Raw genomic sequence first — 72,089 nt, forward strand, 5'->3', positions numbered from 1 at the left:
TGGTTCAAATCTTCCCTAGAGATAAAAGTTTACTCTCTTTATTTTTGCAAAGTTATGATCTGTCCGTTCGTTCATTCACGTCTCTGTTCAGTGTAATAAGTTTAGTGTCTGTGTTTTGCGACCGCACCGCAAAACCGTGCGATTGGTAGCCGAAAGGACGTTCCTGTCCAATGGAAACCGAAAACATTTGATTGCAAGGTCATAGGTCAACCGATTCCTCCACAGGAAAACACGTCTGATATATTCTATACGACACTGGTGACGGCATGTGCGTCACATGACAGGAATATGTTGTCGACCCACCTGACTTCTACACTTGGTGAATGGGTAAAAAGATTCTTCTACCTTGCCCGATTTAGGTTTTCTTGTGGATGTGATAATCACTCACAAAAAAGTGTGAAAACATAAGAGTTTGTCATATTAACTGCAACAAATGAATGCAACAGTTTCACAGTCGCACAGTTTTGTCTGTGCTCTGTCAAAACATATGTTTTTTAACGTTTTCAAATTTTTCCGTGTGTAGACCGTCAAATCCTGCATATGTCCAAGCAAATCTGTACATGTCCTGGAATTTTGGAGAGCGAAGTTGATTATATGTGAGTGCCTGAACTTTGATAATTGTCTGAAAATAAAAAATTAAATTTTTCTCCCGATTGAAGAATTGAACCAAGGACCTATCGTTCTGTAGCTGCACACGCTAACCACGGGACCACGGCGCTCGTCGGGTCGTACTCACCTGGATGTTGCTTATCCTACACATGGACTACTCAGTTTGTATATTTTGCTTATTTTTCGTAGTTCCACACAACTTCTTCCTGTTTTCTCGATTGATCTGTGTTCAGTTTTTCAAGGCGTATCCTCTGTACCAACTTACAACTAATTCTGAGGGGAGTGCGATGGGGAGGTTCCCTTGTTAGTACAACAGGTTGTTCAGATTACCTCAAATGCAATTACAATCAAGAAACTGAACCGGTTAACATCTAAATCTAAGCACAAGACCCCTGTTTGCTTAAAGGCAGCCTGTGTCTTGTTACAACTGTTCCGACTGTATTTCCAACCAGGAGCTGATTCATTAAAACATTAATGATAGGGTATAAACTAGTAAGGAATGGCAATATAATATCAGAACAAATTTTCAGTGTCAAGTACAATGCTACGGTCTGTATTTACGACTAAAGAGCAAACCGACTAAAACTCTGAGAGTCGGGTACAAACCAGAAAAAACTTATATAGTGGCAACCATTTATTTACAGCTCGTACACAACAGATACGTGTTTCAAATTTTAACTGACCTTCAAAGTAGTCGCCAGCATTGTGTATAACCCGTTGCCAGCGACGTGGAAGTCGTAGGATACTCTTAGCACTGCCAGTTGTGTTGACAGTTCGAGCGGCGCGGTCTATTGGCCGACGAATTTGTAGCAGTTCTGAAGCGAATGCCGTGAAGTGTTTCCTTCAGTTTAGAACTCCATTTGAACTCAAAAGGGAAGTCAGTGGTGTGCAGTAGGTGGTATAGCTCTCAGCAGCCCCATCAGTCAAACAAATCAGTAACAAACTTCCTGGCAGATTAAAACTGTGTGCCCGACCGAGACTCGAATTCGGGTCCTTTGCCTTTCACGGGCAAGTGCCCTACCATCTGAGCTACCCAAGCACGACTCACGCCGCGTCCTCACAGGTTTACTTCGGCCAGTACCTCGTCTGCCAGGAAGTTTCATATAAGCGCACACTCCGCTGCAGAGTGAAAATCTCATTCTGGAAACATCCCGCAGGCTGTGGCTAAGCCATGTCTCCGCAGTATCCTTTCTTTCAGGAGTGCTACTTTTGCAAGGTTCGCAGGAGAGCTTCTGTAAAGTTTGGAAGGTAGGAGACGAGATACTGGCAGAAGCAAAGCTGTGAGTACCGGGCGTGAGTCGTGCTTGGGTAGCTCAGATGGTAGAGCACTTGCCCGCGAAAGGCAAAGGTCCCGAGTTCGAGTCTCGGTCGGGCACACAGTTTTAATCTGCCAGGAAGTTTCATATCAGCGCACACTCCGCTGCAGAGTGAAAATCTCATTCTGGAAATCAGTAACGGGTTGCACTGTACGTGCTTTGAGTATTGCCTTGCAAAATGTTGGCTAGTGCAAGTGCTTAAACTCTGAAGAGCGTTTCTGGAGCCACTCTCTAGCAATTCTGGGCGTGTGTCGTGTCGCATTGTTCTGCTGGAATTGCCCAAGTCCTTCGGAATGCACAATGGACATGAAAGGATGCAGATGATCAGACAGAATGTTTACGTAGGTGCCACGTATCACAGTCGTATCTAGACGTATCAGGGATCCCATATCTCTCCAACTGCACACGCCCCACACCATTACAGAACCTCCACCAGCTTGGACAGTCCCCTGCTGACCTGCAGGGTCCATGAATTCATGTCGACCCGCTCGGTAAAATTTGAAACGAACTCGTCCGACCGGGCAACATGTTTCCAGTCATAAAATAATCCAATGTCGATGTTGAAGACCCCAAGCGAGCCTTAAAGCTTTGTGTCGTGCAGTGATCAAAGGTACACGAGTGGGTCTTCGGCTCCGGAAGCCGATAGCTAAGATGTTTTGTTGAATGCTTCGCACGCTAACACTTGATGGCCCAGCATCGAAATCTGCAGGAATTTGCGGAAGGTTTGTGTTTCTGTCACGTTGAACCATTCTCTTCAGTAGTTGTTGGCCGCTTTCTTGCAGGATTTTTTCCTGCCGCAGCGATGTCAGAGATTTGATGTTTTACCGGATTCCTGATATCCTCGGTGCACTCGTGAAATGGTCGTACGGGAAAATTCCCGCTCCGTCGCTACCTTGGAGATGCTGTATTCCATCGCTCGTTCGCCGACGTTCAAACTCACTTAAATCTTGATAACCTGCCATTGTAGCAGTAGTAACCGATCTAACAACTGCACCAGACACTTGCTGTCTTATACAGGGTGTTACAAAAAGGTACGGCCAAACTTTCAGGAAACATTCCTCACACACAAAAAAAGAAAAGGTGTTATGTGGACATGCGTCCGGAAACGCTTAATTTCCATGTTAGAGCTCGTTTTAGTTTCGGCAGTATGTACTGTACTTCCTCGATTCACCGCCAGTTGGCCCAATTGAAGGAAGGTAATGTTGACTTCGGTGCTTGTGTTGACATGCGACTCATTGCTCTACAGTACTAGCATCAAGCACATCAGTACGTAGCATCAACAGGTTAGTGTTCATCACGAACGTGGTTTTGCAGTCAGTGCAATGTTTACAAATGCGGAGTTGGCAGATGCCCATTTGAAGTATGGATTAGCACGGGGCAATAGCCGTGGCGCGGTACGTTTGTATCGAGACAGATTTCCAGAACGAAGGTGTCCCGACAGGAAGACGTTCGAAGCAATTGATCGGCGTCCTAGGGAGCACGGAACATTCCAGCCTATGAGTCGCGACTGGGGAAGACCTAGAACGACGAGGACACCTGCAATGGACGAGGCAATTCTTCGTGCCGTTGACGATAACCCTAATGTCAGCGTCAGAGAAGTTGCTGCTGTACAAGGTAACGTTGACCACGTCACTGTATGGAGAGTGCTACGGGAGAACCAGTTGTTTCCGTACCGTGTACAGCGTGTGCAGGCACTATCAGCAGTTGATTGGCCTCCACGGGTACACTTCTGCGAATGGTTCATCCAACAATATGTCAATCCTCATTTCAGTGCAAATGTTCTCTTTACGGATGAGGCTTCATTCCAACGTGATCAAATTGTAAATTTTGACAATCAACATGTGTGGGCTGACGAGAATCCGCACGCAATTGTGCAATCACGTCAACAACACAGATTTTCTGTGTACGTTTGGGCAGGCATTGTTGGTGATGTCTCGATTGGGCCCCATGCTCTTCCACCTACGCTCAATGGAGCACGTTATCACGATTTCATACGGGATACTCTACCCGTGCTGCTAGAACACGTGCCTTTACAAGTACGACACAACATGCGGTTCATGCACGATGGAGCTCCTCCACATTTCAATCGAAGTGTTCGTACGCTTCTCAACAGCAGATTCGGTGACCGATGGATTGGTAGAGGCGGACCAATTCCGTGGCCTCCACGCTCTCCTGACCTCAACCCTCTCGACTTTCACTTATGGGGGCATTTGAAAGCTCTTGTCTACGCAACCCCGGTACCAAATGTACAGACTCTTCGTGCTCGTATTGCGGACGGCTGTGATACAATACGCCACTCTCCAGGGCTGCATCAGCGCATCAGGGATTCTATGCGACGGAGTGATTTCAAGAGAAGTAATAAAATGAGCTCTAACATGGAAAGTAAGCGTTTCCGGACACAAGTCCGCATAACACATTTTCTTTCTCTGGGTGTGAGGAATGTTTCCTGAAAGTTTGGCCGTACCTGTAACACCCTGTATAGGTGTTGGCGAGCTCAGCGCTGTATTCTGCCTGTTGAAATATCTCTCTATTTGAATATGTATGCATTTACCAGTTTTTGTGTTGCTTCAGTGTAAGATTTCCTCGAGAACCATATAGGACTCCTTGTGATCCACTCCGAAACGACTGGGAGCTGTTTTGAACGGTAAGAGGTTTCATACACCCTGCTAGCTATTGCAGTGTGTTGCGTTGTTGGCGTTTCCATATTTTTGTCCAATGAAAATGCAGATTTAGGTTGCTACACAGCGTACGCAACAACACAAAAGCAAAAGCAATTAGTTCCTCGCTGCGAACTTGCTGCAGCTCCACTTTGCCGGGAGAAATGAAACACAAGGACAGAGCATTCCGCCCAAACAGTTTCCGTAGCGGTGAGCAGATTGCCATTCGCTTTCGCTCCGCAGAGACGTACCCATCTCGTTCCGCTAGCTACCTGCGTTATCAATTTCCGGCACTTGTGACGGCTTCGCATTTTATTTACTCTCGTGTTCGTTTATTTTCCTCCACACATCTGTCTCTCTCCCAGTCGCTCTTTTTCCTCCTCTTTTTTTTAGGGGTTGTCCAATCCCGTCGGCGGCAGCGTGTTGCCGCGGGATATCGGAATATCGACCCCCACCTCCTGTCCCCCGATATTCGCAGTCCACTTCATCTTTTGACCCTCCTCGCAGCATATTTTTACGGCGAACTGAGTCGCGCCACGCACGTGAAAAAAAGGAGGCACAAAAAAAGAGCGATTGTTCTAAAATACAGCCTTTTATCGGAGATATGGGCGGACGGCGCCGTTTCGCACCGAATCTGCGGTTGCCATCTTCAGGGGCGAGAAAGAGGAAGCAGTAATTATGCCATTATTTGTTAGACAGCGGCCAGTTCTCGGTGCTAAAAGGGACGCAGAAATTTTAGCTACGAGCTGAATGCGGAGCAACATTGCAGTATGTACATATCTATATTACTGAGGCACTAATTCGAAATGTAAGGATGTAGAGGCTTATCTCACTAGGGGTAAGATAGATACTGCCTACAGGAAAATTAAAGAGACCTTTGGGGATAAGAGAACCACTTGTATGAATATCAAGAGCTCAGATGGAAACCCAGTTCTAAGCAAAGAAGGGAAAGCAGAGAGGTGGAAGGAGTATATAGAGGGTCTATACAAGGGAGCTTTACATGAGGACAATATTATGGAAATGGATGTAGATGAAGAAGCCGGCCGGAGTGGCCGTGCGGTTCTAGGCGCTGCAGTCTGGAACCGAGCTACCGCTACAGTCGGAGGTTCGAATCCTGCCTCGGGCATGGATGTGTGTGATGTTCTTAGGTTAGTTAGGTTTAATTAGTTCTAAGTTCTAGGCGACTGATGACCTCAGAAGTTAAGTCGCATAGTGCTCAGAGCCATTTGAACCATTTTTTTTTTTTTTTTTTTTTTTTTTTTTTTTTTTTTTTTTTTTTGTAGAAGAAGATGAAATGGGAGATACGATACTGCGTGAAGAGTTTGACAGAGCACTGAAAGACCTGAGTCGGAACAAGGCCCCGGGAGTAGACAACATTCCATTAGAGCTACCGATGGCCTTGGGAGAGCCAGTCCTGACGAAACACTACCATATGGTGAGCAAGATGTATGAGACAGCCGAAATACACTCAGACTTCAAGAAGAATACAATAATTCCAATCCCAAAGAAAGCAGGTGTTGACAGATGTGAAAATTATCCAACTATCAGTTTAATAAGTCACAGCTGCAAAATACTAACGAGAATTCTTTACAGACGAATCGAATGGAAAAACTGGTAGAAGCCGACCTCGGGAGAGATCAGTTTGGACTCCGTAGAAATGTAGGAACACGTGAGGCAATACTGACCCTACGACTTATCTTAGAAACTAGATTAAGGAAAGGCAAACCTGCGTTTCTAGCATTTGTAGACTTAGAGAAAGCTTTTGACAATGTTGACTGGAATACTCTCTTTCAAATTCTAAAGGTGGCAGGGGCAAGATACAGGGAGCGAAAGGCTATTTACAATTTGTACAGAAACCAGATGGCAGTTATGAGAGACGAGGGACATGAAAGGGAAGCAGCGGAAGGGAAGGGAGTGAGACAGGGTTGTAGCCTCTCCCCGATGTTATTCAATCTGTATATTGAGCAAGCAGTAAAGGAAACAAAAGAAAAATTCGGAGTTGCTATTAAAATCCATGGAGAAGAAATAAAAACTTTGAGGTTCGCCGATGACATTGTAATTCTGTCAGAGACAGCAAAGGACTTGGAAGAGCAGTTGAACGGAATGGACAGTGTCTTGAAAGGAGGAAATAAGATGAACATCAACAAAAGCAAAACGGGGATAATGGAATGTGGTCGAATTAAGTCAGGTGATGCTGAGGGAATTAGATTAGGAAATGAGACACTTAAAGTAGTAAAGGAGTTTTGCTATTTGGGGAGCAAAATAACTGATGATGGTCGAAGCAGAGAGGATATCAAATGTAGACTGGCAATGACAAGGAAAGCGTTTCTGAAGAAGAGAAATTTGTTAACATCGAGAATACATTTAAGTGTCAGGAAGTCGTTTCTGAAAGTATTTGTATGGAGTGTAGCTATGTATGGAAGTGAAACATGGACGATAAATAGTTTGGACAAGAAGAGAATATAAGCTTTCGAAATGTGGTGCTACAGAAGAATGCTGAATGTGGTGCTACAGAAGAATGCTGAAGATTGGATGGGTATATCACATAACTAATGATGAAGTATTGAATAGAATTGGGGGAGAATGTGGCACAAGTTGACAAAAAGGAGGGACCGGTTAGTAGGACATGTTCTGAGGCATCAAGGGATCACCAATTTAGCATTGGAGGACAGCGTGGAGGGTAAAAATCGTAGAGGGAGACCAAGAGATGAATACACTAAGCAGATTCAGAAGGATGTAGGTTGCAGTAAGTACTGGGAGATGATGAAGCTTGCACAGCATAGGGTAGCATGTAGAGCTGCATCAAACCAGTCTCAGGACTGAAGACCACAACAACAACAACAACAACTGTAAAACTTTCACACATGCAAAATTAAAACTGTATTTTTACAAAAATAGTGTGCATTTATTTTGGAGTGACCCTCGTAGTTCCAGGTTGCCCATCTGACGGTTTCCAGAGTCGACAAGAATTTCGTCTTCAGTATTTCGCGTTCACCCGATTTAAAAATTTAAAACACTGTTTTAGCGTGCTCATTAAGAGCTATACTCTTATCTTGAAAGTTTAACACAATGAGATAAACATTAAACTCATAAAGTGTAGATTTATAATGAGGTAGCGTAACTGATGGAACGTAAATATCCGGACATTATTCACCCAGTATTTGCTTATGACACTACTCGGCAGCTTGCAACAAACTCTACAAATGTTTACAGATTTTTACGAAACTTTTTCTTGCTTATACTCCCCTGGTAAAATGATAAAAGGAAAAAAAAAGCATATCACTAACTACATTTTCGCTGTTCGTGCAGTAAAACAGCAACATCATGCGTGACGTTTTAATTTATTAACTCCTGTCGCATACAGATGGGTGTTACAAGTTTAAGGTTCTATCTGTGTATCTGTCTATGGCGTAGTAGCTCCCAAACAAACGGTCCGATTTTAATTAAGTTTTTTATTATTGGAACTCTGGTTTAATCGAGATGGTTCTTAGCTATGTTCCATGAAACTCTTTTCAGCAGTCTAAAATTCGTCAGCTAAATTAACTAAAAATTTTTTCCGTCAGCGCGCTGTCTTCATACACGATACGCAATATATAAGAGCTACATCAAATTACGAAGTACCAGATTGTAGAGCTCAAGAAGACCTAAATAAAAGTCCTCGAGACCATAATTGTTTATCCATTACGATTGACCATCAATGATGATTTTTGTCTTTTGAAGTGGTCCGTTTCGGCACCTGCAAAGCAGAATAATGGTGACTGTGACTCAGCTGTAAAAGATAAACATTCTCTCTTGCATACTTCTTTGTAGTTGTTTTTGAAGCCGACAATTCAGTATAAAATCTAATTTTATCCTAAATAGCTTGGGCAGTCTTTTTGCAACACAGCGCAATAACAGCCCACTTTTTTCCGACTGGAAGAGAATTGTTCGCAGCTCGTGGTCGTGCGGTAGCGTTCTCGCTTCCCGCGCCCGGGTTCCCGGGTTCGATTCCCGGCGGGTCAGGGATTTTCTCTGCCTCGTGGTGACTGGGTGTTGTGTGCTGTCCTTAGGTTGATTAGGTTTAAGTAGTTCTAGGTTCTAGGGGACTGATGACCATAGATGCTAAGTCCCATAGTGCTTAGAGCCATTTCAACCATTTTTTGGAAGAGAAATCGCCCCTGCTTATTGCTTGTCTTACCTGAATTAGCTAAATATATATATTAAAACATAGTCAATGAATAAACATGTGTGTTAATAGAAAAGAAACAAATAAATCACACAAGTGAAAAAGATCTGCCGTCGCAATTTCGTGTTTAGTCACGAAACGTATTTGTCTGAATGTGGGGATAGAGTGTCGATAGTACAGTGTCAATAGTACAGTGTCTGCTACTAGTAAACTGAAAAAATTAAAAAGCATGAAATAAAACTTGAATTAAAATTTTAAAAACTGACACGAAAAACAAGAAAAAAAGTGAAAAAATCATAAGTATTGCCCCTTTAAGCTTAATATGAGTAGTATTATTTTGATCCAAGTTTGCCGCATCGGGAAAACGCTAAGTAAATAATATATAAACAGAACACATCTAAAAATGATGACGTACGAAATTTAATTACGAGTAAGCTACCGAGACAACGTAGGTAAATCTCAAAGCAACAACATAAACTCGCTGATTATCAATGAAATACGCCTACAGCCGAGTAACTGAGATGTTGTTTTATTTTATTTTGACTACCAGTTTCGGCATTCCGTTGTGCCATCTTCAGGCCCCATATGCATCTCTCAAAAGTAGAGATTCATATGGAGCCTTCAGATGGCAGAGGGGTTTAACGAAACTGGTAGTCAAAGTAAAATAAAATTACATAGCAGTTGCACAGCCATTGGCAAATTTCATTGATAATTACTTGACCAGCTGATGTCAAATGTCCATGATGGATAAATAGAGACAAAAATCATTGAGTCTTAGTTAATTTACTCCGAGAAATTCGCGATATAGACACAACCGTCGACGACGCCTATACTCACGCGACTGCCTGAGTTAGTTCGCTACTATCAGACCACTGCAGGACATAGACAATGTGATCAAAAGTATCCGGACACGCGCAAAACATACGTTTTTCACATTAGCTGCATTGTGCTGCCACCTACTGCCAGGTGCTCCACATCAGCTACCTCAGTAGCCATTACACATCGTGAGAAAGCAGAATGGGGCCCTCCCCAGAACTCACGGACTTCGAACGTGGTCAGGTGATTGGGTGTCACTTGTGTCATACGTCTGCACGCGAGATTTCCACACTCCTAAGCTTCCCTAGTTCCACTGTTTCCGATGTGATACTGAAGTGGAAACGTGAAGGGACACGTACAGCACAAAAGCGTACAGGCCGACCTCGTGTGTTAACTGACAAACACTGCCGACAGTTGAAGAGGGTCGTAATGTGTAATAGGCAGACATCTATTCAGACCATCAAACAGGAATTCCGAACTGCGTCAGGATTCACTGCAAGTACTGTGACAGTTAAGCGGCAGGTGAGAAAAGTTGGATTTCATGGTCAAGCAGCTGCTCATAAGCCACACATCACGTAGGTAAACGGCAAACGACGCCTCGCTTGGTGTAAGGAGCGTAAACATTGGACGATTGAAAACTGGGGAAACGTTGTGTGGAGTAACGGATCACGGTACACAATGTGGCAATCCGATGGCAGGGTGTGGGTATGGCGAATGCCCGGTGAACATCATCTGCCAGCGTGTGTAGTGCCAACAGTAAAATGCGGAGGCGGTGGCGTTGTGGTGTGGTCGTGTTTTTCATGGGGGGAGCTTTCACCTCTTGTTGTTTAGCGTGGCACTATCACAGCACAGCCCTACATTGATGTTTTAAGCACCTTCTTGCTTCCCGCTGTTGAAGTGCAATTCGGGGATGGCGACTGCATCTTTCAACACGATCGAGCACCTGTTCATAATGTATGGCCTGTGGCGGAGTGGTTACACGACAATAGCATCCCTGTAATGGACTGACCTGCACAGAGTCCTGACCTGAGTCCTGTAGAACACCTTTGGGATGTTTTGGAACGCCGACTTGGTGCCAGGCCTCACCGACCGACATCGATACCTCTCCTCAGTGCAGCACTCCGTGAAGAATGGGCTGCCAACCCCCAAGAAGTCTTCCAGTACCTGATTGAAAGTATGCCTGCGAGGGTGGAAGCCGTCATGAAGGCTAAGGGTGGCCCAATACCGTATTGAATTCCAGCATAACTGATGAGCAACGAACTTGTAAATCATTTTCAGACAGGTGTTCGGATACTTTTGATCACGTAGTGTAGGCCTCCTAAGATAGATCAATGGGTGAAACTAAGTTCGTTCGTGATTACGTAAAAATGTGGTGTAAAATAAAAAAGGTAATTATTCTTCTATTATGTTAGGCTAATTAGAGAATATTTCCTTTTCACATTTTATATTATTAGGAATTATTTCTGTAGTACTAACTATATTAGCAAATTACTTTGCAGGGAGTAGTCACTGAGTGGATCCGGAAAGTTATATCACTGTACATCACATACGCGGTCCAGTCTCAGCACAGCCTACGATCGACGTCAAAGTGCAATAATCTCTCACAGACGGAACGTGGCAGCAGTACCAGTGGAGCGTATGTAAAGCGTGCCGGCGGGACGCGGAGAACAATGCGTAAACAGAGTGATTTATCTGACACCCAAAAGGGCATGAACATCAGCTTTTGGCCGGCCGGTGTGGCCGTGTGGTTCTAGGTGCTTCAGTCTGGAATCGCGTGACCGCTATGGTCGCAGGTTCCAATCCTGCCTCAGGCATGGATGTGCGTGATGTCCTTAGGTTAGTTAGGTTTAAGTAGTTCTAAGTTCTAGGAGACTGATGACCACAGATGTTAAGTCCCACAGTGCTCTGAACCATTTGAACCATCAGCTTTGAGGTCAGAGGTGGAAGCATTTCCGAAACGGCTAAGTTTGTAAATGGTTCAAGTGCCGACGTGGTTAAAGTATGGCATTTATGGTAAAATCGCGCTGTCCAAAACCGGTACCGAGATAGCTGTGGTGCACTATGGGCTATAGATGACAGCAGTGAACGATGACTGCGGAAACTTGTACAGGCGAATAGATATGGAGCTGTTGAGCAAGAGGCTACCAACAGTAGCAATCGTAGCTGTATATGAAACTCCACAACAGGTACCTGGTTCATGCACCCATGCTGACTGTTGTTCACCAGCGACGAAGGCTGGAGTTTTCACGCCAGATTCCACCACAGGACGTCCACTGATTCGTGACAGGTGGCCTTTTCAGATGAATCACGTTTTCTGCTGCGTCGGACGGATGGCCGTTGGCGTGTACGATCCTGCAACAATCGTCGAGGCCAGAGGAGGGAACATTAGGATGCGGGGAATGTATTCACGGCATTCCCCGGGTGACCTCGTCATTCTGCAAGGCACAGGGGATCCACACTGTTATGCGCCTGTCGTTGGGGACCATGTCCACCCCTTGTATGCAGTTTTTTCCCCCCTCAGCGTGATGGCATCTATCAGGAGGATAATGCGATGTGTCACCCAGCTCAAAGTGGACGTGCCTGGTTCAAAGAAGACCAGGATGAGCTTACCATACCTCCATGACCACCAAACACGCCAGATTAAAACCCAATCGAGAATCTTCTGGACCATCTCGATCGGGCTGTATGCACCATGGATCCTCAACCCAGAAACCTAGCGACGTGTCACACAGCTCAAAGTGGACATGCCTGGTTCAAAGAAGACCAGGATTGGCTTACTGTGCCTCCCACCACCAAACTCCCCCCATTAAAACCCAATCGAGAATCTGCAGGACCATCTCGAACGGGCGTTTCGCACCATGGATCCTCAACCCAGAAACCTAGCGCAGCTGATCAGACCCTGGAGTCGGCATGGCTTCACATCCCTTCCAGAACCTCACTGACCTGCCAATTCTCGCTGCAAAAGGTGCTCATTCATGCTATGGACAGACGATCACATTAGTGCGAATGGACTGTGTAGACCAGTGTGATGTGTGAAAAATTTGCTTTTGCCTAAAACGAAGAGCAAATTACGTTGTACTCATCTAGTGCTTGAAGCATAATTTCGTGTCTTTTATCGTTCACATGCTTAACTTAAAATATTTGTTAATTAATCAGACGTTTAAAGGTGTTTTGCACATGGAATTTCGAGTTTTGAAAGAGCCTGGTACACTTCTTAGGTGTGCCACGGAGGGTACATTACACAGCAGGGTCAATTCTTCCCATAGGCGGTGCTATGCCTATTGGGGGGGGGGGGGGACTTGGGAGTGGATTTTTAAATGAGAGTTTTACAGAGATTTACTTTTGGTTTGAAACCCTTAGACTTCAACCGCTCTGTGTATGTCACATAACGGTACGCTCATTAATGGCTATGTCTAACCGTTGCTTCTACTGCCTACGACGCTTCTGTGTTTAATGTACCATATGTATGAGCATAATTATGTACATTACATGTAATCCTTATGAACACAATGCATCCGACGTACCACATGTGCTGTACATACTTTACATGTAATTTCCAGTGCAAAATACTGACATAACCACTGAACTAAATAACATCGGAGTGCAATTCAAATCAGTTATTGTTTCATTGAATGTAATCTGAATAGACAATCACTGTTCTCTAACCGCACAAAACGGTGTTTAATTCTGGCGCTAATAGGCATTTGACTTATTTGTGCGACAACAGATAAAAAGGCTGTTGCAGCGCTACTGCGTTGCATTTCTCGGCTGAAACATGTCACGCTGCTATTGTCGTTACTTAAGGGGCTCCGGAAAGGCTCAAAATCATGAAAAGTTCAGTTTTTACTTTTTTGCGTTTTCTGAATCTGCAGACTATTACCTTTTAATAGATATATAATTTATTCAATTCCGAAGACTACAACTATTTTTAAATTTTTTTTGAAATGTGTTCTACATGGGCGTGACCCACTGTGGCGCTGTTAAACTGCTGTCAAATGGTGTTATTATTAACGTCCGTGTTCATCAGGTACATTTTAGTCTGCCTCATGCAATAATGGAGGTGATAAAACCTATTTTCAGAGACTTAGCAGCACCTGAACTGTTGAAAAAGTGTATTCACGGAAAAACTCAAAACCCCAATGAAAGTGTAAATAGTGTTATATGGTCGAGAATCCCCAAGACTGCATTTGTTGGAATAGAAACACTTCACTTTGGTGTGTATGATGCTGTTGCGACTTTCAATGATGGCAACATTGTAAGATGCAAGGTATTTAGAAATATGGGAATGAAGATAGGTTCTAACATGGTACGAGCGATGCTTGCTTTAGACAAGGAACGCCTTCGGGCTGCAGACAGGGCTGTAAAGAGTCTAGAAATACAAGCAAGAGTAAACAGGAGGAGGAACAAGAGGAAGCTGGAGGAGGAGTTTGCAGAGGATGAAGATAATCCATCCTATGGACCTGGAATGCACTAAAAAGTTAATCCAATCCTTGTGGCTCGATTCCCAAAACTTTTATTTTCTCATACTAATTACATGTTTTCTAAGGATCTTCCAAACATATTTGTTTCAAACTTTCAGTAAATGTTACACAGTACCTTCTGCATAATTTAACACAGCCTTTTTCCAAAAAACTGTATATTTTTGAATATATAAACAAAAAATTGCAAAAAAATGTTGTGAATTTTCATTACAATTGAAAAAAAATCATCTTTAATAACTGATCTAAAATTTTGTAAAATCCCTGTGTTAAGTTGTAGCCCATATTCCAATAAATAATCTGTAAAAAGTTCAAACTCCTACCTCAAATACTTTGTGAGGAAAGATGTAATTTATAAGCGTTATTTTAACATTGCAAGTATAGGGCGTTCCGGAGTCCCTCAAACAGAACGCACAAAGTGCAATACAGATTTGTGAAGCCCCAGTAGGTCACGAGATAATAGTCCCAGTTCGCAAACTGCAACACGAAAATGAGCTGCTATGTTTTAACACTTCTAAATAGCAGTTAGGATTAGGAGACTCAGTGTCAAATAATTCAAAACCTTTTTTGATTATAAATCAGCGAAATTAAAAGCATGTCTACGACCCGACATCACTGATAACTTACTATCATGAAATTAACTCTTTAAACAAAATTTACATTCAGTATTTACGAATTAAAAGCGGTAGAGAGTGATTTATTTATTTCCTGAGTATCTTGCGGTGCTTGAAACAACAGTACCAAATAGTCAAACAACACAAGTTACGAAATTAACCAGAAAAGTTGTAAAGTGTCTTCAAGCACTACAGCCCACTTTCTGCAACACTAGCGCACGTGGCCGAACATAACGTTCTACAATACACAGCGTGAATCAAAAGGAATCACTCGATTTGGCACCTCTATATTTCTGAAAATAATAAGCATATAAACGAATTCTGGTTTTTGATGTTCAATATGCCCCCTTGACAAAAAAAAAAAAAAAAAATGGTTCAAATGGCTCTGAGCACTATGGGACTTAACATCTGTGGTCATCAGTCCCCTACAACTTACAACTACTTAAACCTAACTAACCTAAGGACTTTATCAGTAAACTCTTCCGGGCTAAGTTGCCGTGGTCGATCTGTAGAACTTCTTCTCCCTGACGTTTCGTTCTCAACTACGGAGAACATCTTCCGAGGTGAGTCGACGACTGGCTGCTAGGAGCTGGGGCCGCCGCTTATATAGAGATCGTAGGGGGCGCCACCACACGTCACGTGGCGTCGATGTGCAGCTATCTCTGGCTATCGTCTGTTCTCTCGATTGCAGGCAATCGATTGTCACGTGATTGATGCAACGTCGACCGCCATATCTTATCCAATTTTAATCCTTCTTCTTTACGATTAAAATTGTATTGATGTTTGTGGATTTCAATTGCCTCTCTATACATACGTGTATAATAGTGCGACGTCCTCGCTAGCACGCTTGTCTCACCAAATTTTATGTCGTGATCTCCATCCTTAAAAACATGTTCCGCTACTGCCGATTTGTCGATATGTCCCAAGCGACAGTTTCTTTTGTGCTCCGTCAACCGTGTATTGATGCTTCTTTTTGTAGTTCCTATGTAAACCCTGCCGCAACTACACGGAATTTTATATACCCCTGGGGTGGCTAGGGGGTGACGAGCATCTTTTGTTGATCTTAGGCATTCACTAATTTTCTTAGTAAGATCAACAAAAGATGCTCGTCACCCCCTAGCCACCCCAGGGGTATATAAAATTCCGTGTAGTTGCGGCAGGGTTTACATAGGAACTACAAAAAGAAGCATCAATACACGGTTGACGGAGCACAAAAGAAACTGTCGCTTGGGACATATCGACAAATCGGCAGTAGCGGAACATGTTTTTAAGGATGGAGATCACGACATAAAATTTGGTGAGACAAGCGTGCTAGCGAGGACGTCGCACTATTATACACGTATGTATAGAGAGGCAATTGAAATCCACAAACATCAATACAATTTTAATCGTAAAGAAGAAGGATTAAAATTGAACAATATATGGCGGTCGACGTTGCATCAATCACGTGACAATCGATTGCCTGCAATCGAGAGAACAGACGATAGCCAGAGATAGCTGCACATCGACGCCACGTGACGTGTGGTGGCGCCCCCTACGATCTCTATATAAGCGGCGTCCCCAGCTCCTAGCAGCCAGTCGTCGACTCACCTCGGAAGATGTTCTCCGTAGTTGAGAACGAAACGTCAGGGAGAAGAAGTTCTACAGATCGACCACGGCAACTTAGCCCGGAAGAGTTTACTGATAAAGACGCCGGCCGTGAAAGCCTACATGGAATGATAACCTGAGGACATCACACACATCCATGCGCGAGGCAGGATTCGAACCTGCGACCGTAGCGGTCACGCGGTTCCAGACTGAAGCGCCTAGAACCGCTCGGCCACACAGGCCGGCGCCCCCCTTGAGATGCACGCCCTATGTGAATGCGGTATTCAAATTATTCCCACACGGAAGCGGACATGTCTTGAGTTACAGGTTCCACAGCTGCTGTTATGCGTTGTCTCAGTTCATTCATTGGTGTTGGTATCCGAGGCAGATAAGCAGACTCTTTTTATAAACCTCACAAGAAATAGTCACATACAGTCAGGTCCGGGCGCCTTGGAGGCCAGTAATGTAGGGCTGAATCATTTGGTTCAGTGCGACCGATCCATCGTTCAGTAATCCTTTTATTTATAAAATTCCCGCACTTCCAGATGTCACTGTGGCGGTGCCCCATCCAGTTGTTAAATAAAGTCGTTGGAATCAGTGTCTATCTGTGGGGAAAGAACGTTCTCAAGCATATCGAGGTATGTGCTTCCTGTAACAGCGTTCTCGACAAAGAAAAATGGACCATACACGTTTTCTCATAAAACTGCGCAAAACGCATTAAATTTTGGAGAGTCGCTCTCATGTTGTACAACTTCGTGTGTTCGTTCCGTACCCCCTATTCTCACATTATGAGTGCTCACCTTTCCATTTGAATGGCATGTTGCGTCGTCACTAAATACTAAGCGTGGAAGAAAACTGTCATCTTCCATCTCGTCAAGAGAACTCGACACACGTTCTTGTTTGTCACCTTCACAAAGGGCTCGTAGCACCTGAACTTTGTGTGTTTTCACGTGCAAACGTCGGTGCAACACACGCCAGACGGACATCGGGGTCATGTTGAGCTGTCGAGCTGCACGGCGAACGGATTTCTGCGGACTCCTCGTGAAACTGTGACGGATGCGTTAGACGTCTGTGCCAGACACTTGGGGACAGCCAGGCGATTTCCTTTACTCAAACAACCTGTTTCTCGGAATTGTTCGTGTCATTGTCTAATGCTCTGTGCTGTAGGAGGATCCACACCAAGCAGGCCAGTGAGGCCGAGCGGTTCTACGCTCTTCAGTCTGGAACCGCGCGACCGCTACGGTTGCAGGTTCGAATCCTGCCTCTGGCATGGATGTGTGCGATGTCCTTAGGTTAGTTAGGTTTAAGTAGTTCTAAGCTCTAGGGGACTGATGACCTCAGATGTTAAGTGCTGGTGGTGGTGGTTTTCGGGGAAGGAGACCAGACAGCGAGGTCATCGGTCTCATCGGATTAGGGAAGGACGGGGAAGGAAGTCCGCCGTGCCCTTTCAAAGGAACCATCCCGGCATTTGCCTGGAGTGATTTAGGGAAATCACGGAAAACCTAAATCAGGATGGCCGAACGCGGGATTGAACCGTCGTCCTCCCGAATGCGAGTCCAGTGTAGATGTTAAGTCCCAAAGTGCTCAGAGCCATTTGAGCCATTTTTGATCCGCACCGTACCTAGTACGAAAGTAACGCTTAACAGTTATTACTGACGCGCATTGCGCAAATCGTAGAACACAAAACGCTATCTGTTGCCCCGACACCATTTTTACTAGGACTGAGGTGGCGCGCACTGCTGCTACCTAGCGGGAACCATGTAAAACTTGAGAGTTTACTCTTTCCAACAGTACGTTGTTCACGCACGTATCTCAAATAACATAATACTTGTAATCTTTTTAAAATTGGTCGATTCTTTTTGATACGCCCTGCGCAGTATTCCCAGCTGCAGCGGCACTCTGAAGTCTGTGATCCGCACCAGTATACACGTCTACTACCGCTTTCGATTGGCACCGAAGTGTGTCTCAGCCGGATGATTACTTGACAACAATATAAACAATGAAATCCAGAGAGTCTAGTTTTTCACACGTACTCAGGAAATGTACAGGGTGTTTCAAAAATGACCAGTATATTTGAAACGGCAATAAAAACTAAACGAGCAGCGATAGAAATACACCGTTTGTTGCAATATGCTTGGGACAACAGTACATTTTCAGGCGGGCAAACTTTCGAAATTACAGTAGTTACAATTTTCAACAACAGATGGCGCTGCAAGTGATGTGAAAGATATAGAAGACAACGCAGTCTGTGGGTGCGCCATTCTGTACGTCGTCTTTCTGCTGTAAGCGTGTGCTGTTCACAACGTGCAAGTGTGCTGTAGACAACATGGTTTATTCCTTAGAACAGAGGATTTTTCTGGTGTTGGAATTCCACCGCCTAGAACACAGTGCTGTTGCAACAAGACGAAGTTTTCAACGGAGGTTTAATGTAACCAAAGGACCGAAAAGCGATACAAATAAGGATCTGTTTGAAAAATTTCAACGGACTGGGAACATGACGGATGAACGTGCCGGAAAGGTAGGGCGACCGCGTACGGCAACCACAGAGGGCAACGCGCAGTTAGTGCAGCAGGTGATCCAACAGCGGCCTCGGGTTTCCGTTCGCTGTGTTGCAGCTGCGGTCCAAATGACGCCAACGTCCACGTATCGTCTCGTGTGCCAGAGTTTACACCTCTATCCGTACAAAATTCAAACGCGGCAACCCCTCAGTGCCGCTACCATTGATGCACGAGAGACATTCGCTAACGATATAGTGCACAGGATTGATGAAGGCGATATGCATGTGGACAGCATTTGGTTTGCTGACGAAGCTTATTTTTACCTGGACAGCTTCGTCAATAAACAGAACTGGCGCATATTGGGAACCAAAAAGCCCCATGTTGCAGTCCCATCGTCCCTGCATCCTCAAAAAGTACTGGTCTGGGCCGCCATTTCTTCCAAAGGAATCATTGGCCCATTTTTCACATCCGAAACGATTACTGCATCACGCTATCTGGACATTCTTTGTGAATTTGTGGCGGTACAAACTGCCTTAGACGACACTGCGAACACCTCGTGGTTTATGCAAGATGGTGCCCAGCCACATCGCACGGCCGACGTCTTTAATTTCCTGAATGAATATTTCGATGATCGTGTGATTGCTTTGGGCTATCCGAAACATACAGGAGGCGGCGTGGATTGGCCTCCCTATTCGCCAGACGTGAACCCCTGTGACTTCTTTCTGTGGGGACACTTGAAAGACCAGGTGTACCGCCAGAATCCAGAAACAATTGAACAGCTGAAGCAGTACATCTCATCTGCATGTGAAGCCATTCCGCCAGACACGTTGTCAAAGGTTTCGGGTAATTTAATTCAGAGACTACGCCATATTATTGCTACGCATGGTGGATATGTGGAAAATACCGTACTATAGAGTTTCCCAGACAGCAGCGCCATCTGTTGTTGAAAATTGTAACTACTGTAATTTCGAAAGTTTGTCTGCCTGAAAATGTACTGTTGTCCCAAGCATATTGCAACAAACGGTGTATTTCTATCGCTGCTCGTTTAGTTTTTATTTCCGTTTCAAATATACCGGTCATTTTTGAAACACCCTGCATTTACTGTGGCAAATACGAGGAGCGTTCAAGCACTTTGATTTTATTCAGGATTAGAATACACCACATTATTCCCCACTCTTTTGCCTACAAAAACCCTGTTCTTCAACATAATCTCCGTTCAATGCGACGCCGTTCCGCCACGTCACTCGGAGGGCCTGTATGCAGGCATGGTTCCACTCTACTGGTCGACGTCAGATCCAACGCCTTGCTGCATCAATAACCTCCCAATCATCCACGTACTGCTTCCCACGGAGTGGATCCTCGATTACGTCAAACTCGTTGCTCTTTATGATATTTTGTTCGGTGGCGGGGAACCTAGAGGGCAGAAAACTTTGAGTACCCCAGCTGGAGGACCATTGTGTCAGTACTACCAACAGAGACGTCCGGTTCAGCAGCGAGGCGTTTGATCGTGATCTGTCGATCACCTCGTATAAGAACGTCCGCACGTTTCTACATCTACATCTATACTCCGCAAGCCAACTAACGGTGTGTGGCGGAGGGCACTTTACGTGCCACTTTCATTACCTTCCTTTCCTGTTCCAGTCGCGTATGGTTCGCGGGAAGAACGATTGCCGGAAAGCCTCCGTGCGCCCTCGAATCTCTCTAATTTTACATTCGTGATCTCCCCAGGAGATATAAGTAGGGTGAAGCAATATATTCCATACCTCGTGCAGAAACGCACCCTCTCGAAACTTGGACAGCAGGCTACACCGCGATGCAGAGCGCCTCTCTTGCAGAGTCTGCCACTCGAGTTTGCTAAACATCTCCGTAACGCTATCACGCTTACCAAATGACCCTGTGACGAAACGCGCCGCTCTTCTTTGGATCTTCTGTATCTCCTCTGTCAACCCGACCTGGTACAGATCCCACACTGATGAGCAATACTGAAGTATAGGTCTAGCGAGTGTTTTGTAAGGCACCTCCTTTGTTGATGGACTACATTTTCTAAGGACTCTCCCAATGAATCTCAACCAGGCACCCGCCTTACCAACAATTAATTTTATATAATCATTCCACTTCAAATCGTTCGGCACGCATACTCCCAGATATTTTACAGAAGTAACTGCTACCAGTGTTTGTTCCGTTATCATGTAATCATACAATAAAGGATCCTTCTCTCTATGTAGTCGTAATACATTACATTTGTCTATGTTAAGGGTCAGTTGCCACTCCCTGCACCAAGTCCCTGTCCGCTGCAGATCTTCCTGCATTTCGCTGCAATTTTCTAATGGTGCAACTTCTCTGTATACTACAGCATCATCCGCGAAAAGCCGCATGGAACTTCCGACACTATCTACTAGGTCATTTATATATATTGTGAAAAGCAATGGTCCCATAACACTCCCCTGTGGCAGGCCAGATGTTGCTTTAACGTCTGTAGACGTCTCTCCATTGAGAACAACATGCTGTGTTCTGTTTGCTAAAAACTCTTCAATCCAGCCACACAGCTGGTCTGATATTCCGTAAGCTCTTACTTTGTTTATCAGGCGACAGTGCGGAACTGTATCGAACGCCTTCCGGAAGTCGAGGAAAATGGCATCTACCTGGGAGCCTGTATCTAATATTTTCTGGGTCTCATGAACAAATAAAGCGAGTTGGGTCTCACACGATCGCTGTTTCCAGAATCCTCAGAGTAGATTCTGGGTTTCCAGAAATGACATGTTCTAAAATTCTACAACAGATCGACGTCAGAGATATAGGTCTATAGTTTTGCGCATCTGCTCGACGACACTTCTTGAAGACTGGGACTATCTGTGCTCTTTTCCAATCATTTGGAACCCTCCGTTCCTCTAGAGACTTGTGGTACACGGCTGTTAGAAGGGGGGCAAGTTCTTTCGCGTACTTTGTAAAGGATCGAACTGGTATCCCGTCATGTCCAGTAGACTTTCCTGTGTTGAGTGATTTCAGTTGCTTTTCTATTCCTTGGACACTAATTTCGATGGGAACCATTTTTTCGTTCGTGCTAGGATTTAGCGAAGGAACTGAAGTTCGATCTTCCTCTGTGAAACAGCTTTGGAGAAAGGTGTTTAGTATTTCAGCTTTACGCGTGTCATCCTCTGTTTCAATGCCATCATCATCCCGGAGTGTCTGGATATGCTGTTTCGATCCACTTACTGATTTATCGTAAGACCAGAACTTCCTAGGATTTTCTGTCAAGTCGGTACATAGAATTTTACTTTCGAATTCACTGAACGCTTCACGCATAGCCCTCCTTACGCTAACTTTGACATCGTTTAGCTTCTGCTTGTCTGAGAGGTTTTGGCTGCGTTTAAACTTACAGTGAAGCTCTCCTTGCTTTCGCAGTAGTTCCCTAACTTTGTTGTTGAACCACGGTGGGCTTTTCTCGTCCCTCACACTGCTGTGTGTGGCCGGCCTGCACGCGGCAGATCGGACAAGTTCGCGTGACAGACGCCGCGCCCAACGACTTACCGTGCTTTTGTTCACTGCCAGCTCTCCGTAGACATTCTTCAAGCAGCTATGAATACCTGCGATGCTGTGGTTTTTCGCCAAGAATAATCTGGCGTTCCACAAGGAAGGCTTGTAGGTCTTCTGGTGTTCCTGGTCTTTATAAACGATTTAGGAGGCAATCTGAGGAGGACTCCTAGATTCTCTACAGGTCATACTGTCGTTTGCCGTCTAGTAAAACCATTAGACGATGAAAACGGATCGAAAAACTGCTTGGGAAACGTGGCTGCCTGCTGCGGTTCAAATGGCTCTGAGCACTATGGGACTTAACAGCTATGGTCATCTGTCCCCTAGAACTTAGAACTACTTAAACCTAACTAACCTAAGGACATCACACAACACCCAGTCATCACGAGGCAGAGAAAATCCCTGACCCCGCCGGGAATCGAACCCGGGAACCTGGGCGTGGGAAGCGAGAACGCTGCCGCACGACCACGAGATGCGGACGTCTGCTGCGAAAAGTGGAAATTGACCCTAATCATTAGGAACTCTAATGTCTTCCAAACGACTACCAAAAAATCCCGTTAGAGATTGTCTATTCAGCTGAATACCTAGGGACTGCAAACATGGAAAATTTAAATTGAAGCCATCACACAGGAAAAGTGCGGATGGCCAGCCAAAGACTTTATTTTATTGCCAGAACACTTAGTCAAAACAACAGGTCTACTACAGTGACCGCCTACACCAGTGGTCCCCTGTGGGGTAGAATGAAATTTTCTGAGGCGTTAAAACTAAGCGATTCGATTCTGTTTCATAAAAGAATACATTGTCCGTTGTAGACCTAGTGATAAAAAACAGAAACCAGAGTTCGCATGTTCAGTTCTCCCATGTGCTGCTCCGAGACTGGGACAATAGTTTGAAAGTGGTTTTTTCGAAACCTGTGCCAAAGGCGTCAGTGTGAGTTGCAGAGTAATAATGTAGATGCATATTCTGAAAGACGAAAACATTCTCTCCGTGTGTCATCGGTGTGTGTGTCGGGGGGAGGCGGGTGTATGAACACGCACGACCACTTCTGTAGCGTGTCCTACCTCCTTATGTTCTCCTGTGCAGCCCGCAACGACAAAAATTCAAGCCACAGTGACCGCGCGTAATTAAAAGAATGGCAAAAAATTTAGGCTGCCCTTGTTTAAAATAAATCCTCAACTTGATATGCGTCGCCGGTCCGTGCGCTACATTTAGACTCACGTCACAGCTTGCCTCTGGCAGGCGTGCCGCAAAGGAACCGGGAGCTGCGCCGTACAGCTCCGACGACAAGTGTCTCTCTGTGTGTTTCGCCTCGTTACAGCAGTTTTTTCTCTGAAGCCCCTCTAAACTTGCTGAATAATTTTCTCAGTAACACTGCGCACACATGTTGGCTCTATCTCAAATATGGCGACCGTGTCAGTATTCACAGGTCTGCCACTTCCGTAAACACACAGTGTAGCTAACGTCTCTTAAAATATTCTGCCTCGATAAAGTTTTTCGCTCTGGAGGCACATTTACTTGCTACACGACATTGTGGGAGCCAAAGCGGATTTCGGAGACTGATTCGCAACTTTCGCGTCTATGTAAGTGCCAGCAGTAATGTCTGCAAACGCAACTCTAATGAAACTGGGTAACAAGAACAATGTACATGAGAACGGAAATGAAAATTAGACAATTAGTTGGCTTTAGGAAGGGCGGAGGCACCAGGGAGGCAATTATGACGTTGTACTTGATAATGGAAGCTATACTTAAGAAAAATCACACATTTGTATGATTTACTTGATAAAAACATTCAACAGCCAAACTCGCATAAATATTTGTTTGTTCAGAACAACCGGTTTTGACAGAAAAAAATGGCTCTGAGCACTATGGGACTTAACATCTATGGTCATCAGTCCCCTAGAACTTAGAACTACTTAAACCTAACTAACCTAAGGACATCACACACATCCATGCCCGAGGCAGGATTCGAACCTGCGACCGTAGCAGTCACGCGGCTTCGGACTGAGCGCCTAGAACCGTTAGACCACCGCGGCTGGCGGTTTTGACAGAGTTTGTTGTCATCTTCAGGTCTTAAAAAACCTGTTTGTTGTGAAACATGTTGATTTTGCATTGGACGTCACACCAATTTGGCCTGTGGGTGGAAATCAGCCCCTCTTGCCATCATAAAGCACCTTGTGCAAATGGCCATATACACAGGTATATCGCTCACAGATGCTTGTCACGTCACAAAAACGAAGTAAACACCTGTTTACATAAGCGGAATAGAATGTAAACGTTGAAGCTACCTTACAGGTCGGTTAAGGTTACTTTTCAATATTTGGAATATGTCCATATATATATATATATATATATATATATATATATATATATATATATATATGTGTGTGTGTGTGTGTGTGTGTGTGTGTGTGTGTGCAGATGACGCTGTCATTTATGATGTAGTAAAGTCGTAAGAAGTTCAAATGAAATTGCAATATCTGTATGCTGGGAAAATTGGCTGTTGACTCTAAATAATGAAAAGAGTGAGGTCATCCAGATGTTAAACGGAATCCGTTAAACTTCGGTTACACGATAAATCACACAAAAAAGAAGTCCGCACAACTACGAACAACTTAAATTAGAAATAACACAAAGAAAACTTTGTGGGGAAGACGAGCTAAATATTACGTTTAATTGCAGAACACTTGGACGATGCAGCAGATCTACTATAGAGACTACCTACACTATGCTTGTCCGTCGTCTTTTGGAGAACTGCCGTGCGGCGTGGGATCGCCATTAGATAGGATTAGCATCGAGAATGTTCAAAGAAGAGCAGCACGTTTTGTGTTACCGAGAAACAGGGGAAGGAGTGTCACGGACATGACACATGATTCGGGGTGGACGTCATTTTAACAAAGGAGTTTCTCGTTGCGGCGGGATCTTATCACGGAATTTCGATCACCAACTTTCTCCTCTGAACGCGAAAATATTTTGTTGACGCCGACCGACATAGGGAGAAACGATCATCATATTAAAATAAGGGAAATCAGCGCTCGCCTGGAAAGATATGGGTGTCTGTTTTTTTTTTTTTTTTTTCTCGCGCTGTTCGAGACTGGAAGAAGAGAGGATTATTGAGAAGGTGGTTCGGTGAACCCTCTCCCAGGCATTTAAGTGTGATTTACAGAGTGTTCACGTAGATGTAGGTCTTGCTGGATTACAGGTGAAAAATGCGCGTTAGTGCCCAATGAGGCCATATTCTTTACTGAGAGTCCACGTGATAGTAAAGTGTGTCTACGTTGGGAGTCTGACCAATGTCAGACATAAACGTTTTTTATGTCTGTTATCAGGCCCTCTCGTGTGATGAAATGTATACCACTTTTCGTTATAAGTGTACGAGGGCTATGCCGAAAGTTTTTAGCAGCCGGTAAACCGTAAGGCGGAGGACAATGGGGTTGTTTTCATTCAAAAGAGCGATGTTTTTCGACCTTGGGATGTTCGCGGGCAGCCCCTGGGTAGCGGTGATACCCCCACAGCGCGGTAAGAAAGTACAGCCAGTGCTGAGTCGAGCAACACCGACTCAAAGGAAGGCCTCGGCGCTTGTTCGTGACGTCACGTAAGCTAGGCACGGCGAACGCCAGGTCTGTTGCAGGCATACTCATAATGGTGGTGTCTCCCTCTCTGACACAGGAAAATGGGAAACTATTGGCGCTAGTTGACCAACACACATTGTTCTGAGAGATTTCTGCAATCAATTAACTGTGCAATTCATTACACTTCTTAACAAATAGTATACTCCTGAACTTAAATTTCCACCTGTTTTAAGGATTGACATACAAAAACAACTTCATGGTCCAGCAGCAACAGAATTAGTGCTTGATTACCTTATTTGTAAATCTGAGGAAGTTAAGTTTGTACTGGGTTGCTTTTACAAGAAACTGTGGGGCATATTGGTGCTGTTCTTTAGGTATCTTGGTTGACTATGGGGTGAGGAGCACTGAATGTTATTGAAATAACTTGCGATTGTACACGTTGGGGGAGGGGGTGGGGGACAGAAGAAGAGGCAAAAGATAGATACTTGTTTTATCAAAGAAAATTTTTTTATCTTACAAAGTTTCTCCTTTCAGTTGCAAGAGGGGAATATTTATCTTTTCTAATGTGCATGTTTAAAAAAGTTTGAGCTCAGCAGTGTTTTCGATGTACGAAGCTATTTTGTATCCTGTTTAGAATTCCTTTGGTTGAAAACAACTGTAATCTAATGACTGGCAACAGTTGGTCATTTACACATGTAAATTAGTTCGTATTTGCAGTGACGATGTCAAACGAAAATAAATAAAAGAAACGAGTTCGTTGTAAGGGGGTTGGGGTAAGTTTCGATAGCAAAATGGATCGAGTAAATACAGTTACTTGAATGTAAAATTTCCGAAGCATGCGATGGGGCAAAGCATCTTCTCATATTGATCTACGTTTGTTTCGATAGCATTCAGTAATACAGAACTATGATCTTCATTTGTAGCTATACGATAGTAAGAAAATCTTTCATCTAAATAAAACTGCAGAATCCAAAACAACACCAAACATTTTGTTCAAAAATAAGAGATTTATAGTGATAAGCACGCCCAGGCGTTTCTGCCTGCAACAGACCCGGCGTTCGCCGTGCCTAGCTGACGTGACGTCACCAACAAGCGCCGAGGCCTTCCTTTGAGTCGGTGTTGAGTCAGAGACGGTGCAGGATGGAGCTGTCGCGCCGCGACTTCCGCGCCATGATTTTTTACTATTATAAAAAGGGTTTCAGTGCCGAAGAATGCCATTCTTCTTTGCTGCGTGTTTTTGGTGAAGCTTCCCCTTCTAGGACCACAGTTGGAAATTCCTTTCGCGAGTTTTCGAGGGGTCGGCAGTCAGTTAAAGATGAACCCCGTCTCAGTCGGCCAGCAACAGCTGTGACTCCTCAAAACATTGATGCTGTGAGGAAAATGATCAAAGAAGATCCACATCTTACATTTTGCGATATTCAAGGGACCTTAAATATTGCATCAACAGCAGCACAGACCATCGTTCATAGTCACTTAGGCCTTACTAAGAGATGTGCCCGTTGTGTGCCACATTCCCTGACAGAAAGCCAAAAGGAGGAGAGAGTGGACTGGTGTCGTTTCGTGCTCGAAAAATTCAGTGGAGGTAAGTCCCAAGACACCTACAATATCGTCACAGGTGATGAAACGTGGGTCTACCATTATGACCCCGAAACGAAGAGACAGTCTTCTGTGTGGTGCTTTCCAGGGGAGGAACCACCCACAAAAGTTCGAAGAAATCAGAGCTCTGGAAAAAAGATGGTGCCAACTTTTTTCACAAAGATCAGGCATCTCACCTCTGTGACCTTCGACACACGTCGTACAGTCAATGTTGAATGATTTTTTTTATCATCAGTCTACTGACTGGTTTGATGCGGCCCGCCACGATTTCCTTTCCTGTGCTAACCTCTTCATCTCAGAGTAGCACTTGCAACCTATGTCCTCCATTATTTGCTTGACGTATTCCAATCTCTGTCTTCCTCTACAGTTTTTGCCCTCTACAGCTCCCTCTAGTACCATGGAAGTCATTCCCTCATGTCTTAGCAGATGTCCTATCATCCTGTCCCTTCTCGTGATCAGTGTTTTCCACATATTCCTTTCCTCTCCGATTGTGCGTAGAACCTTCTCATTCCTTACCTTATCAGTCCATCTAATTTTCAACATTCGTCTATAGCACCACATCTCAAATGCTTCGATTCTCTTCTGTTCCGGTTTTCCCACAGTCCATAGCGAGTCTGCTTTTTATGTCCTCCTTGCTCCGTCCGTCATTGGTTATTTTACTGCCTAGGTAGCAGAATTCCTTAACTTCATTGACTTCGTGACCATCAATCCTGATGTTAAGTTTCTCGCTGTTCTCATTTCTACTACTTCTCATTACCTTCGTCTTTCTCCGATTTACTCTCAAACCATACTGTGTACTCATTAGACTGTTCATTCCGTTCAGCAGATCATTTAATTCTTCTTTACTTTCACTCAGGATAGCAATGTCATCAGCGAATCGTATCATTGATATCCTTTCACCTTGTATTTTAATTCCACTCCTGAACCTTTCTTTTATTTCCATCATTGCTTCCTCGATGTACAGATTGAAGAGTAGGGGCGAAAGGCGACAGCCTTGTCTTACACCCTTCTTAATACGAGCACTTCGTTCTTGATCGTCCATTCTTATTATTCCCTCTTGGTTGTTGTACATATTGTATATGACCCGTCTGTCCCTATAGCTTACCCCTACTTTTTTCAGAATCTCGAACAGCTTGCACCATTTTATATTGTCGAAAGCTTTTTCCAGGTCGACAAATCCTGTGAAAGTGTCTCGATTTTTCTTTAGCCTTGCTTCCATTATTAGCCGTAACGTCAGAATTGCCTCTCTCGTCCCTTTACTTTTCCTAAAGCCAAACTGATCGTCACCTAGCGCATTCTCAATTTTCTTTTCCATTATTCTGTATATTATTCTTGTAAGCAGCTACGATGCATGAGCTGTTAAGCTGATTGTGCGATAATTCTCGCACTTGTCAGCTCTTGCCGTCTTCGGAATTGTGTGGATGATGCTTTTCCGAAAGTCAGATGGTATGTCGCCAGACTCATATATTCTACACACCAAAGTGAATAGTCGTTTTGTTGCCACTTCCCCCAATTGTACGTGAACGATTGTCTTCCAAAAGTCATCGCCACATGGAAGTCACAGCATCCAAAGTCCAAGAGCGGGCACCCTCTTCTGCATCAGGACAATGCATCTGCGCACAGGGCTGCCAGAACGATGGACTTTCTGGAGGAGGAAAAAGTGCGAGCGTTACCCCATCCCTTCTATTCACCTGACCTGGCCCCCTGTGACTTCTTTCTGTTCCCTAAGGAAAAAATTCGAGGGCAGCGGTTTTCATCAGATGAAGGCGCCATTGCAGCGTACGAGAGTGCACTAGGGGACATCCCGAAAGAAGAGAATGGAAAAATATATACATGCTAATGGAGGGTATTTTGAAAAGTTGTAAACGTTTTTTTTTACAAATAAATTTTTTTCACACATTCTGCTAAAAACTTTCGGCTTAGCCCTCGTACCAGTCCTCCTCTATTACGTATGAACTTTATTTATGTCGTCATAATTGCCTGTGGTTGTTGCTGTCCAGCAATGTCTCAGTTCCTTAGCACTTGTCAGGCAATGTTAGGGAAACATGGGTAATATGCTGTACGTACAAGAGCCAAAAGAAAAAAAATGAGAACGTTGGAACAAGAACAAAGTACACCGGTTAGAGAGGGCGTAAGACAGGAAAGTGGGGTTTCGCCCCTGGTGTTCAGTCTATACATCGAAGAAGCAATGGTCGAAATAAAAGAAACGTTCAGTAGTGGGATTACAATTTAGGGTGAAGCGTTACCAGTGATAAGATTCGCTGGTGACTTAGGTATCCGCAGTGAAAGTGAAGAAGAATCGAATGAACAGCTTAATGAGAACAGGAAATGGGTGGAAAGTAAGACGAAGGACGGAGAAAGTAACGAGGACTAGCAGAAATAAGATTAGCAATAAACTGAACATCGTAACTGGGGACCACGAAGTATGCGAAGTTAATGGGGGATGTACGCGAAAGCGATTAAAATTCTGTAAAAAATTTTTTTATTGGATCATCAGTTACTACATGGTATTGAAATTTCAGGTCCTGAATATTACGTTCCAATTCCACGCCTAAGCGTGGTAAAAATAATAAGTAACAATAACTTCCACGGTGCCACACCCCTTTGTTGTGCTGTGTTTCCTCATATTATTTATTCCTGCGGAGTTTTCTTCCAAGCCGGCCGCGGTGGTCTAGCGGTTCTAGGTGCTCAGTCCGGAACCGCGCGACTGCTACGGTCGCAGGTTCGAATCCTGCCTCGGGCATGGATGTGTGTGATGTCCTTAGGTTAGTTAGGTTTAAGCAGTTCTAAGTTCTAGGGGACTGATGACCACAGATGTTAAGTCCCATAGTGCTCAGAGCCATTTTTCTTCCAGTTTTATGCAGACACAGTGTGTGGAATATTTCGGTGTTTACCAGGTCTAGAATTCCTACCACAGTGTGTGCATGGAAGAAGTCAACATCCTAACGAGAGTTACAGCTGTCTCATTGGAAAACTGTACCCCAAGACAACAGTTGCAGCGTGTGGTCCTTATTTAGTTTTTAACTGTGCTAATCTTGGCAGACTACGGACTTTAAGGATCGAGGGGCTTTCACGCTGTCTGCATTGAAGGAAATCGATAACATGAGAACTGATGTAGATGACATCATTGTTACTCAAATTGAAAATAAGGTTTACCGAAGAGGACAAGCAAAGAAAAGACTGCTTGAGGATGAAAAGGAGAATGCATATGATTTGCACTAGTTTGACCATATAAGGTAAGGTGTGATACAAGGACTGTCAAACCTGTCATTCGAGCTTCCTATAACGGTCATTCTCGTAATTTTATATGCCTTTTCCTCCCAAACCAGTGGCATAATAGTACTTAAAGCCGCCCACTTATAGCACTTAAAAGCCGGCCGGGGTAGCTTAACGGTTCTAGACGATACAGTTTGGAACCGCGCGACCGCTACGGTCGCAGTTTCGATTCCTGCCTCGGGCACGGATGTGTGTGATGTCCTTAGGTTAGTTAGGTTTAAGTAGGTCTAAGTTCTAGGGGACTGATGACCTCAGAAGTTGTCCCATAGTGCTCAGAACCATTTGAACCGTTTTGAAGTACTTAAATTTTGCATTCAGTTGTCAGTACTATAGTGAAACACTGGGCGGAAAGGAATTTTCGTTACTACTATGGTAAGGGACTTATGTAAGAGAAAAGCCCCAAGATTTGGTACATTTTTCACAGAAATTTGGACAGTTGTAATAATCTAGCACAAGAAGATATCGATATTCTCTTCCACACATATTTGTAGTAATTATATATCACACTATGTACAAAAATACTACAAATTTCGTTATGACAGGTTTTTTTTCAAAAAAAGTATCGTTTGTACCGACCTTGTTGAAAAAAATTTAGTCCTACATCTACATCTACATGGATACTCTGCAAATCACATTTAAGTGCCTGGCAGAGGGTTCATCGAACCACCTTCACAATTCTCTATTATTCCAATCTCGTATAGAGCGCCGAAAGGATGAACACCTATATCTTTCTGTACCAGCTCTCATTTCCCTTATTTTATCTTTGCGATCGTTCCTCCCTATGTAGGTCGGTGTCAACAAAATATTTTCGCATTCCGAGGAGAAAGTTGGTGATTGGAATTTCGTGAGAAGATCCCGTCGCAACGAAAAACGCCTTTCTTTTAATTATGTCCAGCCCAAATCCTGTATCATTTCTGTGACATTCTCTCCCATATTTCGCCATACTGCCTCTCTTTGAACTTTTTCGATGTACTCCGTCAGTCCTATCTGGTAAGGATCCCACACCGCGCAGCAGTATTCTAAAAGAGGACGGACAAGCGTAGAGTAAGCAGTCTCCTTAGTAGGTCTGTCACATTTTCTACGTGTCCTGCCAATAAAACGCAGTCTTTGGTTAAAAACGTGTAACTACGAAGAGCATGAAAACGTATGCGTGTATCCGTATAACAATCCCTAGCAAATGCGCCAAATTTAATTACACTGCCTCGAAAACTTTGGACATTATAAGGTTTTTTTTTTTCATAGTATCGCAACTTCGCATACGCCCCCCCCCCCCCCCCCCCCCTTCCCCCGCCTCCTGCTAACGCATTCTGCTACCTTGGAAGCAAAATAACACATAATGGAGAATATAAAAGGCAGACTGACGCAGGAAAAAAATGGCGTTCTAGGCCGGGAAAAGTCTTCTGGTATCAAACATAGGCCTTAATTTTCTTCTTGTTCTTCTCCTTCTTTCTGTTTGTTCAAATGGTTCAAATGGCTCTGAGCACTATGGGACTTAACATCTGAGTCCGGAACCGCGACACTGCTACGGTCGCAGGTTCGAATCCTGCCTCGGGCATGGATGTGTGTGATGTCCTTAGGTTAGTTAGGTTTAAGTAGTTCTAAGTTCTAGGGGACTGATGACCACAGATGTTGAGTCCCATAGTGCTCAGAGCCATTTTGAACTTAACATCTGAGGTCATCAATCCCCTAGATCTTACAACAAACCTAACGAACCTAAGCACATCACTCACATCCATGCCCGAGGCAGGATTCGAACCGGCGACCGTAGCGGTCGCGCAGGTCCAGACTGAAGCGCCTAGAACCGCTCGGCCACACCGGCCGGCTTTCTGTTTGTCTTAGGCATTTATCTGTGGCTCCCTCTGAGTTAAAATTATTGCTGTTTCCACCTTTTCGTCGGTCTTCCTAAAGTCCCAAAGGTCTTCTGCCCACTGGGTAAGAATTCCTCACTACTCCCTGTATTTTGTCGTCTTCCATTCTTGCGACATAGAGCTTTCAGTTGTTCACGTATTGCTTAAGCTACTCATTTACGCTTTCCACTCGCAGTTGTCCGACAGCATTTCCCCTATCGGAAACTGCGTACCCAGTGTGGTTTTCCTCACAGTACCTCAGACTACCGCCTAGCCTTAAACAATCAATTTCATCAGTCAGCGTCGTCCTGTTAGAAGCGACGTGTAGAGTTCTATCTGCTGGGAAGTTGCATCTGCGAGGAACTATGTCGAACGCCTTCTTCCGGAAGAAAAGGAACACGGCATGTATCTCAGCTCCTGTGTCTAGACGCTTTTTTGGTGGCTGGTACAACCTTCCGGAATTCTGTGTACAGAAATCGACCTGTAGGAGCGAGACAGCTTGTGCGAGGTGTGTGTGTATGTGTGTGTGTGAGCAGGCCGTGCCTATACCTGGCCACGAGTAATCGATAGTCGCACATGAGTGGGTCGACTGCGCGCGCAGCCGGCGTGAAGCTACGCTCCTAGCCGACCTTTGACGCCGCTTACATACACCGCATCTGTGGCATCACAGCGTGGTAGCACGCTCGCAGGTGAACTCAGCAGTACCTTCCCTTTTCGGTTCCCATTGTTTTAGTCCTCGTCTTAAGTCTGTTTTCATTACCTTCTCTCACTGCCTTCTTTCTCTTTTTCCTTCCGTTACCAGCCCTTTTTTCACATGATATCTTGCGAACCATTGATGAATCGTATCAGACGGATGCTATATTCCTTGACTTCCGGAAAGGGTTTGACTCGGTGCCCCACTGCAGACTCCTAACTAAGGTACGAGCATGTGGGATTGGTTCCCAAATATGTGAGTGGCTCGAAGACTTCTTAAGTAATAGAACCCAGTACGTTGTCCTCTATGGTGTGCATTCATCGGAGGTGAGGGTATCATCTGGAGTGCCCCAGGGAAGTGTGGTAGGTCCGCTGTTGTTTTCTATCTACGTAAATGATCTTTTGGACAGGGTGCATAGCAATGTGCGGCTGTTTGCTGATGATGCTGTGGTGTACGGGAAGGTGTAGTCGTTGAGTGACTGTAGGAGGATACAAGATGACTTGAACAGGATTTCTGATTGGTGTAAAGAATGGCAGCTAACTCTAAATGTAGATAAATGTAAATTAATGCAGATGAATAGGAAAAAGAATCCCGTAATGTTTGAATACTCCATTAGCAGTGTAGCGTTTGACACAGTCACGTCGATTAAATATTTGGGCGTAACATTGGAGAGCGATATGAAGTGGGACAAGCATGTAATGGCAGTTGTGGGGAAGGCGGATAGCCGTCTTCGGTTCATTGGTAGAATTTTGGGAAGATGTAGGTCACCTGTAAAGGTGACCTCTTATAAAACACTAATACGACCTATTCTTGAGTACTGCTCGAGCGTCTGGGAACCCTATCAGGTGGGATTGAGGGAGGACATGGAAGCAATTCAGAGGCGGGCTGCTAGATTTGTTACTGGTAGGTTTGATCATCACGCGAGTGTTACGGAAATGCTTCAGGAACTCGGGTGGGAGTCTCTGGAGGAAAGGAGGCGTTCTTTTCGTGAATCGCTACTGAGGAAATTTAGAGAACCAGCATTTGAGGCTGACTGCAGTACAATTTTACTGCCGCCAACTTATATTTCGCGGAAAGACCACAAAGATAAGAGTGATTAGGGCTCGTACAGAGGCATATATGCAGTCATTTTTCCCTCGTTCTGTCTGGGAGTGGAACAGGGAGAGAAGATGCTAGTTGTGGTACGAGGTACCCTCCGCCACGCACTGTATGGTGGATTGCGGAATATGTATGTAGATGTAGATGTAGACCAGCCCTAAACAACTTGCAGAAAGGATACCACGTAGTTGGGCAAAACGTTTAGATGTCCTTAACCAGACTGGAGTTAATTCGAAAGAAATTAATCGAAACAGTTATTTGTAAAGCAAATTCAAGTTCTGAGATATGAAAAGCGAATCCCTTGCTTTCGCTGATGGCACTGAGGCTCGGCCAGAGACGGCAAAGGACTTGAAAGTGCGGTTCAACGGCATCGATATACACTGAAGCGCCAAAGAAACTGGTGTAGGCACGCGTATTCAGATACAGAGATATCTAATCAGGCAGAATACGGCGCTGCGGTCGGCAACGCCTATATAAGGCAACAGGTGTCTGCCGCAGTTGTTAGATCGGTCACTGCTGCTACAGCGGCAGGTTATCAAGATTTAAGCGAGTTTGAACGTGGTGTTATAGACGGCGCACGAGCCATGGGACACAGCATCTCCGAGGTAGTGATGGAGTGGGCATTTTCCCGTACGACGATTTCACGAGAGTACTTTGAATATCAGGCATCCGGTAAAACATCAAATCTCCGACATGGCTGCGGCCGGAAAAAGATCCTGTGAAAACGGGAGCTACAACGGCTGAAGAGAATTGTTCAACATGACTCTTTCGCAAATTGCTTCAGATTTCAATGCTGGGCCGTCAACAAGTGTCAACGTGCGAACCGTTCAGCAAGACATCGTCGGTATGGGCTTTCGGAGCCGAAGGTCCGCCCGTGTACCCTTGATGACTGCACGACACAAAGCTTTACGCTTCGCCCGGGCCCATCAACACCGAAACAGGACTGTTGATGACTGGAAACATGTTGCCTGGTCGGTAGAGCCTCGTTTCAAACTGTACCGAGTGGATGGAAGCGCACAGGTATGGAAACTACCTCTTGAATCCATGGACCCAGCATGTCAACAGTGGACTGTTCAAGTTGGTGGAGGCTCTGTAATGGTGCGGGGCGTGTGCAGTTGGAGTGATATGGGACCCCAGACACATCTAAATACGACTGACAGGTGACATGTACGTAAGCATCCTGCCTGATCACGTGCATCAATTCATATCCATTGTGCATTCCAGCAGGACAATGCGGCACCCCACACGTCCAGAACAGATTGGCTCCGGGACACTCTTCTAACACTTCCTCTGGCCACCAAACTCCCCAGACGCGAACATTATTGAGCATGTCTAGGATGCCTTGCAACGCGCTGTTCGGAAGAGATCTTCAACTCCTCGTACTCTTACGGATTTATGGACAGCCCTGAAGGACTCATGGTGTCAGTTCCCTCCAGAACTACTTCAGACATAAGTCGAGTCGGTGCCTTACACGATATTAGGTAAGTGTACCAGTTTTCTTTTTGGCTCTTCAGCGCAGGTTGACGAGGCGGCCCGGTTTCGCCAGCACAGTCCCGGATTTCACATAAATGTCCCGGTGTTCAGCGAAAATGTACCAGTTTTTAATTTAGAAACAAATAAAATTTCTCAGTTACTTAAATATTTGGGAAAAACAAATTTCCTAGAAATAAAACTTTATACAAATATACAGTACTGGCCATTAAAATTGCTACACCACGAAGATGAAGTGCTACAGACGCGAAGGAAGAAGATGCTGTGATATGCAAATGATTAGCTTTTCAGAGCATTCACACAAGATTGGCGCCGGTGGCGACACCTACAACGTGCTGACATGAGGGAAGTTTCCAACCGATTTCTCATACACAAACAGCAGTTGACCGGCGTTGCCTGGTGGAACGTTGTTGTGATGCCTCGTGTAAGGAGGAGAAATGCGTACCATTACGTTTCCGACTTTGATAAAGGTCGGATTGTAGCCTATCGCGATTGCGGTTTATCGTGTCGCGACATTGCTGCTCGAGCTGGTCGAGATCCAATGACTGTTAGCTGAATATGGAATCGGTGGGTTCAGGAGGGTAATACGGAATGCGGTGCTGGATCCCAACGGCCTCGTATCACTAGCAGTCGAGATGACAAGCATCTTATCCGCATGGCTGTAACGGATTGTGCAGCCACGTCTCGATCCCTGAGTCAACATATGGGGACGTTTGCAACACAACAACCATCTGCACGAACAGTTCGACGATGTTTGCAGCAGCATGGATTATCAGCTCGGAGACCACAGCTGCGGTTACCCTTGACGCTGCATCTCAGACAGGAGCGCGTGCGATGGTGTACGAATGGCAAAACGTCATTTTTTCGGATGAATCCAGTTTCTGTTTACAGCATGACGATGGTCGCATCCGTGTTTGGCGACATCGCGGTGAACGCACGTTGGAAGCGTGTATTCGTCATCGCCATACTGGCGTATCACCCGGCGTGCTGGTATGGGGTGCCATTGGTTACACGTCTCGGTCACCTCTTGTTCGCATTGACGGCACTTTGAACAGTGAACGTTACATTCGGATGTGTTACGACCCGTGGCTCTATCCTTCATTCGATCCCTGCGAAACCCTACATTTCAGCAGGATAATGCACGACCACAAGTTGCAGGTCCTGTACGGGTCTTTCTGGATACAGAAAATGTTCGACTGCTGCCCTGGCCAGCACATTCTCCAGGTCTCTCACCAATTGAAAACGTCTGGTCAATGGTGGCCGAGCAACTGGTCACAATACGCCAGTCACTACTCTTGATGAACTGTGGTGTCGTGCTGAAGCTGCATGGGCAGCTGTAGCTGTACACGCCATCCGAGCTCTGTTTGACTCAATGCCCAGGCGTATCAAGGCCGTTATTACGGCCAGAGGTGGTTGTTCGGTACTGATTTCTCAGGATCTATGCCCCCAAATTGCATAAAAATGCTATCACACGTCAGATCTAGTATAATATATTTTTCTAATGAATACTCCTTTATCATCTGCATTTCTTCATGGTGTAGCAATTTTAATGGCCAGTAGTGTACATTTTCAAAACTCCTGCTATAGGTCTCCCGCATTCGGTTTAACTCGTCTTATGCCTGAAACAAGAGTAGGAGCTATGTTTGAAAGAAAAGCAGGTATCACCTTCCCCCGTCTCCAACTTGTTGGACTTCCACTTTATGGACCTCGAGACAAGTGAAATCAAAATTAGAGGAGACATAAAGGAGCATCACTTAAACCAGTTGTCCTAACGAGACTGCAGCCATATGAAAGTTCATTTTGTGAAGACTGTGAGCCATGCGGCGTGTGGTCGCGGTGCTTAGTATTGCTTGGGATGTACGCACGCTGGCCCTAACTGTCTGTAATCAAATGAAATCTTAAAATTTTGTATGAAATCTGTAATTTGTATCTGATTAGTAATATTTGCACAACAGTTTTTTTGGGATAAACTGATTTCCCAGAGAATCTAGTACGTGACTAGACAATGCAGAAAGTATATGCAGACCATTACAGTAAAAAACATATCAGTGTTTTTTTTATTTCTCAAGCACAGGGTATTATTTATGGGTAATGTACGTACATGTTCCTTTCCAATTCATACCGAGCGAGGTGGCGCAGTGGTTGGCACACTGGACTCGCATTCGGGAGGGCGACGGTTCGATCCCGCTTCCAGCCATCCTGATTTAGGTTTTCCGCGATTTTCCTAAATAGCTCCAGGCAAATGCCGGGATGGTTCCTTTGAAAGGACACGGCCGACCTCCTTCCCCGTCCTTCCCTCATCCGATGAGACCGATAACCTGGCTGTTTGGTCTCTTCCCCCAAATAACCCAACCTCCAATCCAGAAAACGAAGATACATTCTTGCTGGGTTTTCATCTGCTGCACTGACATACACAATGTCGCAGCTTGTGGCAGACCTATATCGATTTCAAAGTATCACGATAACTGTCAAGAACGGTAAGCGTAAGTCTAGTAATGGAATTAGGTGTAAAATATCAAGACAAATGTCCCACTTTTTTCTCTTTGAAATCTGGTCAGCGTACTTCGATAGCCTCTTGAGAAGAAGTTGTTAGGCAAACATCAACAAAAGTAAAATTGAAACAAATGGGTCTTCAGTCACAATTGTTTAGTCTTATTAACCAGGTTTCAACACTTCTGAAAGTGCCTTCATCAGAATTTATTCGTTTTAGGCGGTCTGTAACATAATTACAAATTGATGGGATTAAAAAAAAATTTATAAAAAAAGTGAAAGTACTGACTAACGATACAAAACAGTGACAGTACTTACATGTCACGTATAAAACAAATAACAGGCCAGAAGGGCTTTAGTCACAAAATATTTAAAAGGAATATCTGTGGCTGTACAGGTATGAGCAGCCCTTAGAGCCTCACCTTCATGCATTCCTTTTAAATATTTTGTCGCTTAAGCCCTTTGCTTATTACTTATTTTATACGTAACATTTAAATACTGCATTTCCTTGTATTGTTAGTCAGTACTTACACTTATTACATTTTTTTTCTTCCCATAAATTCGTAGCCGGCCGGTTTGGCCGTGCGCTTCAGTCTGGAACCGCGTGACCGCTACGGTCGCAGGTTCGAATCCTGCCACGGGCATGGATGTGTGTGATGTCCTTACGTTAGTTAGGTTTAAGTAGTTCTAAGTTCTAGGGGACTGATGAGCACAGATGTTAAGTCCCATAGTGCTCAGAGCCATTTGAACCATTTGAACCATAAATTTGTAATTATTTTATAGACCACTTTAAATGTCTAAATTCTGACGAAGGCACTTGTAGAACCTGGTTAATAACACTAAAAAATTGTGACAGTAGGCCGTTTTCTTTCAATTTTAATTTGTAAACGGTTTCTGAACCAAGCAGGCATGTTCAAATCTTTGCTATCAATAAAGGTGAAATTGAGTGTAGTGGAATTAAATCGGACAAACGAGACACAGTAAGCTAGAATGAAAGGATTACATGGAGCAATGCGAATTAAGGTATTACATTTAATGTCTGGCTTGGTAATGTACACTACTGGCGATTAAAATTGCTACACCAAGAAGAAATGCAGATGATAAACGTGTATTCGTTGGACAAATATATTATACTAGAACTGACATGTGATTACATTTTCACCCAATTTGGGTGGATAGATCCTGAGAAATCAGTACCCAGAACAACCACCTCTGGCCGTAATATCGGCCTTGATACGCCTGGGGATTGAGTCAAACAACGCTTCGATAGCGTGTACAGGTACAGCTGCCCATGCAGCTTCAACACTATACCACAGTTCATCAACAGTAGTGACAAGTGTATTGTGACCAGCCAGTTGCTCGGCCACCATTGACCAGACGTTTTCAGTTGGTGAGAGATCTGGATAATGTGCTGCCCGGGGCAGCAGTCGAACATTTTCTGTATCCAAAAAGGCCCATACAGGACCTGCAACATGCGGTCATGCATTATACTGCTGAAATGTAGGGTTCCGCAGGGATCAAATGAAGGGTAGAGCCACGGGTCGTAACACATCTGAAATGTAACGTCCACTGTTCAATGTACCGTTAATGCGAACAAGAGGTGACCGAGACGTGTAACCAATGGCATTCCATAGCATCACGCCGGGTGATACGCCAGTATGGCGATGACGAATACACGCTTCCAATGTGCGTTCACCGCGATGTCGCCAAACACGGATGCGAACATCACGATGCTGTAAACAGAACCTGGATTCATCCGAAAAAATGACGTTTTGCCATTCGTGCACCCAGGTTCGTCGTTGAGTACACCATCGCAGGCGCTCCTGTCTGTGATGCAGCGTCAAGGGTAACCGCAGCCACGGTCTCCGAGCTGATAGTCCATGGTGCTGCAAACGCCGTGCAGATGGTTGTTGTCTTGCAAACGTCCCCATCTGTTGACTCAGGGATCGAGACGTGGCTGCACGATCCGTTACAGCCGTGCGGATAAGATCGCTGTCATCTCGACTGCTAGTCATACGAGGCCGTTGGAATCCAGCATGGCGTTCCATATTACCCTCCTGAACCCACCGATTCGATATTCTGCTAACAGTCATTGGATCTCGACCGAACGCGAGCAGCAATGTCGCGATACGATAAACCGCAATCTCGATAGGCTACAATCCGACCTTTATCAAAGTCGGAAACGTGATGGTACGCATTTCTCCTCCTTACACGAGGCATCACAGGAACGTTTCACCAGGCAACGCCGGTCAACTGCTGTTTGAGTATGAGAAATCGGTTGGAAACTTTCCTCGTGTCGGCACGTTGTAGACGTCGCCACCGGCGCCAGCCTTGTGTGAATGCTCTGAAAAGCTAATCATTTGCATATCACAGCATCTTCTTCCTGTCGGTTAAATTTCGCGTCTGTAGCACGTCATCTTCGTGGTGTATCAATTTTAATGGCCAGTAGTGTAATTCCCGCAGCGCCGCCTGATTTAATTCTACTACACTGTTTCCATTTCCCCAGCTGCGAGGAGCTAGACGTTCAAAATGGTTCAAATGGCTCTGAGCACTATGGGACTTAACATCTATGGTCATCAGTCCCCTAGAACTTAGAACTACTTAAACCTAACTAACCTAAGGACAGCACACAACACCCAGCCATCACGAGGCATAGAAAATCCCTGACCCCGCCGGGAATCGAACCCGGGAACCCGGGCGTGGGAAGCGAGAACGCTACCGCACGACCACGAGATGCTGCAGCTAGATGTTCCTTCTGCCATGTAATAGAAATACTTGGCAGGAATGTAGCCTCTGTACATGATTGCTGGCAGCGGTGGTCACGGGAATGTACGGGCGCAAGAAGGCTGGGCTCCGGACGGCCAAGTCGCACTACTGAGAGAGAAGACCGTCGTGTTCGGCGTATGGCTCTGGCGCATCGTACTGCGTCTGGAGCAGCAATTTGAGCAGCAGTTGGCACCACTGTGACTCAACGAACTGTCGCAAATCGGTTACTTCAAGGACAGCTCCGAGGCAGACGCTCTGTAGCGTCCATGCCACTGACTACAAACCACCGCCATTAGCATCATCAATGGTGCCAAGCGAGAGCTCATTGGAGGGCATTCCGTTTGCTCACGACAGCTGGTTCTGCTTCGCTGCCACTGGAGGCAGTGTGTTGGTTAGGAGGAGGCCAGTTGAAGGCCTGCAACCAACCTGTGTGGGTGCTGTACACACTGGACCAACACCTGGAGTTATGGTCTGGACTGCGATTTCGTATGACACCAGGAGCACTCGCGTGGTCAATCCACGCACCCTGACCGCAAATTTGTGCATCAATCTGGTGATTCGATCTGTTGCTCTGCCATTGAACAGAATTCCAGGGGGCGTTTTCCAACAGGATAACGCTCGACCATATACCGCTGTTGTAACGCAACATATCGTCTCGGCTGTTAGATGACGAGATCTGTCTCCAATCGAGCACATGTGGGACATCATCGTACAACTCCGGCGTAATCCACAAACAGCGCTAAAAGTTCCTGTATCGTTCGACTGAGTGCAACAGACATCGAACTCCGTCCCCCGGCACCTGTACGACACAATGCATGCACGTTAGCATCCTTGCATTCAACATTCTCGCAGTTACGCTCTTTATTAATGCACCAGCATTTCACATTTGGTTCAAATGGCTCCGAGCACTATGGGACTTAACATCTGAGGTCATCAGTCCCCTAGAACTTAGAACTACTTAAACCTAACTAACCTAAGGACATCACACACATCCATGCCCGAGGCGGGATTCGAACCTGCGACCGTAGCAGCTGCGCGGTTCCCTACTGAAGCGCCTAGAACCGCTCGGACACAGCGGCCGGCACTTCACATTTGCATTGGCTTATTTCGCACTTACAGTAACCTGGGATCTTGCAATATTAATCACTTAAATGATTACCTATACAAATGTATTCCCGAAATTTCATTACTCTACGTTAAGTATTTTTTGGCATTGCGACTTTTTTGCTTTAGTGTACTTGTCTTATTGCGTTTAACTTTTCAGGGAACGTTACACCCGTTGATCACTAGGTCATGACAGCATTTTAAATTTTTAAATTCGGTCAATAATAACGGGAAGTACTGAAAATAGAATTATTACTCGTAGAAGCCGTTAGAAAGGCTACGTGCAAATGTAAGTATGAACTGTGAACGGGGATAGGCATTTAGTGATACGTGTATAGGCTCCATTTTATCTTGTTACGAGGGGCGTTTGAAAAGTCCGTGCAAAGAACGAGACATATCACCACAGGCGCGTATCGAGGTCAGCCGGCCAGGATGGCCGAGCGGTTCTAGGCGCTAGAGTCTGGAGCCGCGCGACCGCTACGGTTGCAGGTTCGAATCCTGCCTAGGGCATGGATGTGTGTGGTGTCCTTAGGTTAGTTAGGTTTAAGTAGTTCTAAGTTCTAGGGGACTGATGACCTCAGCAGTTAAATCCCATAGTGCTCAGAGCATTTGAACCGTATCGATGTCATGTTTAGTTAGTAGCTTCTTTGGAAATAACGCACACCAATTTTCAGCCATATTGGTCTCTTTATTTTTGTTTGGCATTCGTATGAATCAAGGAAGTTAAGTGATTCTCAAAAAATGGACGAAAAAGAATTTCGTATGGTGATTAAACATTACTTTATGAAACGCAAAACGCCTCAGGAGACTGAAGAAAAGCTTGATAAACATTACAGTGCACCTTCGATTGGAACAGTTTATAAGTTGTTTCTAAACTTTTGGAGTGGCCATACGGGCACAAGTGATACTGAACGTTCTGGACGCCCTGTGGAGGTTACGACTCCAGAAATCATTCATAAAATCCATGATAAGGTGCGTGAAGTTGCTAGTGCTGTTGGCATCTCGAATGAACGGGTACATAATATTTTACATAAACATTTGGACATGAGAAAGCTATCCGCAAGATGGGTTCCGCGATTGCTCACGCTTGACCAAAAACGGGAGCGTGTGAAGTGTTGCGAGGATGGTTTGCAGCTGTTCAGGAAACATCCGCAGGACTTTAAGCGCCGTTTCGTCTCTGTGGATGGAACATGGATACATTACTATACTCCTGAGACCAAACAACTATCTAAGCAATGGGTTACCAAAGGAGAATATGCATCAAAAAAGGCGAAGACCATTCCTTCGGCCAGAAACGTTATGGCGACTTTCTTCTGGGATTCGCAAAGGATAATCCTCATCTACTATCTGGAAGAGGGGAAAAACTATTACAGGTGCATATTATTCATCGGCATTGGACCGTTTTAAAGCCGAGCTGCAAGAAAAACGCCGGCGATTGGACCGCAAAAAAAGTCGTTTTCCATCACGACAGTGCACCAGCACACACCTCAGTAGTTGTGGTCGCAATATTAATGAAAATAGGATTCCAACTCGTTTCACATTCCCCCTATTCTCCAGACTTGACTCCCTCGGACTACTATTTGTTCCCCAATATGAAGAAATGGCTGGCGGGACATAGATTTTATTCAAACGAGGAGGTGATTGCAGCAACTAATAGCTATTTTTCAGACTTGCACAATTCTTTTTATTCGGAAGGGATTAACAAATTTTAACAGTGTTGGACGAAATGTATAAGTCTAAAACGCCCCTCGTATACAGCTGTACATCAAGCAATTTTAGTCAGTGTGCTTCATTAAGTGTACGGCCATTAATGTCTACGTAACATGTATTGGTACGTAAGACGAAAGGAAAACGGTATGTTTGGTGGAAGGTGAATTCGTATAAAAATTAAAACATTAGCTTCTGACCTTAGCAAGGCTATTACAGTTAATAACGTGGTGGAATTTAAGCTCTGGAGGCAATGCCTCATGAAAATACTGGTAGTTCAACTTTTACTGTCGACGAAATGTCGACGTTTATAGGAGGCTGTTACGTAGCCATCTTGAAGGTTGCTGGCAAAGTCGTATCGCTAGTGGCAACACGTGTAATCGGATGCAATCTGTCGCTTACATCGGCACGAAACGCTGGCCAGCGAAACGTTCATAACAGAGCTTGCATGTCTAGTGGGCAGTAAGCTCGATCGAAATTTTACGGCTGCTGAAAGTGTGGAAATTCGTTGCTGTGTTGATATACTGGCACTTGTTTCACTACCTGTTACACGCAAGAACTGCCAAGGACAACTAGCAGGCAAATTTTTGTCTGGCTTTCCTCAGTGCGTAGTCTTGTTTAAATGCCTGTTTAACGCTGAAATTACAGTGCAGGAATATGCACTGCTTCTGTAGGGTGAAACAAAAATATACGGCACAAATTGCAGGACACATTCCTCACGCGTAGACGAAGAAATTACGTTATATGAAGATGGGTCTGGAAAAGCTTTTTTTTTTCCATGTTACAACTCTTTTTCTCCAACTCATTAATCACGGGAAATGCACGCGAGTAGGACGCACCAGCTAACCACATGCAACAGTTCCTCACATAGCCGGCCGGTGTGGCCGTGCGGTTCTAAGCGCGTCAGTTTGGAACCGCGTGACGGCTACGGTCGCAGGTTCGAATCCTGCCTCGGGCATGGATGTGTGTGATGTCCTTAGGTTAGTTAGGTTTAAGTAGTTCTAAGTTCTAGGGGACTGATGACCTCAGTAGTTAAGTCCCATAGTGCTCAGAGCCATTTGAACCATTTTTTAGTTCCTCACATAACATACCGCCGTCCGAACAGGCCTTGGAAGGCCCAGTGGTTTTTGCAAAAACAGACATAATGTCTGAAGGGATAACCGCAATCAGTGGTTTTACTTTGGTTGCAAAATGTTTACTCATGTTTCGGTTGCTCTAGAACAGGGCCGGCCAAACGCTGCACAGTGTGCAGACGTGCGGAAGTGCTGCACACGTGCGACAGTGACATCTGTTATTAGACATGTGTCGTAAACGAACGGCGGCGGCTCCACTTCCCTGTGGTACAAGCAAGAGCGCAACATATCCAGTCTCGTTTACCCCTGGTGACCTAACCTTAACAGTGAAGTACTGAGAAATGGCGCCCGCATCTCGTGGTCGTGCGGTAGCGTTCTCGCTACACACGCCCGGGTTCCCGGGTTCGATTCCCGGCGGGGTCAGGAATTTTCTCTCTGCCTCGTGATGGCTGGGTGTTGTGTGATGTCCTTACGTTAGTTAGGTTTAACTAGTTCTAAGTTCTAGGGGACTGATGACCATAGATGTTAAGTCCCATCTTGCTCAGAGCCATTTGAACCATTTTTTGAGAAATGGCAAGTACTGTGAAAAAGCAAAGGACGGGAGATCTATGTTCTCAGTCGTTTAAAAATGACTGGGAACTGCAATTCTTTTTTGTAGCCGTTGGTGACAATAGTTTGCTGTGCCGCCGAATAATAGGCGTCCAGTGTAAGTTTTCAATTGAAAGACATTACAATACATATCACAAAGACGAGTGTAGTGTACTCAACAGTGAAGAACGGCAAGCAAAATTAAATGTCCTTCAGAAAATGGATGAGACACATCAACTCGATTTTACTGTACGTGAAAGTAACTGATACTTCTTGAACTCTTAGTTTCTTGTGTTACATTTATGTCTGTTTTACTGCACGCTGTACAATGTACTGTTTTCAAGTTTCCAGAATGACAAGCACACTAAATCTTCACTGCGAGCAAGTTTTAAAATCGCATTAAGAATTGCACAATCTGGGAAACCCTTTTCCGAAGGGGAGTTTGTCAAAGGGAGTCTGATTGATGCTGCAGAACTTGTGTGTCCCACGAACGTTATCAGGTTTCAAGAAATCAGTCTATCCAAACAAACAGTGACAAGACGTATCAGTGCTATGGCAGGCGATCTGCACAGGCAGCTAATAAATAAGGCAAAAGACTTCTCTGTTGCGCTCGATGAAGCAACAGATCCTACAGATACAGCCCAGGTTGTGATATACATACGAGGTGTCGATAACGCACTTTGTGTAACAGAGGAGCGACATCTGTGCGTAGAAACATGCACTACATGAACGCTGACGGCTGCGGCGTGCACGCTACGACCCGGAAGTTGCACATGTGCAGGAGCACCGCACGCGTGCAGAATTTCTGGCTGGCCCTGCTCTAGAACCATCTTCAGATCTGATATTTCGGTTACAGTAGTAATCCGTCCACAAACAGCAACCTTCACATGCTGCGTCACATCCAGCATGTGAAGGTTGCTGTGTGTGGACGTGTTACTCCTGTAACCGAAATATCATATCTGAAGACGGTTCTAGAGCAACCGAAACCGGTCATACGAATAAACATTTTGCAGTCAAGACGGATTATAATTAACATTGTAGGCCCAATAGCACCGACCGGCCGCCATGTCATCCTCAGCGCACAGGCGTCACTGGATGTGGATATACACTCCTGGAAATTGAAATAAGAACACCGTGAATTCATTGTCCCAGGAAGGGGAAACTTTATTGACACATTCCTGGGGTCAGATACATCACATGATCACACTGACAGAACCACAGGCACATAGACACAGGCAACAGAGCATGCACAATGTCGGCACTAGTACAGTGTATATCCACCTTTCGCAGCATTGCAGGCTGCTATTCTCCCATGGAGACGATCGTAGAGATGCTGGATGTAGTCCTGTGGAACGGCTTGCCATGCCATTTCCACCTGGCGCCTCAGTTGGACCAGCGTTCGTGCTGGATGTGCAGACTGCGTGAGACGACGCTTCATCCAGTCCCAAACATGCTCAATGGGGGACGGATCCGGAGATCTTGCTGGCCAGGGTAGTTGACTTACACCTTCTAGAGCACGTTGGGTGGCACGGGATACATGCGGACGTGCATTGTCCTGTTGGAACAGCAAGTTCCCTTGCCGGTCTAGGAATGGTAGAACGATGGGTTCGATGACGGTTTGGATGTACCGTGCACTATTCAGTGTCCCCTCGACGATCACCAGTGGTGTACGGCCAGTGTAGGAGATCGCTCCCCACACCATGATGCCGGGTGTTGGCCCTGTGTGCCTCGGTCGTATGCAGTCCTGATTGTGGCGCTCACCTGCACGGCGCCAAACACGCATACGACCATCATTGGCACCAAGGCAGAAGCGACTCTCATCGCTGAAGACGACACGTCTCCATTCGTCCCTCCATTCACGCCTGTCGCGACACCACTGGAGGCGGGCTGCACGATGTTGGGGCGTGAGCGGAAGACGGCCTAACGGTGTGCGGGACCGTAGCCCAGCTTCATGGAGACGGTTGCGAATGGTCCTCGCCGATACCCCAGGAGCAACAGTGTCCCTAATTTGCTGGGAAGTGGCGGTGCGGTCCCCTACGGCACTGCGTAGGATCCTACGGTCTTGGCGTGCATCCGTGCGTCGCTGCGGTCCGGTCCCAGGTCGACGGGCACGTGCACCTTCCGCCGACCACTGGCGACAACATCGATGTACTGTGGAGACCTCACGCCCCACGTGTTGAGCAATTCGGCGGTACGTCCACCCGGCCTCCCGCATGCCCACTATACGCCCTCGCTCAAAGTCCGTCAACTGCACATACGGTTCACGTCCACGCTGTCGCGGCATGCTACCAGTGTTAAAGACTGCGATGGAGCTCCGTATGCCACGGCAAACTGGCTGACACTGACGGCGGCGGTGCACAAATGCTGCGCAGCTAGCGCCATTCGACGGCCAACACCGCGGTTCCTGGTGTGTCCGCTGTGCCGTGCGTGTGATCATTGCTTGTACAGCCCTCTCGCAGTGTCCGGAGCAAGTATGGTGGGTCTGACACACCGGTGTCAATGTGTTCTTTTTTCCATTTCCAGGAGTGTAGAAGGGGCATGTGGTCAGCACACCGCTCTGCCGGCCGTTCGTCAGTTTCCGAGACCGGAGCCGCTACTTCTCAGTCAAGTAGCTCCTCAGTTTGCCTCACAAGGGCTGAGTGCACCCCGCTGGCCGTCAGCGCTCCGCAGACGAGATGGTCACCCTTCCAGGTGCTAGCCCAGTCCGAAAGCGCTTAACTTCGGCGATCTGACGGGAACCGGTGTTACCACTGCGGCAAGGCCGTTGGCACTGTTTCTCACAGGAGATGTTCAATATGCCCCACGTGGGCATTGATACAGGGTAACAGCTATTGAACTATATGAAATAAAGTCGTCGTAATTCCTGAATGGTTTGCCTTAGGACGTTCAAACTGCACGCTTGGACACGGGGAATGACAGGAATTAGTAAGCGCATACGCACGTGCCTAGTTTCTGACGGCCATTTGCACGTGAAAATGTCACGGTGCAGTGCGCCTGAGCGTATAGCGCTTGTGTAGGTGAGCAGTTACAGTCTAGCAGCGGCTCAAAGGAAGTTTGAGACCGAGTTCAAGCCGAAGACAACCGGTTCAAGTGTGCTAACAATCAAGAACGGCTACTGTTCGTGATGACTTTTCACAGTGTCGGTCGTCCAAAAGGGGTGGAAACGACTGAAAACGTGGAGAAGATACGCACTGTGTTTCAAACTAGCCCCAGGAAGCCAATCACACGAGCTGTACAACAGGCGGGAATGGACCGGGAGACTCTGCAACGAATTGTTGGGGAAAAGTTGCATCTCTCCTCATACAAAATCGAAACCTACACTCCTGGAAATGGAAAAAAGAACACATTGACACCGGTGTGTCAGATCCACCATACTTGCTCCGGACACTGCGAGAGCGCTGTACAAGCAATGATCACACGCACGGCACAGCGGACACACCAGGAACCGCGAAGTTGGCCGTCGAATGGCGCTAGCTGCGCAGCATTTGTGCACCGCCGCCGTCAGTGTCAGCCAGTTTGCCGTGGCATACGGAGCTCCATCGCAGTCTTTAACACTGGTAGCATGCCGCGACAGCGTGGACGTGAACCGTATGTGCAGTTGACGGACTTTGAGCGAGGGCGTATAGTGGGCATGCGGGAGGCCGGGTGGACGTACCGCCGAATTGCTCAACACGTGGGGCGTGAGGTATCCACAGTACATCGATGTTGTCGCCAGTGGTCGGCGGAAGGTACACGTGCCCGTCGACCTGGGACCGGACCGCAGCGACGCACGGATGCACGCCAAGACCGTAGGATCCTACGCAGTGCCGTAGGGGACCGCACCGCCACTTCCCAGCAAATTAGGGACACTGTTGCTCCTGGGGTATCGGCGAGGACCATTCGCAACCATCTCCATGAAGCTGGGCTACGGTCCCGCACACCGTTAGGCCGTCTTCCGCTCACGCCCCAACATCGTGCAGCCCGCCTCCAGTGGTGTCGCGACAGGCGTGAATGGAGGGACGAATGGAGACGTGTCGTCTTCAGCGATGAGAGTCGCTTCTGCCTTGGTGCCAATGATGGTCGTATGCGTGTTTGGCGCCGTGCAGGTGAGCGCCACAATCAGGACTGCATACGACCGAGGCACACAGGGCCAACACCCGGCTTCATGGTGTGGGGAGCGATCTCCTACACTGGCCGTACACCACTGGTGATCGTCGAGGGGACACTGAATAGTGCACGGTACATCCAAACCGTCATCGAACCCATCGTTCTACCATTCCTAGACCGGCAAGGGAACTTGCTGTTCCAACAGGACAATGCACGTCCGCATGTATCCCGTGCCACCCAACGTGCTCTAGAAGGTGTAAGTCAACTACCCTGGCCAGCAAGATCTCCGGATCTGTCCCCCATTGAGCATGTTTGGGACTGGATGAAGCGTCGTCTCACGCGGTCTGCACGTCCAGCACGAACGCTGGTCCAACTGAGGCGCCAGGTGGAAATGGCATGGCAAGCCGTTCCACAGGACTACATCCAGCATCTCTACGATCGTCTCCATGGGAGAATAGCAGCCTGCATTGCTGCGAAAGGTGGATATACACTGTACTAGTGCCGACATTGTGCATGCTCTGTTGCCTGTGTCTATGTGCCTGTGGTTCTGTCAGTGTGATCATGTGATGTATCTGACCCCAGGAATGTGTCAATAAAGTTTCCCCTTCCCGGGACAATGAATTCACGGTGTTCTTATTTCAATTTCCAAGAGTGTATCACCCGCTAAGTACCATGGCCATAGAACAGCGATTGTGCTCCGTTAGCGCCATTGTCCACAGAATAGACGAACCGGACTTTGATGTGAATATGGTATGGTTTAGTGACAAAGCTAACTTTCACTTCGATGGTATCGTCAGCAAGCAAAATTAGCACATTTTGGGGCACTGAGAATCCGCATTTTGCCATCCAGAACACTCTCAACGGGAGACTGTGTGGTGTGCGATGTCCAATCACGGAATACTCGGTGCGATGTTTCTTGATTGCACGGTGACTACCGATCGGTACTTGAAGGTTTTGGAAGATGGTTTCGTCCCCATTATCCACAAGATGTGGCTCATACAAGACGGAACTCGACCCCTTCGAATTATGAGAGTGATCTCACGGAGGAGCACTTTGGGGTCCGCGTTCTGGCTCTGGGGTACCCAGAGGCCACTGGCATGGGCATCAATTGGCCGCCATACTCTCCGGATCTGAACGCATGCTACTCTTTTTTGTGGGGCCATATTAAGGTGTACAGCAATAACTCCAAAATCATTTCCGAGCTGAAAATAGCCATTCAGGAGGTCATCGACATCATCGGTTTCCGACACTTCAGCGGTCAAGTAGAATTTCGCTGTTCGTGTGCGCCACATCATCACCAGTGATGGCAGGTATATCGGACGTGTCGTAACCTAAATCCGAATATCTGTAGTGACGTCTACATGTTGTATAAAGTGTGTGCACGCCGTAGTTTGTAACTAATTCATGTTTTTTTTCCCATATAGTTCAATAATTTTCACCCTGTACATGCATCAGCCCCCTGTCGTATTGAATATCGGAATTGCTGATGTACCCCTGGAGTATTGCGTGTGATTTCGCAGCCTTCCATAATATGGGCGTGGAGACTCCTAACATCTGGTACTGGGGTTCCATACGCCAGAGCTTTCAAATGCCCCACAAATAAAAGTCTGATGGATCAAATTCCAGACAATGTGGAGGCCAGGCATTTGGGCCATCTCTAGCTATCCATCCGTTACCGAGTCTGTTATTTAGATCCCTCCGTCGGAGGTCCGAGTCCTCCTTCGGGCATGGGTGTGTGTGTGTGTGTTGTCCTTAGCATAAGTTAGTTTAAGGGGCTCCGGAACGCCCTATACTTGCAATGTTAAAATAACGCTTATAAATTACATCTTTCCTCACAAAGTATTTGAGGTAGGAAGTTGAACTTTTTACAGATTATTTATTATAATATGGGCTACAACTTAACACAGGGATTTTTCAAAATTTTAGTTCAGTTATTAAAGATGATTTTTTTTCAATTGTAATGAAAATTCACAAAATTTTTTTGCAATTTTTTTATTTATATATTCAAAAATATACAGTTTTTTTGGAAAAAGGCTGTGTTAAATTATGCAGAAGGTACTGTGTAACATTTACTGAAAGTTTGAAACAAATATGTTTGGAAGATCCTTAGAAAACATGTAATTAGTATGAGAAAATAAAAGTTTTGGGAATCGAGCGACAAAGATTGGATTAACTTTTTAGTGCATTCCAGGTCCATAGGATGGATTATCTTCATCCTCTGCAAACTCCTCCTCCAGCTTCCTCTTGTTCCTCCTCCTGTTTACTCTTGCTTGTAATTCTAGACTCTTTACAGCCCTGTCTGCAGCCCGAAAGCGTTCCTTGTCTAAAGCAAGCATCGCTCGTTGTTGTGTTCGTAGATTTTGCTACCATTTTCTTCGGTTGCAGTTACTGCAACACTGTTCCAAAAGGTGGTCATGTATGAACACTTGTCACATTTCAGTTGTATTTCACTAGCAAGTCCTACGTGCTTTATTATGGAGAGTTCCAGACCAACTTCACTACAATGAATACATCTTACACAGTTTGAAAAAATTCCTTTGAGACCCGACATATCAAATATTTCATCCACATCCGATTCGCCCATAAAACATTCATGGTTTTCACTCATTGAACCAAGCTTCTTCTGTGAAGTATTTTCTTTCCCACTTTGACTGCTATGGGCAGGTGTACCTGAGAGGTTAGGTTCACTCACTTGGTTATCGTCTTTATTGTTTACAGTAATAACACATACCTTTGGCTTTCCAACATTTCTCCTTTTCTTAAAAGCCTTCAGAGGATTTCTAACAACCTTACTTTTACTCAGTATTATACTTCAACAAAACAGAGACTCAAGAAACAGAATTAATTACGAATATTTTCGAGATAACGACAGAGTAATTAATCATGAAACAATCGACAATCGCACCAGCGATATATATTGAACCATCACAGGTTAGCCACAACACATACTTTATCTCACATCACTAAAATGTACCTGATGAACACGGACGTTAATAATAACACCATTTGACAGCAGTTTAACAGCGCCACAGTGGGTCACGCCCATGTAGAACACATTTCAAAAAAAATTTAAAAATAGTTGTAGTCTTCGGAATTGAAGAAATTATATATCTATTAAAAGGTAATAGTCTGCAGATTCAGAAAACGCAAAAAGGTAAAAATTGAACTTTTCGTGGTGTTGAGCCTTTCCAGAGCCCCTTAAGTTAGATTAAGTAGTGCGTAAGCCTATGGAGTGATGACTCAGGGCGCTGACGCGGCCTGGTCGATACTAGGCAGATAGTAAACAGCGCTACGCTATAGTCGCCTCTCAGTCTCCTATTCGCCGATTTCCACCAATGGCAGTCAGTAAAGGAAACTCCAGTGGAAAACGCCCATTTCCGCTTATGACAACACGCGATGCAGAGACCAATAAAATGAACTAATACCCTTCCTCCTCACCTCCATATCCAATGATAGCACTCCTCCATAGTATATAAATATCCAAACTAGTGCTCATTCAGCAGTTAGCAATACACCCTGACGAAGCCGCCTTGCAACAGTCGCCGAAACGTCGTAATTTCACTGTGACAACGGCCACGGAAGCCTACCTTTACATTTGCATTAACCAAGATTTGAACGAATGACTGGAGCTAGCAGGCAGGCAAACTGTGCGAATCGATTAATTTCTTCTGCAAAAGATTTTAATCGGATTGAAATTAATGGTCGGCTAATAGCGCCATTTTTATATGCACTCTTCGGATTTTAATTGCAAGAACACGTTTTTCTGGGATGTTTCTGAGGCGCACCATTTCTATATTTAAACTTGCAGGAATCGCATCAAACTTTGCACGAAGGTACACAATGGACATAGTCAAAACGGAATTTCTATTTCCAATAATCTTTACCCGTTGTCGAGATACGACAGTTTAACGTCGAGCTAAATGTAGCTCACGAAATTCGTTCTTACGTGAAATGAATGAAATTAAACGGTTTAAAGTGAATGAAATAATAAAAAATGCATTCTTCCGATAAAATGGAAAACTCACTTTTTAAAATCTAGCTTCATTCGTATTTAAATCCGAAAATCAGATTTTTTACGTCCGCTGGATTCTACGTGCGAACAGCACGTTTTTTGTAAGTTTCTCTATGCACGTGACTTCTGTGTTTCCTACTTGCGCAAATCTGTTCAGATTTAGTAAGAAGGTAGACAAATACATATTAACGGCTGTCGTGTTGTTTTTTGAAAGCTTTATCCGTTGGCACGATATAAGAAGAAAAACTTTAACGGATCACTTGTCACCCGAGTCAACAAAAATCTACATCATTTGCTAATCTGTGGCGATGTATAATGTCGATATTATGGTAGGGTAAACGCTGGGAACCAGAATTAAAAATGTTCCTACCATAACACAGAAAAGGCTGATTTGTCCTAGTCAGAGTTAGGGATTAAAAGAAGGGAACTAGCTTTTCTGCTTGTCTGGCACCTTCAAAAAGATTTGGACGAAAACATCTTGACATATTCATGCTTCTTTGCGAGTTAGCCCTTTTTCCCAGCGCAGTGAGCTCTTTTAGCTCCAAGGTGTTGGCACACCTGTATTTTGTGCCCAAAATCCACAAGATTCGCGAGCTATTGTAAGCAGTATACAGGATCATATGCCTGAAGAACATACATGTAAGAACTAAAAAGGTTTTTTCTGGGGGCACAAAATTTTTCGGAGTGGATTTTTTTCGTAGTGGGATGCTGAAACAATTTTTTGGTATCTGGGCAGATAGAAGGGAGGGGGGGGGGGTTGATTTTTTCCCATGGTGAGGAGTGTAAGAACGAATTGACACAAATTTATCTGCTTCTAGAAAGTGGAATGCATAGACAATAGAAAGTATCCGACATAGTGGTGCATCTGTAACAGAAAGTATCCCAGAATGGGGATGCATGCAGCCCAAACTTTAATGATACGTTGTCATCTTACACGACATGATAAATGCTATGTTGGATGACCTGATGGCATGTGTCATGTTGGTTGGTTGGTTTGGGGAAGGAAACCAGACAGCGAGGTCATCGGTCTCATCGGATTAGGAAAGACGGGGAAGGAAGTCGGCCGTGCCCTTTGAAAGGAACCATCCCAGCATTTGCCTGGAGCGATTTAAGGAAATCACGGAAAACCTAAATCAGGATGGCCGGACGCGGGATTGAACCGTCGTCCTCCCGAATGCGAGTCCAGTGTCTAACCACTGCGCCACCTCGCTCGGTGTGTCATGTTGTACATGACACCATGTATCATGTAACTTTACATGACATAGTGCATTATGTTACAGGACGTGGGAACTAACCCTAACACAACTAAAAGTGGCATGCATGTCAAGATGTTTTCATTTAAATGTCTTTGAAGCTGCCTGATTAAGTCGAGAGAGGCTAGTTCCCTTCTTTTACATCCCTGACTGTGCCCAATACTCTTTCTCGTCTTTTTGTGTTATGGTAGGAGCATTTTTCACACAGGTTAGTAATATGAATATGGATGCTACCACTTTTATTCAACCATCTGAAATTATATAATCATATAATTACATCCAGAGAAACGAATAAGGTATGAAACCCCCCATTATTTACGGAATGGAACTCCCGTATATTCAGACATCTGATTACTATACAAACGAATTGAGTATTTGACTTTGAGCATGTAAATGAGGAAAAGTTTAGGAATTATGAATGAATGAAATTATGTCTAAAATTTGTTGTAAGTTGCTATGTGCTCCCATTATGATACGCTGGATGGATGTAGTGCCGGTGATTTGCTTTACGTTTCAAGCAAACGCTAGTTTTTCACGGATATCATTGTTAATGATGTCGTCCCTCTAGAACTATATGTCGGTACAATGATATGATTTGCCGTTTTTTTCCTTTATTGTAATTTAATGCCTCATACGAGTCAGGCCGGCAGTGGCCTACGTACACCGCTCTGCGGCCAATAGATACAACAGATAGAGATAGATGACAGAAAACATAAAAAGCATGGTAATACACGATGAACATTACATGATGGATTAGAAGGCGTTCAATGGAAAGCACGGTACATAAAGGTGGTCACCAGTAGGACAAAAAAAGGCATCCAAATGAAGACATGAACGTAGGAGGACAATGAGGAAAGCACTGTAGCACAAAATGGAGAAACACTGATGCACGGAAACACTGGTGACAATCATTGGCGAAGCACTCAGAATCACATTGATGAAGGGAGAGGCCTGCCTCGGGGTGGAAGGGAGAGGTAGGTGGGAAGGAGGGGGATGGAGCCAATGGGAGAAAGTAAGGAGAGTGGGAGCGGAGGGGAGAGGGGAGGGGTCGGAACCCTGGGGAGGGGGGGAAGTAGGAGATGTGGGAGACAGGAGGGGGGAGATAGGAAGGTGAGCAGGGAGGGAGTCCTGGGGGAATGGGAGGGGAGAGTCAGATCTGGAACGAGGGGCAGATGGAGGGAACGTCATCAGGGAGGGGGAGTTGGCGGAAGCCACCGTGGGCAAGGGTATGGAGGGTGTGAAGATGGAGAGCAGGTGAGGTGCAAGAATACAGGCTCGGCAACAGGCTGGGATGGAAGAGAAAAGCGTGTATGGGGGATCGAACTTGCAGGAGGGATAAAGGATCCGTATCCAATGATTTGCTGGATACGTTCATTGCTATATGTGGGTACTACCTGCAAACTGTGTTGCGAATAGCGTCGGCCTAAAGAAGTAATAAATTAAAAGATCATGTCTGATTCTGAGGTCTTACTACATAAACAGTGAAAATGTACAACAGCGTGTTGGGAAGTAATGCGTCCGAAGTTATCACTCTGTTCTCAATATGCTGCGCTGTTACGTATTATGCATCTTACTCTGTCGACTTTTCCGCTTCGCTGATGTAAGGTATAACTCTCTGTCGCTAGAGGGCTCCGGATTGTAGCGCATAACGTGGCTGTGAGTAATGGTAACTATTTTGCTGCGTGTGAAACAGCGTGCTGTGATAAAGTTTCTAAGCGCAGAAAACGAGTCCCCCCAACTGAAATTTATAGGAGAGTGAGACCTGTGTATGCTGATGATTGTATTGACATCGGTAATGTGCCATGTTGGGTGGGGTTGTTCTCAACATGTGTGTGACAGATCTCGGAATGATTCTAGAACTTAAGGGGCCATTCTCTCCCCCACATGGATCATCTATGATCTGATTCCTTTCTCCCATCTGCTGCTATTCCTCGAACATATTCACATCCTCTACACCTCCCACCGCCTTGATCCCCCTCACCCCCTGGTTGCTCCTCTCCTCTCCCATCCCCCCCCCCCCTGCCATGCCTTCACTGTTGTGTCCCCCCTACCCTCCATCTCTACACCCTTCATCTCCTTTCCCAAGGTGGCTTCTGTCAACCCCCTCCCCCCCTTCAGATTATGCACTCTCCATTTTCCCTCCTATCAACACTGATCCTCACCTCTTCCTCCTTTCCTCTGTCCTTTCCCTGGGCTTCCTCTTCTCTCATCCTGCTTTTTCCCAGCCTACCCTCTCTCTGCCTCTCTTCTCTCCCCTGAGTCCTTTTGCTCTCCCCTCCACTGTCTTTCCTACTCCTTCTTACGTCCTGCCCCCCTTTTCTATGTCCCCTGCCTTCATCGGCTCCCCCTTTTTTCTTTTCCTCTCCTCCCCCCTTTCCCCCCTCATAGGTCCAGGTCCCCCCCTCCATCTCCCACCATGTCACCTGTATAGTGCTTTTATAAGTGAGTGTTGTGCGTCCACTGTCAGTGTTGTGAACAGCCACAATACTGTCGCTGTTTTTTTTTTTATCTTGTGCGAGCAGAAACCAGACTGTCGCTGTGTTGGTTTTTTAATTGTGACTGTCTACTTCTTGTGTGTCTTCATCCGCATTGTCACGGCAGTGTTTTTATATTTTAAATTTCACAATTTACCGCCATTTAACAGTTTTTTACAATGTTACCGTTTTGTCACCTGTTTTTCTTGTTTCTTTCTATTCTCATTATGTTTTTTAACTTTTCTGTAGGCTGTGGAGCAGCATATTACGCTGCTGCTAGCTCCCCCCGCCTCTGGGGGGAGGAATTGAAATCCAATATAGAAAAGAAAAAAAAAGTCCATTCTCTTCAGTCAGAGTACAAAGTAAGCGATTTCTTACTGTTTGCTTGTGGAAAAACTAAGAAAGATATCGCCGCCCGGTGCGGCCGAGCGGGTCTAGGCGCTTCAGTCTGGAACCGCGCGACAGCTACGGCCGCAGGTTCGAATCCTGCCTCGGGCATGGGTGTGTGTGATGTCCTTAGGTTACGTAGGTTTAAGTAGTTCTAACTTCTAGGGGACTGATGACCTCAGATGTTGTCCCATAGTGCTCAGAGCCATTTGAAGCATTTAAGAAAGATGTCTTAGTAGTGCGCTTGCAATCCATTTCGTCAGCTTCAGATATGATGCATTACAAGCTGATGTAATGGACGGCAGACACACTACTAATAAGGGCATCATTCTGATATTTGGATGAATTGCTCATCTAGCATGTCCACAAATAGTAATGCGCTAATGTATTTTTATTTTAACTTATTCATTAGTTACTGAAAAACACGAGCCTAAAAACAATCGCCGAAACAACATCTTTGTTTCAAACGCCCGCCATTTTATTCATTTTCAAATTTCAAAAAACTGTACTTTCACTCGGTGTGCAATATCCTGTTGAAAACGAAAATTGATAGTTTTTTGGATTTCTAATAAGATTTACATGCAGTAGGACTTCCGTCATGAGCACATCTCATTTTGGACAGACCAACTTTAACTCCTAGGATAAGGGGCTTAATGGTAACTGGGTTTCTGATCAAAATCCGAAAATGTTGTCCAAGAATCAGTAATTAATGTGCAAAAAGATTTACGTTAATTGCATCATTAGCTTAAAAAATTGTAAAAATCAGTTATTGTATAAACTGGCAGAGGAGAATGGACTCTTAAAGGACACCTTCGAGGAGTTCATTTTCATAGCGACGAAGTGGTGCAAGCGGAGGTCAGGTCGTGGGTCCGTCAATAAGATCATAAATTGCACGGCAACGACAAAACTGGTCTCTCGTTGGGAGAAATGTGTTTGTCAGCAAGGTTCAGAAATAAATAGGAGGACGTGAAGAATTTAAAAGCTTTACGAATTAACGCATAAAAATTTCGGAGGCATTTACACTACTGGCCATCAAAATTGCTACACGAAGAAGAAATGCAGATGATAAACGGGTATTCATTGGACAAATATATTATACTGGAACTGACATGTCATTACATTTTCACGAAATTTGGGTGCATAGATCCTGAGAAATCAGTACCCTCAACAACGACCTCTGGCCGTAATATCGGCCTTGATACACCTGGGCATTGAGTCAAACGGAGCTTGGATGGCGTGCACAGGTACAGTTGCCCATGCAGCTCCAACACGATACCACAGTTCATCAAGAGTAGTGACTGGCGTATTGTGACGAGCCAGTTGCTCGGCCACCATTGACCAGACGTTTTCAGTTGGTGAGAGATCTGGAGAATGTTCTGGTCAGGGCAGCAGTCGAACATTTTCTGTATCCAGAAAGGCCCCTACAGGACCTGCATCATGCGGTCGTGCATTATCCTGCTGAACTGTAGGGTTTCGCAGGGATCGAATGAAGGGTAGAGCCACGGGTCGTAACACATCTGAAATGTAACGTCCACTTTTCAAAGTGACGTCAATGCGAAAAAGAGGTGACCGAGAAGTGTAACCAATGGCACCTCATACCATCCAGCCAGGTGATACGCCAGTATGGCGATGACGAATACACGCTTCCAATGTGCGTTCACCACTATGTCGCCAAACACGGATGCGACCATCATGATGCTGTAAACAGAACCTGGATTCATTCGTGCACCCAGGTTCGTCGTCGAGTACACCACCGGAGGCGCTCCTGTCTGTGATGCAGCGTCAAGGGTAGCCGCAGCCATGGTCTCCGAGCTGATAGTCCGTGCTGCTGCAAACATCGTCGAACTATTCGTGCAGATGGTCGTTGTCTTGCAAACGTCCCCATTTGTTGACTCAGGGATCGAGACGTGGCTGCACGTTCCGTTACAGCCATGCGGATAAGATGCCTGTCATCTCGACTGCTAGGGATACGAGGCCGTTGGGATCCAGCACGGCGTTCCGTATTACCCTCCTGAACCCACCGATTCCATATTCTGCTAACAATCATTGGATCTCGACAAACGCGAGCAGCAGTGTTGCGATACGGTAAAGCGCAATCGCGATAGGATACAATCCGACGTTTGTCAAAGTCGGAAACATGATGGTACGCATTTCTCCTGCTTACACGAGGCATCACATTAACGTTTCACCAGGCAACGCCGGTCAACTGCTGTTTGTGTATGAGAAATCGGTTGGAAACTTCCCTCATGTCAGCACGTTGTAGGTGTCGCCACCGGCGCCAACCTTGTGTGAATGTTCTGAAAAACTAATCATTTGCGTATCACAGCATCAAATTTCGCGTCTGTAGCACGTCCTGTTCGTGGTGTAGCAATTTTAATGGTCAGTAGCGTATGTATATATAGAACAGCAGCGGTACTATCACACTTCCCTGAACCACTCCTGATGATCTCCTTGTTTCCGATGAACACACGCCGTCGAGGACAGCATACTGAGTTCTATTACTTAAGAAGTCTTCGAACCTGTGACGTATCTATGAACTTCATACGCCCTTACCTTTGTTAACAGCCTGCATTGAGGTTGCGTATCAAATGCTTTTCGGAAATCTAGAAATGTGGAATCTGCCTATTGCCCTTCATCCATGAAATGAAATGAGCGTCTGGCGTCATTGGCCTGGAGGCCCTTCGCGTGGCACGTCCGGCCGCCTTGGTGCAGGTCCTAACTACATTCGACGCCAGATTGGGCGACCTGCGCGCCGGATGGGGATGAGATGGTGATGACGACAACACAACACCCAGTCCCTGAGCGGAGAAAATCCCCGACCCAGCCGGGAATCGAACCCGGGCCCGCAGAACGGCAATCCGTCACGTTGACCACTTTTTTTTTTTTAATATCACTTTGTTCGCTTTTGATCGTTGCATCTGCTCGTCGTAAGACCTCAGTATAAGTTGGTTGTTGATCGATTAACTCAGTTTTTTTTTATTACAGAGAGCAGGTGACCCTCTGACCGAACACGCTGAGCTACCGTGCAGGGAACCGCTCAGCTATCGGGGCGGACCCCTTCATTCACAGTTCTCATATATCATGTGAGAAAAATGCAAGCTGTGTTTCGCACGAGCGATGCTTGCTAAGACAAAACTGAGTCGTAGACATAAGCTTCTCGGTCTGAAGAATATTTTACTCGAAATGAAAATGTGTTCAAGTATTGTGCCCAGTATTTTCCCCTGCTCCCATCATTCATACAGGGTGTTTCAAAAATGACCGGTATATTTGAAACGGCAATGAAATCTAAACGAGCAGCGATAGAAATACACCGTTTGTTGCAATATGCTTGGGACAACAGTACATTTTCAGGCAGACAAACTTCCGAAATTACAGTAGTTACAATTTTCAACAACAGATGGCGCTGCGGTCTGGGAAACTCTATAGTACGATATTTTCCACATATCCACCATGCGTAGCAATAATATGGCGTAGTCTCTGAATGAAATTACCCGAAACCTTTGACAACGTGTCTGGCGGAATGGCTTCACATGCAGATGAGATGTACTGCTTCAGCTGTTCAATTGTTTCTGGATTCTGGCGGTACACCTGGTCTTTCAAGTGTCCCCACAGAAAGAAGTCACAGGGGTTCATGTCTGGCGAATAGGGAGGCCAATCCACGCCGCCTCCTGTATGTTTCGGATAGCCCAAAGCAATCACACGATCATCGAAATATTCATTCAGGAAATTAAAGACGTCGGCCGTGCGATGTGGCCGGGCACCATCTTGCATAATCCACGAGGTGTTCGCAGTGTCGTCTAAGGCAGTTTGTACTGCCACAAATTCACGAAGAATGTCCAGATAGCGTGATGCAGTAATCGTTTCGGATCTGAAAAATGGGCCAATGATTCCTTTGGAAGAAATGGCGGCCCAGACCAGTACTTTTTGAGGATGCAGGGACGATGGGACTGCAACATGGGGCTTTTCGGTTCCCCATATGCGCCAGTTCTGTTTATTGACGAAGCCGTCCAGGTAAAAATAAGCTTCGCCAGTAAACCAAATGCTGCCCACATGCATATCGCCGTCATCAATCCTGTGCACTATATCGTTAGCGAATGTCTCTCGTGCAGCAACGGTATCGGCGCTGAGGGGTTGCCGCGTTTGAATTTTGTACAGATAGAGGTGTAAACTCTGGCGCATGAGACGATACGTGGACGTTGGCGTCATTTGTACCGCAGCTGCAACACGGCGAACGGAAACCCGAGGCCGCTGTCGGATCACCTACTGCACTAGCTGCGCGTTGCCCTCTGTGGTTGCCGTACGCGGTCGCCCTACCTTTCCGGCACGTTCATCCGTCACGTTCCCAGTCCGTTGAAATTTTTCGAACAGATCCTTTATTGTATCGCTTTTCGGTCCTTTGGTTACATTAAACCTCCGTTGAAAACTTCGTCTTGTTGCAACAACACTGTGTTCTAGGCGGTGGAATTCCAACACCAGAAAAATCCTCTGTTCTAAGGAATAAACCATGTTGTCTACAGCACACTTGCACGTTGTGAACAGCACACGCTTACAGCAGAAAGACGACGTACAGAATGGCGCACCCACAGACTGCGTTGTCTTCTATATCTTTCACATCACTTGCAGCGCCATCTGTTGTTGAAAATTGTAACTACTGTAATTTCGAAAGTTTGTCCGCCTGAAAATGTACTGTTGTCCCAAGCATATTGCAACAAACGGTGTATTTCTATCGCTGCTCGTTTAGTTTTTATTGCCGTTTCAAATATACCGGTCATTTTTGAAACACCCTGTATGTATGCCCAGTGCGTATGTGGACGCGCCTGCCGCGCCATATTTACGGTTTGTGTGCGTCGTCTTGTTCTGTGCTGCTACGACTGTTGTCACCCAGTGGGGCAACTCGGCTCCCTCGTTTTCTCCTTCTCTTCTCTGCCGCTGCTTCTTCGCGCTGTCTTCCTCCGGTCTGTTTTTCTGTTCATCCCATTTGCTGTCGCACCTATAGCTGACGCAACCCTAGACACATACCTTTTGGCAGTAACTTTAAACATTTTCACATGAGTTGCCATACATACGAGGGTAATCCCAAAAGTCAGGTCCCCTATTTTCTTATAAGTACATAGACCTGTTTATTTCTACAATGGTTTACATCAGTTTACAGCTTGAACATTTAGCTATTTTTCGACATAATCATCATTTCTGTCGATGCATTTTTGTAGACGCCGTGCCGGCCGGTGTGGCCTAGCGGTTCTAGCCGCTACAGTCTGGAACCGCGCGACCGCTACGGCCGCAGGTTCGAATCCTGCCTCGGGCATGGATGTGTGTGATGTCCTCAGGTTAGTTAGGTTTAAGCAGTTCTAAGTTCTAGTGCTCAAAGCCATTTTAACCATTTGTAGACGCTGTGGCAGTTTTTGTATGCCCATGTCATATCAGCTCGCCGCCATGCTGTTTAGAAACTTATTAACCTCTTCTTTCACCTCGTCGTCGGAGCTGTATCGCTGGGACCACAATGAACGCTGACAGGTACTGTGAGACTCTAAAAACCTCAAACGGGCAATTCAGAACCGGAGAAGAGGAATGTTGAGCAAGGGCGTACACATTCTCCATGACAACGCTCGCCGACACATCGCTCGGCAAACCGTTGCTCTCCCGCAACGGTTTCAGCGGAACATAACCACCCACCCACCCTACAGTCCTGAATTGGCGCCCAGTGACTATCACCTGTTCCCTAGGTTAAAAGAACATTTGGCTGGAAAGTAATTCAGCTCCGATGACGAGGTGAAAGAAGAGGTTCATAACTTTCTGAACAGCATGGCGGCGAGCTGGTATGACGTGGGCATACAAAAACTGCCACAGCGTCTACAAAAATACATGGACAGAAATTGTGACTATGTCGAAAAATAGCTAAATGTTCAAGCTGTATACTGATGTAAACCACTGTAGAAATAAACAGGTCTATGTCCCTATAAAAAAATAGGAGACCTTACTTTTGAGATTACCCTCGTATGTAGGGTGAATCACCTAAAACTTGCCACCACAAGTATTGAGGAAACGGAAAGTGCTATCGATGTGCGGTTTTCACAAAATGGATTGGTAGTCACTCGTACTGTTAGGCAATTAACAGATTAGTGTATTTTTTTTCAGATGTGATACGTCGTACTTACTGGAATTAAGGAAAACATGGAAGGGTGGACCCACCTATATAAAAAAAAATCTTGTACATGGCTGCACGTTCAGAGACCGTGAATAGTTACAATTGAAAGAAAATCAGACCTTGGTCACTATTTTTAACAAATTAACCTGGGTTCGACACTGCTAGGAGTGTCTTCCTCAGAATTTAAAACAAATATAGACCTTTCTTTGTTTTAAATTCTGAGGAAGACACTTCTAGCAGTGTCGAAACCAGGTTAATTTGTTAAAAATAGTGACCAAGGTCTGATTTTCTTTCAATTGCCACCAATATAACTTTCTTTTCACACAATCTGTTCATTTAACGATATATGAACTGTGTTTTAGAGATAATCGAAGCATATAACCATGAAAGTTTCGTTAACAAAATGAGCAAATTTGGCAAAATTCTTTTGACCTTAAACCTTAAGTTGAATAAGCTTTTAATCTTTGCCAAGGAAATTTGAAGTGCTGTACTGCAAAGCTGCAAACAATATGACAGTGATTACAAGACGGTCGGACTTGCAGTCCGCCTCTTAATCGGGTGAAACAGCGATGTTTACTGCCGTGCTGGACACAGTCTGTCTCATTAAATGCCCTTCTGCAACACATGAAAGCTATATAAGGACCATTGATGACAAGAGTGTTTCAATTACTCAAAACAAATGACTTGGCTTATATTTGAAAGCTGTATATCCAAAGGTTCGGGGTTAAACAGGATAGGAAACAAAATGACAGTGATATCTTGATAAGGCTTACTTTAAAGCAACCAACCCCTCAATTTCAATCGGCAACCAAGGTGCGACTGGTTCCCAACCCATCGCTTCTCACAATTTTAACTAAACCCTGGTGACAGTTGACTGTTAATGGTTCAAATGGCTCTGAGCTCTATGGGACTTAACAGCTGAGATCATCAGTCCCCTAGTACTTAGAACTACTTAAACCTAACTAACCTAAGGACATCACACACATCCATGGCAGAGGCAGAATTAGAACCTGCGACCGTAGCGGTCGCGCGGTTCCAGACTGTAGCGCCTAGAACCGCTCGGCCACACCGACCGGCCTCGTAACGACTGGGTGTTGTGTGATGTCCTTAGGTTAGTTTGGTTTAAGTAGTTCTAAGATATAGGGGAGTGATGACCATAGATGTTAAGTCCCATAGTGCTCAGAGCCATTTTGAACCACACCGACCGGCGGCTGTTAATATTTTCAAAGTTAAACTGATTGTCAGTTATTAAGACCGCTCTGAAGGAACGTCTTAAAACATTACTTGTCAACACTTACTACAAGAGAACTCACTCGGCGGAACCACGAGATCCAGCTAAAATGCACCAATAATGACGCGGTCTTTCAAACACAGAAACGAACAGCTTGGTACAAGACGTTGTTCAGATGATAGCTAATGACTGAGAAATGCAATTACAATCAAAGAATTGAACCGATTAACATCTAAATCTAACGACAAGGTCCCTCTTTTGTTTAACGGCAACCTCTCCCTTAGCATAGTTCTTCCGGCTGTATTTACGACCAGGAGCTGGTTCACTAGAACATTAATGATCGGGTACAAACTAGAAAGGGAAGACAATATAGTAGCGGGACAAATTTTCAAACGACGAGTGTCTTAGTACAACAGTTTTTTTTTCTTTGTGGTCATCACTCTTCTGAATGGTTTGATGTGGTCCGCCACGAATTCCTCTCCTGTGCCAACCTCTTCATCTCAGAGAAGCACTTGCTGCCCACGTCCTCAGTTATTTGCTGAATGTATTCCAATCCCAGTCTTCTTCTACAGTTTTTGCCCTCTGCAGCTCCCTCTAGCACCATGGAAGTGATTCCCTCATGTCTTAACAGATGTCCTATCATTCTGTCCCTTCTCCAAATCAGTGTTTTCCACATATTCATTAAAAAAAAAAAGGCCAAATGGGTCTAAGCACTATGGGACTTAACTTCTGAGGTCATCAGCCCCCTAGTACTTAGACCTACTTAAGCCTAACTCACCTAAGGACATCAAACACATCCATGCCCGAGGCAGGATTCGAACCTGCGACCGTAGCAGCTACGCGGTTCCGGACTGAAGCGTCAAGAACCGCTCGGCCACAGCGGACGGCCATATTCATTTCCTCTCCTACTCTGCGCAGAACCTCCTCATTCCTTACCTTATCAGTCCACCTAATTTTCAACATTCGTCTGTAGCACTATATCTCAAATGCTTCGACTCTCTTCTGGCCCGGTTTGCCCACAGTCCATGTTTCACTAACATACATACGTACGTTCTCAGAAATTCTTTCCTCAAATTAAGGCTGATATTTGATACTAGTAGGCTTATCTTGACCAGGAATGCCCTTTTTGCTATTGCTAGTCTACATTTGATATCCTCCTTGTTCTGTCCGTCATTGGTTATTTTTCTGCCTAGGTAGCAGAATTTCTTAACGTCAGCTGCTTCGTGACAATCAATTCTGATGTTGAGTTTCTCACTGTTCCCATTTCTACTACTTCTCATTACCTTCGTCTTTCTTCGATTTACTCTCAATCCAGACTCTGCACTCATTAGTTCGATACTACGGGTTATATTTACGACGACCCGACCGAGTAAATCTCTGAGGGTCGGGTACAAACCATAAAATAATAGGAAGGGTAGGTAGACAATGGAAACAACTACCACGAGGATTAGAGAATGTTACACGCCTTTATCAGCAAGCAGCTCCATGGATCCATGGTGCGTCGCAGCGGTTACTGAGTGGTGCCGATGACAGCCAGGCAGAAGAGGCCACGAGCGGTCGTCCGACACGAATGTTCCCAACCAGCCGACGGTATGTCGGCCTGCTGCTGGTAGTCTATGCTTACCCCGGTGAAGTACTCCGGTGTCTTCGCTCTGCGAAGGCCCTCCTTGCGCAGCTCGTGGCTTCGGCCTCTCTGACATCATGACCACCGCTTGTCGCCACGCTACTGCCAATCCCCAGACTTGGTGCTTCCCTCTCGGGCCATGTTTCTTTATCTTTTGGACATGCTGTGTCCAAAGAGGGATCGCATTTGGCGATTTTTTCTTCTGGAGTGGCAAGATATGAGAAATGGTCTCGCTTTATTGTGTATTCGCTTGCAAAGGGTTATTGGGCTCTCTGGTGCGTCCTTGAGGGTGTTGGTTAGGTAGTCGTACGATTGATGGAGAGTTGTTGTTGTTGTTGTTGTTGTGGTCTTCAGTCCTGAGACCGGTTTGATGCAGCTCTCCATGCTACTCTATCCTGTGCAAGCTTCTTCATCTCCCACTACCTAATACAACCTACATCCTTCTGTATCTGTTTGGTCTATTCATCTCTTGGTCTCCCTCTATGATTTTTACCCTCCACGCTGCCCTCCAATACCAAATTGGTGATCCCTTGATGCCTCAGAACATGTCCTACCAACCGATCCCTTCTTCTAGTCAAGTTGTGCCACAAACTCCTCTTCTCCCAAATCCTATTCAGTACTTCCTCATTAGTTATGTGATCTACCCATCTAATCTTCAGCATTCTTCTGTAGCACCACATTTCGAAAGCTTCTATTCTCTTCTTGTCCAAACTATTTATCGTCCATGTTTCACTTCCATACATGGCTACACTCCGTACAAATACTTTCAGAAACGACTTCCTCACACTTAAATCTATACTCGATGTTAACAAATGTCTCTTCTTCAGAAACGCTTTCCTTGCGATTGCTAGTCTACATTTTATATCTTCTCTACTTCGACCATCATCAGTTATTTTGCTCCCCAAATAGCAAAACTCCTTTACTACTTTAACTGTCTCATTTCCTAATCTAATTCCCTCAGCATCACCCGACTTAATTCGACTACATTCCATTATCCTCGTTTTGCTTTTGTTGATGTTCATCTTATACCCTCCTTTCAAGACACTGTCCATTCCGTTCAGCTGCTCTTCCAAGTCCTTTGCTGTCTCTGACAGAATTACAATGTCATCGGCGAACCTCAAAGTTTTTATTTCTTCTCCATGGATTTCAATACCTACTCCGAATTTTTCTTTTGATTCCTTCACTGCTTGCTCAATATAGAGATTGAATAACATCGGGGAGAGGCTACAACCCTGTCTCACTCCCTTCCCAAACACTGCTTGCCTTTGATGTCTTTCGACTCTTATAACTGCCATCTGGTTTCTGTACAAATTGTAAATAGCTTTTCGCTCCCTGCATTTTACCCCTGCCATATTCAGAATTTGAAAGAGAGTATTCCAGTCAACATTGTCAAAAGCTTTCTCTAAGTCTACAAATGCTAGAAACGTAGGTTTGCCTTTCCTTAATCTAGCTTCTAAGATAAGATGGACAGTAACTACACCGAATAACTGAAGATTGCATCATCTTTGATGGTTGCCTGGGGGTGCAATAATGGCTCGAGGCACCTTGTATTTGTGCCAATGTCGTGGTGGGGCGTGGCCTACATTCGCAAGTTGGCGGACATTTCCCCAATTTTCGTCTAATTTGTGAAACAAACGTTGCCTGGTCTCTTTTCTCTTCTCAGCGACGTATTTTTCTCCAGTCGGCTTGTGTATTTCTCTCTTCCTGGGGCGCCTGGACTCCACTTCAAACACCTGTTTTGTAGTGGTTGCAAGCTACGTATATTAGAGTCACATGTTGTTCCCCAAGACGTCGAGCCGTATAGCAGGGAGGGTTGTACCGTTCCTCTACAAAGTCTTAATTTCGTTTAGATTCCTACTCAGAAAAAACGGCATGAGTGCCCATATCATCTTCAGAGTATTCAGTGTGCTATCTCGTATGTGCGAAAAAAGTGGTCCAACTAAAACATTCGTATCTCTTTACGTACTACACGAATAGGTAATAAAATAGGGGTTCCTATTTTAAAAAAACGCAGTTGATATCAGTTTGACCTATGGCAGCGCCATATAGCGGGCCAACCATAACGCCATCTGGTTTCCCCCTTCAAGCTAGCAAGTTTCGTTCTTTGTAGTTTTTTCGTTTGACGCTTATTTCGTGTGATATTTGGCCCGGTCACTATCAATGGACCACACTGTATACCTGCAAGCAAAGACCTTCTAAGGGCACAACCCACAGATACGAACTCTTCCTCATAGATATTGGGAATGGGTCAAAAACACAGACAGACGATACTACACTTGAGCGAGTGGCGCCAGACAGAACAGTGTACTAACTCAATAGCGCCACGGTTCAGACACAGGCCGGCCGGCGTGGCCGAGCGGTTCTAGGCGCTTCAGTCTAGAACCGCGCGACCGCTACGGTCGCAGGTTCGAATCCTGCCGCGGGCATGGATGTGTGTGATGTCCTTAGCTTAGTTAGATTTAAGTAGTTCTAAGTTCTAGGGGACTGATGACCTCAGATGTTAAGTCCCATAGTGCTCAGAGCCATTTGAACCATTTTGAACCTAATAAAATAAGAATGAAAACTGAATGCTGAAAGGTGTTCGATTTGACATCCTCTATCGAACAGCTGAGTCCCGCAACTATCGCTAAGACGAGGGACATACAGAGGTTTAAATTAATGTCGCATGCCCTCTATATTTCTTGATAACCTGAAAATGCTGTACCCAGGTGAAGCACGTTGGTTTTGAATTAATTAGGAACATTGTGCAACTTATGACTGTTCGCATGAATTTAGTAATATGACATACAGTGAAAAGATATACAGTAAAGCTGCATGTCCTTGGGAAAAATTATGGCTGTAGTTTCCCGTTGCTTTCAGCCGTTCGCAGTACCAGCACAGCAAGGCCGTGTTGATCAGTGTTGCAAGGCCAGATCAGTCAATCATCCAGACTGTTGCCGCTGCAGCTACTGAAAAGGCTGCTGCCCCTCTTCAGGAACCACACGTTTGTCTGGCCTCTCAACTGACACCCCTCCGTTGTGGTTGCACCTACGGTGCGGCCATCTGTATCGTTGAGGCACGCAAGCCTCCCCACCAATGGCAAGGTCCATGGTTCATGGGGGGTGGAGCATGACCTCATGAATTTAGTAATATTCTGAATTGTTAGTTTGCTGCAGTCTTCCTGCATAGAGTCTGTTCGTGTTGCACAGAGCGTCTGAATGACTCCGCATTCTGAAATGTACAAAGTAAGGCTCCGGTACTCAATGCTAGAACTGTGTTTGTGGTTGCGATTTGTTTTCTTCTCCAGTTTGAAATGGCGCTTTTTTCCTTTCTCACAAATTCCTCTCTTTCTGCTCTCCTCTGAGCCCTGCATTCTGCAAGCAACAGACGGCGGCTGCAGCGACGTGGGTGGACAGGGGGGTGGGTGTTATTAACAGCAAAACAATTACTGCAGCGCCGCTTACCGGCGCACTGCGCGACCATTACGTGTCTCGCTGAGGACGGCGAAAGGAAATCGAAACGCAACGGGCTTTGTAGCGCCGCCGCCGTATTTTTCGCCCCTTTGTGCCGCGGGGTGCCCAGCAGAAAGTGGAGGGGGGGGAGGGGGGATTGAGAAGGACTTTTCTCCTCTCGCAGTACACCCTACCCCTACACCTTGCCCCCCCCCCTCCCTCCCCCAGGTCCAGGCAAGCGCTTTCGCCGTTGCTCTGGGCCTCGCTAATTATCACTGGATCGGGCCCTACCTCGGCCGCACATAAAAGCTGGCCCGATCGCTAATCTGTGCAGGGCTCGTGGAGATCTTTTCTGCCGCCTTTCTATTGGAACTGCGAGCCAGCGGCACTGCCAGCTTTACGTTTACCCCCACGTGCCGCCTACGCTACGAGGATAAATTGCCCTGTAGCCGCTCTCTCCACTGATTGCCTACTGTGCTGTAGCAGCTCGCACGGGGCTGTGTCCTTTGTAACACGCCGCTTTCATTTTCAGGCAAATCTTCCACTTGTGGCGTATCCCACGTTTCAGTGCATGCACTGTGATGCAGTACGTGAAGACTCACACTGCTGTACAGATGGCATCAGGCGAGAGCGATAGAGGACCGCAGGCTACAAAGTGACAGACAGACAGCCAGCAAGCGTGGAAGCCCAAGCCGTGTAGCGATACGGCGTACATAGAGGTAATCCGCGTAATAGGCTTGGCGCCCAGAAGCACACTTTTCATTTTGCTGTAAGAAAGTGCAAGGTGAAAGGGTATCAATGACACAATTCACTGATGACGTTGCTATCCTCAATGAAAGTGAAGGAGAGTTATACGCCGGCCAGAGTGGCCGAGCATTCTAGGCGCTACAGTATGGAACCGCGCGACCGCTACAGTCGCAGGTTCGAATCCTGCCTCGGACATGGATGTGTGTGATGTCCTTAGGTTAGTTAGGTTTAAGTCGTTCTAAGTTCTAGGGGACTGATGACCTTAGATGTCCCATAGTGCTCTGAGCCATTTGAACCATTTTTGAGAGTTATACGGGGTGTTCAAAAAGTCTCCGCAGCGCCATATGATTGTTAGCTGCGCGTGCCGTATGCCGCAGTGAATATACCGAAATGAAACTCAGTGAAATACAAGTTAGTAATTTACTGAATATTCATTTTTACTTACCAATTTTCACAGTACACTATTCAGTTCGTCTAATCGTGTTTCCAAACACGAGCTGTTACATTTCTTCTGTAACAGAAGCACTGAAAGTGGATATTGGAGTTTTCAGTTCATCGACGGATTTTGGACGGTTTTTATAGACAGTTGCTTTTCGCTGCACCCCAGAAGAAAAAGTCAGGTGGTGTTGGGTCAGGCGAACGTGGAGGCCAAAGTCCCTGTGAAATTACGCGATCACCAAAAACATCAGCAAGCAGTGACATTGAAACACGAGCTGCATGCGCGGCTGCACCATCTTGTTGAAAATAACCGATCAGTATTTTACTTAACACAAGTTCTCCTATGAATGGGCACAGAACATCACTGCAGTATCGTTGTGCGTTTACTGTTCCGTTGAAAAATATCGGACCCACAATCCGACGTCAAGAAATTGCAATCTAAATCCTTATTTTCACAGAATGAAGTGGTTCCTCATGAATACACAATGGATTTGTGGTACTCCACATACGAGAATTTTGCGAGTTTATGTACCCGGATAAATGAAACCACGCTTCATCAGTGAAAAACGTTTAATTAAGAATATTCCTTCTATTTTCTTGAACGAAATTTTTGAACCATTGACAAGAATGCAGTCTCTTGCCATGATCAGTATTTTTCAGTTCTTGCACGACTGTCACTTTGTATGGGAAA

Source organism: Schistocerca americana, chromosome 11 (genome assembly GCF_021461395.2).
Source record: "Schistocerca americana isolate TAMUIC-IGC-003095 chromosome 11, iqSchAmer2.1, whole genome shotgun sequence".
NCBI classification, from domain to species: Eukaryota; Metazoa; Arthropoda; class Insecta; order Orthoptera; family Acrididae; genus Schistocerca; species Schistocerca americana.